We start from the raw sequence: 62,796 nt of genomic DNA, 5'->3' as shown, positions 1-62,796 counted from the left end.
GGTCGCCTCAGCGACGGGGCACGCCACGCGGCCTAGGCGGCAGCTATGGCCACCTACAGACCCCGGGTGCTCATAGGCAACTGGAAGGAGGATGCGTGTTTGGAGGAGGTAGGGTTACAACCAGGCCCTTCTCTCCTCTCTGGCTCCCAGGGAGCCTCGGCTGCCTCTTCACCTCACAGTGTTTCGTTCCTAATTCTTTAAATTCGGTTTAAACCTGAGATTGAGAATGCTGGATAATATGTCTGCCTCTTCTCTCCTTTGCAAGCAGGAGCGTCTAAGGGATTTTATGCATAAAAGAGAACGAGGAGAACTTTTAATACAGAAAATAGATAAACTTCAAGATAACCTTTTAAAGAAGGTAATTTTTAAAGAAGGTTATGTCAATACTCTATGGCTCCATATGGAATGACATAGCTGCTCTTAGTACTCTTTAAGCATTAAGAATGCTATGCTTTTTATATGCTAAAATACTGCTGATACTAAGGTCAGATAATTCTGTAAAAAATATGTATATTTTAATCTAGATAAAACTGTCAGTGACTAAGGATGGATTTGTTCATTTTGGAGACACCGTGATGCTTTTGAACCCAGACAACAAATCCTCGGTGGAGAATAACCCTGGAGAGTGCAGCAGGCTGACTCTGGCAGTTAATCTGGATGATATATCCATACATTCGGCCATATCATTGCAAGCCCCTTGTGGAGTTAGCGCAACCAAGAGTGTGGAGCCCATGGCTCGAAATACTTTTTGTATTTTAAGGTTTGGTACTTTATTCTGAGTTGTTTTCAGTTATTATGTTAGCTTTCAGTATCTTGTTTTGAGAAGTTTGCTAATATAAAAATGAATTTGAGTAAGATTAATTAATTATTTAGGAAAAAGGCTTTAACTTGAGTCATGAATTAAGGTTGATTCTGCTCCACATATTTCTGTGAATAATTCCAAGGAAGTTTAAATCAGCTTAGAACTGGTGTGAAAACAGAATTGAGTTCACTGTATCATTTGGTAAACTGCAGCTGTTTTTAATGCAATCATATTTCAGCTGTAGAATACAAAACATGTCTAAAAAGCACTTATTATTATTTGTTTTCCTGCAAATAAGGTATCTGAAGCAGAAATCTGCGTCAATGCTTTTGCTGTACATGAAGTGGGCAGTGTTTCTGTTGCTCTAAGAAGACCCCTAACCAAACAGCATATTCACTCTTGTCAAAGACACATTTAACTCCAGCTTTTTCTGGGAGAACATACAGAAAAACAGGGTCCTGGTGAATAGTGGAAAGGTCTGCCTGATGCATGTATTTAACAATAATAATAATAATGCATAAAAGTTAAACTAATCCATATAATCCTGATTGAACAAAATACTTCGGGTTTGAAAGAAATTTGATTCCAAGACCACAATTTAGGCCTTCTAGAACTGCAACCATTTTTCCTTAGCTGCTGTCTGATCTTAATTTGCATTGAATGCTATCAACTCCCTCAGTAACAAAGTTAATCAGCTACATACTTTTTTTACACTGAATAAACTTAGAAAGCCTAACATTTATTATAGTGATTCTTTAATATAAAATAGAGAATTCATTGTAGAAATAGGGATATACCAGCATGCATGTTGACGTAATGAGCCAAATTATTGAACATCAGTTACATTTGTCATGAGCAACTTAAGTTACAGACAAACACAAACTGTTCTGCTTTTAGTCTGTAACTTCTCAAATGCTTGTATGAAGTATATTTTAAAGGGGGCCTCAGTGTGGAATTCCTATTGATTTTCAATTTGATTTATCTTTTGACCCTGCATGTTAATGAATGCATCATTACAAAAGTAATCAAAACTGTCTGTTTCTATTCTGTTAAATATTTTAACCACTAAGTCAAGTATGAAATGCCTTTTCAGTTAAGATATTTTGCCTGTTTTTAGAGGTATACGTAATACAAAGTGTTGACACAAGATCTAACTATTGACCAAAACAAACAAAGGACAGTAAAGCTGTTTATTTGAATGTCTCTTTCTTCCTTTTTACGATTTTAACAGTGTTGATGGAGGTGCAGTAGATGAACCAATTAGATTTGGACAAAACTTCTGTCTTGGGACAACAGGAGGGTTTTCTGACCAAATGGTAAGCTAATAGAGTTGCAATGGCAGTGGTAGCATATACTGATAGTGTGCATTTAACTTACATATGTATATATAAAGCTGTACAGGGGTTCAACATCTTAGCTTTACAGAACAGATTCAGAATCATACATAGACCAAGATAAGCAATACTTACACAGAAAGCTTATGCAATTTGCCTGAGATCAGGTATGCCAGCCAGGGGGACTGTCAGCCAGAATGACTGTATAAAGGAGATTGGAAAAAAAAAAAAGTAAAAATGAAATTAAAATTAGCTTGTCAATCATGAAGGAATTCATCATTAGCCGGAGTTTTTTTTAACTTTTTCTTTAAATAAATGAAAAGGTGAAGATTTCATTTCTTGTGAAGATAAATTTCTGGTAGGTCTATGAAGTAACATGCTAGTTCATCATTCTGAGGGAGCAGATTTTTAAAATACTGTTTCCCTCTGCAAGGGAATAAAATAAGACATTACATGTTACTTACGCACTCAAAATAAATCACCACAACTTTAAAAAAAAATTCCCTCTCAACAACCACTTTTGGACCTTTGGAATGTAAATTCAATTTTAAATTGGTGTTCACCAGTCTGCATATAGAATAGCTACTTAATGAGATTATCAACACTACAGAATCTGTGTTATGGGTTTTGTGTGTGCAGCTTTAGTATGGCAAACTGAATTTTCAGGAGCCAAGAGAATTTTTTTGTGTTGAAAAATACTTTTTAATATTACATATCTTGTGTCTTTTATATTTATAATGTCCTTAATATATGTTTTTATTTACAGTTATATCTAGCAAGTGACCATAAATCATTTATAAGATCTGCTAAAAAATCTTACCTTCAGCAAGTATTTTTGACAGATAAGCTTTCCTATTTGACTTGCTGGCGAGCTACCTTCTTGGATCCACAGCTGCGTCTTGAATACGAAGGATTTCCAGTTCCTGTAAGAAATTAAAATGGTAGAAAATGTTATAAAGATTTAATTGAAACAGTAGGTGGAGTACTTAGAGAAAAAGTTGTGTCCATTTTATTCACATAGGTTCTTTCTGTAAGTTCTGACCTGTAATTTTAAGAAGGGGGAGAGGGAAGGAGTAATTTTTTTAACCAGGAAATCTGCATATACAACTGTTAGGTTCTGGTATTCATTTTGAGGTTGACTTGTTTGGTTTTTCTTATCAGAATTTTTTAAAGGTTGACATCATGTTGTAAGGATACAGTACTTGGAATCTGTTTTTTTCCAGTTCTCCTGAGCACTAAATTCTGCTTCTAATATTAGGAGCTATGATTAATGAAGAACTGCACACTAAAATTTAAAAGTATTAAAAAACCCTCCAGAGCATCTGAATAAGTGGGTGCTTTCCCTAACGTTGTTTTTAATGTTTCATAAATACGTTAAGCAGATACAGTATTTTCCTGTTGCATGTAAATACTAGGCTTCCTGAAGTGCTGGTTGTATATCAGAATATCACAAATGTAACTGTTCCTCTACAGCCTTGAATGGTGACTAATTTACATGAATCAGCTCACTAATAAACACAGCTAAAATTTTGTAAATATCAAAGACAACATTCTTTATTCACAGTGTTAGTAAATGAGGGTGATTAAAAATTGTTATACATAAAGAATTACAAATTGGTAAAATATAAAGGTCCATTTGTAGGCTGTGTCCACAAACCATATGGATTTCTCCATATTGTTAGCAGAATTACTTTGATGGTGCAGGCCACTGGAATGACTCTCTACTTCTTGCTTGATTTTTTTTTTAAATTATTTTTATTTTTTTAATTTTAAGTGCCCAACACAAGGGAGTGGAATGGAATGTGCTGGACAGGAGAATGTATCTGACCTGAGGGCTGAGTATTTGGCTGGTCAGAGCTGTTAAGACAGTTGTGTTGAGAACTGATAAGTTGTAAAATATCTCACCATCAATGTACAGCAGTCTCAGAATGATACAGAGCAATGCGAGCTTACACCAAGCTGTAAATAAAAGCATTTAATTTGAATAAGAATATTTAAAATTAGTGTGGAAACATCTGTCAATTGTCTTCCCTTGTTATTTTTTTTCCCCTAGGCAAACTCTAAAATTATTATTACTCATTGCCACACTAATCGGGGCTTAGCTGTTCCAGGGAACTTTTGGGTAAGGTAAGAATAATTTATAACTGGCATGAATGTGCACAATAATGTGCCAACATCAAGAATTACTGTAAGAAGCAAGACAGTTGCTTTAGGAATGCACTAAGGAAATGGAAAAGAGCACAGAATCCACATTCTCCTTTCCCTTATTTTATTTCCTGGCTGTAATGTGTGCCATTGTGATGCCACAGACAGTCAGCTCAGCCTCATTTGTTTTGTTGGGTTTTTTCCTTTTTAATTCATATCATGTCATGCTTCTAGCCTTTTCTAGCTTCTTGGTGGTTCTCCCCCTTTTACTATCTTGAGTAGTTACAATTTTGAGTTTTTTAGGAAGAAAAAAATGGTATACTAAGAATTGTAAAGAGTAAGAGAACTAAAGAAAATCACACTGCATAAAACTGTATATTGCTTATGTCCATGTGAATCAATCTCAACAAACTGAAGTTAATCCAACAATTCAGGTTAATATGCCTGCATTAAATCAATATTGATTAAGCATTGCTAAGGACTCTACCCATTGTTTTCTCCTTTAATTCTGAGCAAGATCTGACTGATGATTTGTATCAAGTTTTTGAAGATGTAACAAGGTGTGAAAGTTTGAGGCTGAAAGAGTTATTAAGTAGCCAGGGAGAAATGGTGATGAGAACCTAACCAGCTTGTACATACTGAGTTGGCCTATCAGTGTCTGATACTGATAAGGCTGCTTTAGCTCTGAAGCTAGAAAGGTGGCATTTCCCTTTGACTTCAAATTCCTGAATTATTCATAGGAAACAAAGTGGGTTGTTGTGTTCCTTGTAAGGGTCTGATATTTGAAAATGCATGGGGATATTGCTGAATAAGCAAAGAGAAACATGAGAAAACCTTGAACAATTTACAGATAATGAAGATTTGCTGTATTTGTGTATATATTAATCCCCCCTGCCCATCCCCTTTGCCTTTGCAGGTCTTATTTTGGAAAAGAGTATGAAGTAGTTTGTCACACTTACCTGGACTCCCATAGAGCTGAAGAAGATAAGAATTACTGGGTGATAGTTACAGCAAATCCCAGCAATGAGAATGGTACAATGCTTGACAGACCCAGCCCTTACCCAGGCGAGACCACAAAGAATGAGTTTCATGAAGAGACATAGAATATAAAAATGCCAGACTCAAGATGAATGGAGGTTGATGAGATTCTGAATCTTGTTTTTTCTGTTCATATTTTAGTTTTAGATGCGCTTGTTTAAAAAAATGGAAATGAAAGTCTATCATTTATAATATTGCCTAATCTCATTAACTCATCAAGGTTATACAGTGGGCAGAAACTAGTAACATTTGATGAACCGTGCACAACATCAAAAATTCATGAATCAGGAAGGGTTCATTTTCCCATTTTCATGGTCACTAATGGCAAAAGATGTCAGAATCCAGGAAGTCTAATATAGCTTCATTACCTTACTGACCTTCAAAGTGTGTTTAACTAATTCTTCCATAACTAAACCAGTATCACACTTAAAAAGGATGAGTGTACAGTTTCCAAAACACTCAAAACCGCACTCGTGCAAGCTGTCAGGGGATACTTTGACATTTACAGTTCATCTGAACTAAAGTTGGTGGTTGTGCGTGTTCTACACTCTGTCTAGCACAATGTTGCCAATTATTTAAAAAAATCACAAATGAGGTCACTTTATCTTGAGATTGGCTTCAGATTTATGGGAATTAATTAGAAAAGGTGTCAATTGAGTTTTTTACCTTTGTCTGTGTATTTAAATGCCAAGTAATCAAGAACCTGAGCACAGCGATGCAGACTAGAGACTTCCGAAAGGCTTATCCATGTGTCACCATGATCCATTTGCCTCCCACTCTCAGATATTTCAATCCATAATAACTTCAACCAAGTTTGACAGTAGGATAAAACTGTCAAAGAAAATCAAGCCCCCACAGGTTTCATAAAAATAAATGCCAAAGTAGAAAATGAATAAGATACACTGTAAGTTTATCCAATAAGAAAAAGATTGCAGTTTATGTTCACACTTAATTAGACACCAAAGAATCCACAAGAAATGACCCAAAACTGGTAAAAATTTCAGCTGGAACATTTTCTTATACACCAAAATCAACCAAGCATGAGATGCAAAGACATGGAAAACAGATGTCATTACTTCACAGAGTTACCTGTCTTTATATGGAAGTCGAAGCAGCACCACAGAGAATTTTCTTAATGGGTGCCATTCCATTATATCCATTTATTAAAGCTACATGTATAAGATGTTCCATTTCTTACTGTACCACAAGAATGGGCTCTTTCTGCACAAAGTAAGTGAATTTCTGAATAAAATACTACATAAATCTGCATTCTCAAAAAGGATTCAAAAAATCTTCAGTTTTCTAAGTTTTATCAAAACAAAACCACTAAACTTCACAGAAGAAGGGACTGATCCAAACGTTGTCTCTTCAAGTTCTAACCCAGGTAGACTGTCTGTTTCAAACCCACTGGCAAGGCTTTGGAAAGTTGTCTTTTTTTAATAATAATTGCAGTATAGGCTACTTGGCGTACAGAGTCTCAAAGCAGGAGACAGATTGCACTTCTGTGACATGCAGGTGTGCTTTGGGGAGTGTATCGACAGAGGGTAGTTTTTGAATCACAGCCCTCATGTGCAAACCTTCACAGATCTATTATAGAGGAAATTATCTGTAGGAATGAACTCTTTCTGTCACTTTCTGTGTAAAGATACGAAACGTGATGTGTGGCAAATGATGCATGTTTTTATAGTGGCACTGTTATTACTTCGACTTACAGAGATTAAAATTCTACAGGTTTTCACAATAGGTTGACGTAATTCAGCTTCGATTTTGTAGGTGTTAAACTAGAAAAACTTAGACTGCGTGAGTGCACTGCAGTGTTTCTAATTTGATTGTTGTGGACATTTATTGGTATTAGGGATAGCTTTTTGAATCTGGCAAAGCATCTTTCCTCTTAGTGAAACGTAAGAAGCAAGAAGAGGCCTTAAACCAAAGCCATTACTGAAACAAAGCTTTGTGTGAACTCATGCAGGAATGAAAACTGTGTGGGCAGAGTGCCTTGGCTGGCTCATGTTATGGATAGGGGTGCTTGTGTGAGTGTGTGTGCATTTGTGTGGGAGAGAAGCAATGCAGGCTGTACAAAAACAAGTTCTGTAAAGCCTTAGAGGAAAACCAGAGAGATAAACAGATACAGAAAGGAGTACAGAAGTAGGTAATGCAATTAGGTGCTGATTAAAAGTGGCTTGGAGACTCTTGTGTTTTGAGCAGCCTGTGCTCATGGGCAAGGACTTCCTGAGCTGCTGAAAAATAAACAGGATTGAATCTTTTATATCTGATTCCATTATCAGTTTTTCTTCTTATCTAATACAGTTTTACAACCACAGATTTGTGCATAGCTTCTTATATAATTCATATTTATAATTCAGCTGACTTGTGATATCAAATACAGATATTTATCTGCTACCTACTTTTTCTTTTGAAAACTGTTTTTTACACTTCATATTGTCCACATGATGGCACCACATTTTTCTAAACTGCAATTATTACTACATGTGTAAAAGAACCTGAAATGTTCAAATCCACAGGAGTACCTGATACAATACCACAAACGCTAACCCAGTTAAATTGGGCTTAAAATCTGGACTAGCAGATGTCATTAATATTTTTAAATGTTTTTAGAAAATAAAGTTAAGCAAAAAAGGCACATAGAATATTGTGTATTGCATACAATCGACTTCTTAAAGCTAATTGAAATACTAATTTGTAATGAAAACACACTCAGAGGAAATGATCTTTAGGAGCTTTTTCTCTCACTTCCTATGTAAAGATATAAAATCCGTGTGATAACCAATGCATGCTTTTATAGGGACACTGTTACTACTTACTCCAACTTACAGAAATTAAAATTCTGCACATTTCCACAATAGATTGACGTAATTCTGTTTTGATTTTTTAGATATTGAACTAGGAAAACTCAGGCCTCATAGAATGCACTGCAGTGTTTTTAATTTGGCTGTTGCGGGCATTTATTGATAAATCCAGGATTTAATAGAAAGAATTATGGGACTGAATATTAGCACAGAATCTGAACAATCCTGCAACTGTCAGTTCGAGACAGATTATGGTCTAGCGGATAGGGTAATGGAGATCTGAGTCGTGCTCCAGACCTGACCACTGTGTAGCTAAGGGCAGGCACTGTATTTTCCTTGTCTTAGAATTGCATGTCATAAAATATGAACACTGATGTTTGCTTCCTTTGCAAAGCACTTTGACATATACCAATGAAGAGCAAAATCATGTATTAAGAAAGCTTTTAATGCTTCTTTCAAATGAGACTTGATATGGAAAGCTTTACAAAGTACATTGTGGGAAGATAAAACTCACTTTGCCTCCATTCCAGGCCACTTGAAAGCTGTTAGTATGAAGCTGTTCCTGAGCTATTAGTTTTTGCTGAGGGACAGGGTGCATTAGTTCAGATTTAATGTCGTGCTAATGTAACTTTTCATAGGCCTGAGGCACAGGGAGAACTCACATCTGCATGTTTTACTGTGCAGACATCTGTTAGCAGCACAATATTGAAGTAAAGAAGAGGTACAGAGAATTCAAAGAAACAGCAAAGAGAAGCATTTTCCTCCCAGTAAACTCACACATTGGTAATGCTGGAAATGAAAAACCAGTTTTAAATCTGCCTTTTCACTTTCCCTCTCTTTTGTGTGCTTCTGCAACTCATATTCCACATCACATCACATCCCTTCTCCTGTGCTATGTCATCTAGCCCAAACTTACTGATCTGCTGTGGTTAAAAAGTGCTCTTCTAGCACTCAGCACAAGTGCCTGGCCCCTCACCCTAATTACATCAGTATCTTCAGAAGCTGCTTTTCTTTTCGGTGATTGTCAGAAAGGATTGTTTTAGTTCAGACAGCCGGTCAGAGGAGGAGGCCCCATACAAGTTTAGTAACTGGATAAGACATCTGAAAAAGAAAAGAAAGCACAGAGAACATTACAATAAGAAATTCCACACAGCAGTGGAGGAAAATATCCAAGCAGTGGAAAATTTGGTGGAGTTGGCAGGTAAGAGGCTGATTTTGATAACATCTGTGCCCACTCGCCCTAAACTAATATTGCACGTCTGTTGTAATTTGGAGAGGGGCAGGGGTGTGTTCTTTTTAAACCATAGTTGTTGTTTTAGAAACAGTCAAGACTTTTTAATGCATGAAAACTAAACTAAGGGAGGTACAAAATAAGAATACAGATGTGAAATGCAAAATACATTAAATACCAGTAGAGTGTAGGAAATCTCTACATCATTTTGCCAGCTACACCTCTCTTCTATTTTTGTTCTGTTTTAGGCTTTGTCCCAGGTCTTGCCTCCATTCTCTGCCTAATCTGCCTTATTTCCCTGCCTGTACACAGCACAGAGAGGGGCACACCACAGTTTGCTGCTCCCCTCTTCAAGCTGGTTTGACTTCATCCTGGAAGCTGTAAAAGGCAATCTAATCCTCAAAACGGCATTTCCTGAGTAAGAGGAGTGGAAAGCCCTGTCACCTTGCTGGATGTGTGCTACTTCAGCAGGGATACAAGCAGCCACAATATTGTCAACTGCATGATTTGCAGAATAGGTCAGCTTTGCTGGTGAGAGGGACAAGCCATAAAGACCAAGGGAAGCCCACCCATTTTCATTTTGTTTTGGTTTTTGTGTGGGGTTTTTTTGTCATCACTGTGTTTGAAGGGTATGTAGTGAAACAATTGATGCTTTTCTTAATTTTTTTTGCTGGTGGGCTTGTGCAAGTCAATGCCTTTTATGCAAGAAAACAGAATCATTAACACCATGCTAGAAAGCATTGCTACAACAGAGTCACTTGCCTTCTCTTGAGAAGCTTTAATAATTTTTGGCAAGGAGAACTCAAGGTGCAGTAGAATGAGCAGAAACACTAAAAAATTCCTGATGACATTAATACTCACATTCAATGATGAAATGCATTCATACAAATGCATCTCTGCTGTATGTTTATATGAGAAGCTCAGAGAGGTAATTTCCCAACATCTGTTAAATCCTGCTTTGTACAGTACGTCAAAACAAAACTAAACAGACCATCCAGTTACAGGCCAGCTAGTATATATATTTCTGTAAGGCTGGTCTTGTTTTAATTATAGGCTCCTTGGGGCAGGGATCATATCTTCATCTTTTTTTTCCGAATACAAACAACTACAGTAGAAAAGTTTGGTAGTTAATAGCACAAAGCTGTTATTAAAAGTGGTTGTAAGATGACGAGAAAGTGAAGTAGACTTGGTGCAAATAACCAGAGATACAGGCACATGAAATCTACACACAAAATAGTGCCAAATAGTAAATTCTTAGTGTGAGGTATGAAGATGCAGCTGCCCAAGTAATTCTGACGTTAATAGGAGTTGCTAGGAGAAGAGCCCACAAACCACAGTGCTGTCCCTGTGGGTCTGACAAACCCACAGAAGGGAATAAGAATTATGCATGGCCATATTTATTTTTATATGTATATTTAGTTATTTAATTACATGGCATACTAGTTAAAAATACCTAACCAACTGTTAGCATAAGTTGCATTTGTAGAAGTGACACTGGTCCTGAGAAACCAAAGAGCTGTTTCTGCAGCTTGTAAATGTTAAAACTGTTAGGGATTAGGTTGTGCATACCTTTGGAGTTCTTAATCTGACTAAGAAAATCACTTTTGAAAATGGCATGTAACTGTTTCTGAAAATGTTACCTGTACAATTTACATAAACATTAAATCCCTAAGAAAAATGAAAGCAAGAAACTAGTGAATAAGCAAAACACTGAATTGAAGTATGAGTTATCTTTCCTTTATCGGACAAACCTCTTAAAACTCCTAAAATGCTTATTAGCATGGTTTATTGTTATAGGGTCTCTAAAAGATTAAATGCAGTAGTTTGTGAAATCCACATCAGGCAGCAACTTCTATCCTTTCTCCCTGGTTTCCTACCACTCCTATTGCTTAGGCTTTCTGTCTCTTCTACATCCTGAAGAAACAACTAAGCAGTTCTTTGGGGAAAAGTTTAAGGTTCATCAGATTTTCTGGTTTTTTTGCTGACAATTTTGGCAGCATTAGGTTAGCCAGAACACCCAAGATGTATTATAGTCTTGCAAATAACCAGTAAATTTAACTGACCATGAAAGAAGGCATATTTTGCCATATAAATATACATATATATGTGTATACATATATGTTGAAATAAAAATGAATTGGCACTGTATACATATACACACTAGGTACATTAATGCTGACAGAGAAATAATATGTAGTTCAGCATATGCAGTAGAACAATATTTCCTCATCTAAAAATATTAATTGTTTTCTTTTGAAACTACCTGAACTAATGAGTTCTTTTAGTGTAATCTTAAGCAGTTGGGGACATATTCAGGTCTGGTTATAAATGGCTTCAAGGCATCACACGGTAATTAAAAAAACGTTCTAGCTACACTTACTGCTTCACCATCACTTTTTTCTTATTCACTTTTTTCTTATTCACCATCATTGCATTTTCTGCTTGCTGCACAATTGTGTCCTCAAATCCAGCTGACCCCAGCCTCTACTCAGTCTCACAGAGAAACTCAGAAGTTGCCTAGAGATGGGCCAACTTATGACCTTTGGTCTTTGTTCCTCCTAAGCCAGTCAGTGTGATCATTCTTTCTAGAGCATGTTGAGTAGAGGACCTAGATCACTTTATTGTGTGGTTCATAAGTCATAGTTACAACAAATGAAACTTCTAACCTTGGTGACGTGAGTTCTGTGTTAAGGGCCTAATTTGTTTTACGGTGTTTTCTGAATTTGCTACCAAAAGGGCAGTCGAAATTTGGTCTTCAAAACTTTCTTATTGGAACATCAGCTTTGGATCAAACCAGGAATTCTGGCAAAAGTCACCATATTGTACAGACATATTTATGACCACTAGAATATTTTTAGACTTTAAACTGAACAAACATTAATCATTTGAGCAGGTTGCTGTGGTATTGGTAAAATATATTTTGAAGTCCCAAGCAAGCCTAGTTGAATCCGTCAGCATTCAAACTCTTAAACAGAATGGGTAGTTTGAAAGGTAAATAAGGAGTGCATCCTGCCTTACTGCCTAGAGGGGGGAAAGCCAACCAGGATGAAGGACAAGATCAGTGATTATAGCAGATAGAGCTAAAGAGCAAAGAGACTTCCCAGGCCAAAAATCTCCTATGTTTGAGCTCTGTATCTCCATTCACTGCTTCAGACAAAGACAAAACTCCTTCATTTTCCTAGCTAATACAGATAATGGTAATTATCATTCTGCACTTTGTCATACATTTGTCATGGGCCTTTTCATCCCTTGTTTACCATATCTGTGCATCAGCATCGCCACCTGTTAAATGGGCATAACTCTTTCCTAGAGGAAGATAGTAAGAGGTATTTTGTGGATGTTTATTAGATGCTCACAAGAACATCACAGAAGTATTACAAATAACATGTTGCCACTGTTCTTAAGTGTCTTGGCATTCTAAAATTTACTATAAAAGTTGTCTGCATATATTTGGTCTCAAATGGCACCAAATGTCACATGTTGAATTAATAAAGTTATCAATTTTGTCTAAGCTATCAATTTATCCAGACAAAAATTCCCTGTATTTGTTCTCTCTTCCCCACATTCTTTTTTTCAGACACAGATGACAATTTCTTTAACAGGGTTCCATGTAGCTAGCTCAGTAACTAAAATGTATGACCTTTAATACAACATAGCTTAGTGTTCTCACTGCTTATTGAAAATGTTGATGCTTCCAGAAGTACTGGTAATTCAACATTTTCCTCTGTTCCGTGCTAATTAACATCTAACTATATATCAACTGATTGTGCAGTGTTAGGCGGTTGTGGAATTTTGTCCTTAAGTGCTAACTGATTTTAAACAGCGTCACACTCTGGGACTAGTGAATGGTTTCTACTGAACACCAGACTTTATGCAGCACTCAGAAACACCAACACAAATTCCTGCTTCCTATGAAATTAGCTTAACAAGGATTTGGGGAGTAACCATTTGCACTATATGGTTAATGTGTGCAACCCTTTCATCTAAGCAATTATTTGTGAGAACAGAATGTTCATTCATCACAGAAAGAGTTGAGGCAAAGTTGATTTATACCACATATTTAGCCTGTTACACAACACAACCATTAACTGTTTGGGTTTAGGAGTTTACATGTAAGCCAACAAGTAGTGAAGGCTTTTTGGTCAGTTCACGTAACCTATAGAAGTTTTAGGTTTTCTGTAATATTGCAAGGTTCATATTGTAAAGAAAGATGTTGTCAGAATAAATGCACAAACATATTTGAAGCTATTCTACGAAAGAGAACTTATTAACATGTGGGGAGGTAGGGCAGCAATTTTCTTCCAAATGACCAGTGTAATTAAGTGTAATTACGCTCCTGTGTAAGTCATGAAGTGAGTGTTCATCACCTGGAGTTCTTGTGTCTGCAGCATCACAGCACCGTTGGCTAAGACAGCCTTCCTGAGTGGGGGAAAACAAAGTTGAAACTGAACTGATAGGAAATGAAGGGAGTTAAAGAGTTCAGAAAACACATCCATGAAAACAAAATTACAGAGGAAAAGAAGAACACAAACTAAAGCTGTTCAAAATCTATTTAAACTTGCAAAGCTATCTGTTCCTGGGGAGAATCCAATAGGATATTAAGCTTCTGCAGATGAGCATAGGTTATTTTCCCCACAGAAATAAACAATGCTCATCTTTGCCATTCAGTAGTCAAATAGTTATATAGAATGTTATATATGAACATATGGCTATATAGACTATAGTCATAGTTATATTCTTCAATAACAGTCTATGAAGTTTTATGTTGATACTTTTCTCCCTTGTTGATTGAAGTTATAAAGTTCACTTGAAAGAGCATATTAAAGATTAAAAAACCAATCCAATAAAGCCCCAAAAACCTTTTATTACAGTTAAAAACAGTTTGCCTCATATAGTTCCTGTTACTGCAAAAAAATCCTGGTATGATAAAGCCACTGGTTATGGAATAAAAAGTGTATGGGGTTTACATCTTACAATTCGTTGATATGTGTAAAGTTTGCAGGTCGAGTACAATAGTTAGGGCAACACTTAAGTTATAATTAATAGCTTCACTTATGTAAAGGAAACAAACCATTAATGAGTTGAATCTATTTTACCTGATTTTGCTAGTTACTACGTTACATTATTCCAATCCAGAAGAACATTAGTGTAAAATATGAATGGCTGAGTAGGATTTTGAACAAAACAAAACCAAAGCCAAACCTAAACAGAAATAAAATGTTAATGAGAGTATTAGCTGTCGAAATATTAGCCATTATGTACAAAATATTACATCGCTGCTGTGGTGAATTGCATTGAGCATAATAAACATTCCAGGAAGTTCTAATTACCTTAATAATGAACTTTCATTTAACCATATTTCTGATTCAAATGCATCTGCCTTCACATCCCAGTCCTCTTAATTCTGTCTCATGAATGTATGTACACAGACAGCAAAGAATTTGCATTGCAACAACCTGCTGGAAGAAAATAAAACAAATTGTTTAGTCTCTTACTGCAAAACATTCCTCAGACTTCTTATAATTGTTTTCTGAACTCTTCCCACCTTGTTATCATCTATGCTAAAAGGAGTGGTTGCCAGAATTGGACATAGAGTGGCTCGTTTGATGCTTTATTCAGTAGTAAGGATGCTGTTCCTACTTGATGCTTTATGGCACATAAATCCCTTTCCAAAGGGTGCATCCAAGGCCATGGTGAGGGTGGGTGGCCCAGAGGTAGCTGTTAGTGAATTACTCCACGCTGCTTTTGGGAGACTGGAATGGACTCCTGAGTATTGAGATTGTAATTTTCCCTTTTCCACCATTCTGCTGCTCTAGGTAAATGCTACCTTTGCCTACAGCTACTCTGGCTGTACTTGTTCAAACAGAATTTTAGCAGCCAATTGCCATTAAATTCTTTAATAACGACATTAGAATAATGGACAAAAGCATAATTTTAGAGGTATAACGTAGTTGTATATTTAAAATGGCATAAGATGTTTAAGGGTAAAGAATAGCTGAGGACTAAGAAAAATATTATGACTCATAAAGTAGTGAAGACCGAATAAATAATACAAGTTAATGGTTATTTTCAGCTGGGAGGGATATTAACAAGGGGAGATCCCATGACTACACCAACATTTGGGTTAATTTAATGTATTTAATACTCATCTGGAAAGCAAGCATGCAATAGCAGAGACAGCATAATTGAGAAATTATACGTGATGGTTTAGAAAAGCCAAAACATATTTTTAAAAAAACAACCCTAAAGGAAGGAACTGGAGGAACAAGATGGCAGCTGAAATTTAGTGTAGGTAAGTGTGAGGTAATGTGTATTAAAAGGAACAATTTGAACTATTCATATACACTAATGGTTTGCAAAATCACTCAAGTAAGATCTAGGCGTTACTATGGACAGCTTAATGGAAACTTCTACTCAGTGAACAGTAGTGGTCAAAAAAGCAAACAAGATGTCAAGCTGTATTAAAGACGGATTGGAGAATAATACTGGAAATAATAGCAATACCATCAAATACATCAATGAAGTATTCTTTATTTTAAGATTAGTTTATTTTGCTTTCAATATCTGATAAGAAATAGGAATCAACCAGAAAAGGGACTTAAGAGGGATTTAGGGGCATAGCTAAACTTCTATAAGTGAAAGATTTTTAAAGGGTGTCAGAATTGTGACAACCTTCAAATTATTTGTTTCTTCCTCTAAACAACTTCTCTGCTCCTCACTTCATCAGTTTGTAAACAAGGATAGCTGGAGCCACGGACCTTTATCATATCTCCTGCGATGAATAGATAAGAAATGACTGTGGATGAGCTTCTTCTAAGCACAGACCTTAACATAATTTTCCTGCTGCTCCAGAGAAAAAGGGAAAGGGTCAGTTCCTCATCGAACTAATACTTTTCTGTCCCAAGTCCAATCTACAGGGCCTGATCCAGTGGTCATATCCAGCTTAGACTCAGCTGATGCCTGTACCCAGCACCTTCTATTCGGTCTTTACCCACTTCCTCTCCTCTACTCACTTCCAGCCTAGCACCCCAACTTGAAACCTTTGCTCCTTTAATCCCTTCCTTCCCTTCATGCTCTGCACTTATATTTCCAAACTACTCTCTGCTGTGTTCACAGTCTCACACCAGTTACTCCCTGCTCCACACATGGCTATTTAGCCTGCTTTCCTGTCATGGCAGGCACAGTTTACCAGCGTAATTCCTTCAGTGTCTGCTGTCAGGATTATCGACGCTGCTGGACATGCATTAATTTGCCTACCCTGCAGTACCTACACAGCAGGCCACTTCCCCATGTTCTGCAGACCGCTGATAGAAGCGCATGATGCTGTTGACATTATCAATTACTACTAACGGCAAACAAGAAAAACTAAAAGCAGAGGTTTACAGCAGAGGAACATCCCCCCTTCCCCCATGCACACCACCTAACTTAGGGCTATAGCACGTCTTAGTGCATATATTGCTTAGATATTCATTAAGGCAGGAGGTTTCTATCCTAATTGCTTGACATGCTAGGTTGAAAGCTGTCCTGTGGATTATGGACAATGATATACACCAATGTCTGTGGTTCCTAGGGTAGAGTGCTTGCTATAAATAGATGTCAGATTTGTAAATTTAACATTGTTTAGTCTGAGGATAAGTGAGGAAAACGGGAAATTCATTTGCCCAGCAGTGGGAGGGTGTGGAGTGTTGTTTTCTGCTGAGGGTTTTTATTGTTATTACTAAACTCTTGAGGACCTAAGGATGTCACAAGGTCCTTTTGCTGTTCTGGGTTGTGAAAACAGGAGGGGAAAATATGAACTGATGCAGTTTTATACAACTTACAAATGTGTTTAGCATTTTTCTGTGACAGTGAAGGCAGTCAGAAAATTTAACTGTTTCCTTTGTGAATTTTATTTTGTTTGTCTGGAATTTTGCTCTGTTTCAGCAGAACTGATAGTAGTCTAACAAGAGCAGAGGCAAGAGATTTTCCTTCATAAGCAAATTAAATTCTAATTACAATAAAAAAGGGAGGAAAAAAAGAAAAATTAAAGTTATGCTGTGAAATGGCATTATTACCTCTCTAACAGAAAGCATATGGAATAGTAGCATGTACATAGGTCTGAGAGCCAGGAATAAATCAGTGCTAGTCTAGACATGCTGATTCCAGCTGTGGTCCTAAAGCAAGCTGTTAGGGCTAGAATTTGATTAAGTCTAATACCCATCTGCAAAGGATGACAAACGAAGGCAGAATAACACTGTCCCACCAGAGGTACTTACATTATGACTGGGATGTAGGCAGGAGAACAAGGTTTACCCATTGTAATCCCCTCTTTCTGAGAGTGACTGGATCCACAGCTAGTATCAGGAATCAGGGTGGTACATCCTATGGAATAGTGACTTATCACGTAGCCCTGTTCTTTCCAGTATAGAAAATGCAGCAGAGGAAATGTCTTTATTCAGTCCTGTTTTCCACTTCTTACTATGGCACACACTCACGATTTCTCTTGTGCATGCTCCACGGTGGCTATAACATTTAATTAACTAAAATTTGTAAGTACTCAGAAGATGGAAAGCCTATTTCTATTTAGGGTGAGTAATTACCTCACAAAAAGACATAAATAAACATTGACCAATTATGTCATTTCAGAGAGCAAAGCACTAGCAGCCTTACAAACCCTCACAAAAATACCTCCTCCCACCTCCCGCCTCCAACCACTTCCCCAGAACAATGCATCCCTCTCAAGTGATCTGATATGAATAACATTTGCACCTCTTTTACTATTATCTTCTTTTCACACGGCGAAAGGATCCTAGTTTGTGTCTGCTTTAGCTTGATTTCTGCCATCCTCAGACAAAACTCTTCTCTCCACTACACAGACTTTATTAACCAAAGGAAAACCTCCCAAAGCCCTTGCAGACGTTATGAAAGACGTTTTCACTCACTTGGGTTAAATGAGCACTGTGTGTTTTCTTTCTTCTTTTTTTTTCTTTTTTTTTTGGGGGGGGGCCGGGGGCGGGGTGTGGGTAAAAAGTAATAAATGAATCATTTCAACTTTGGGCAAGAAGTTTAGGTGTTGTATTTGTACCATGCAACTACATAAACACAGCACAAGCCAGTTAACCAGTGAACTGCAGGAATGAGAAGCAATGAGATGTTCTAAAACACTTTAACACATTTTCCATATATTAGCCCTTGGACTAGTTGTGTTTTGCTTTCTTACAACAGACACAAGTCAGTAAAAGTCCAAAAGGAAAGTCTGAGGTTTTACATTTCTGTTTGTGGTACAGGAAAAGGGTTACGATCTCAGTGGTTGATTCAGTGAAATAACATCTCTTTTATACACATCTGCCTAGCAAGTAGGGCGGTAGTTGGAAATACCCAATCTAAAGCATTAAAGATTTGCTGGCAAATAGCAAGGCATTTTCTGCAGAGGAAAAGTTGTTATACTGAGTAGTCACTTTGAATGCTTAGGAGTTACAGACAAATATTCCAGCACTCTGGAGTTACACAGCATTTATTATTTTGTCAAGTATTTAACATGCTGGGAATTGACTCTGCTGCCTATTTCATATCCAAGAAAGCATGATAACAGTGGACTTAAATAAGAAGATACTTGGCAATGGTAAGTGATATTTTTATAGCAAATTCTTAAGGCATCATACAGTCAGCTGTTTTTACATGTCAGTATGCAATGTTTTCAACTGTTTTAATTTGAGAATTTAAAGGAGAAGAGTAAATAAATAAGAGGCAAAACCAGAGGTTTTTCACAAACTATGCTTTTGTCTGTCTATTCACTGTCACTGCTGTTTTGTTTTTAAATTAGGTGAGAAATCTGAAGTAAATTATTGTTGTTCAGTTATCATCATTATGACCTAAAACAGAGACACTACATGGAAACACCTTAATTTAGGACACTCTTAGTTTGCTGCATAGAATTTTTCTTATTTCTCCTGACACATATGAAAACCAACTGAGTGGACCTGAGACTTTTGTGAGTTTGTATCTTGCTTCAGTTTTGAAGGCCTCTGTAAACCTGCAATATTAGAAGAGCAAAGAAAAAAAAATCACAAATCAAATGATTGATTATTCAAAAGTATTTTAAATCTACAAAAATCTCTCTCACTGGCAATTAATCTTTATAAATAAGAGAAATTAATTAATTACAAAACCAAATCAAAAAGAGAGGATATGGTTTTGTTGTTTTGTTTTGGTTTGGGCTTTTCTTTGTTGTTTGTTTGTTTAGGTTTTTTAAAAAGTTTGTTTTTAGCTTTGCTAAGTCCCTTATTTCCTGGATTGTTTCTAACCTTTCTACTAATTTCAACTCTTCTATGTAACTGCAGGCTATAGTCTTTAAATATTTTATTTTTTTTTAAAGAAACAATGCAGAAAAATGCATCTATCCATGAGAACCGCATAGGGATAGTATCTAGTCCTCTGAAAACACATACACATTTCCAAACCCTTTGAAAATTTAACGTTAATATGATTAACTACTACTACAGTTTCAGAGCATAGTTACAAGCAAGGCACCCAAATGCACTATTTACTTGAATCTCTGTATGAATTAGTCTATACAGGAAATAAGTAAATTGCTCCAGAGTCTCAGTCTCAAAGGGGATACATATTTGTTTGGTCATATACTATAAATAACATCTGTAGACTTGAAACCTTGCCAGCATTATTAATGTAGTGTTCACTTAATAGTACCCTCTATTATGAGCCTCATTAGTAACTGATTCATACAGTATGAGTCTAGAGAAAAAACATGCAAGTTGGTATAGCACACACATGTTGATGATGTATTATCCATACTGCCAGTGTACCCTCACTTGTTGTGGGGCTGGTGTGCTCTGAGTTCAGCACTCACCTCTTGGTGAGCAGCCCCTTGGGAGATACAGGCAGCACAGAGGAGCACCCCTTGCTGTTCCTCTGCAGGGGTGTTGCTGTCAGGGGGGGAGGCAGGGACAAAACACTCCTCTCTTCCCCCACTGTATCAGCCTGCAGCTGTGAATGGATGGCATGCGAGGCTGTGAAATTGCATCAATATGTGCTGAAGGACTGACCCAACAGGTGATGGGCTCTCCATCACTGTGGTTGAACATCTGGGTCACTCAGTGGCTGCCCTCAGGACCAAGCCTACTGTAGTACATGGCACTGTATGAGCCTCAATGTGCTCTTTTACACATTCACAGACATACCGGCTTTTTGTAAATATCCAGCCAGCCTTTCCAGATAGCCTATTCACAAGACAGCCATGTGGTCAGAAGGCAATCTGTCACACAGTCCAACCGTACAGCTGCTCTTGTCCCCTCCATCAGCTGCAAAATAAATATTGTACCTGTGATCTGAGTTATACCAATTTCACAGAATCACAGAACATTAGGGATTGGAAGGGACCTCTAAAGCTCATCCAGTCCAATCCCCCTGCCGGAGCAGGAACACCCAGATGAGGTTACACAGGAAGGCGTCCAGGCGGGTTTTGAATGTTTCCAGAGAAGGAGACTCCACAACCTCCCTGGGCAGCCTGGGCCAGTGCTCTGTCACCCTCACTGAGAAGAAGTTTCTTCTCCAATTGAAGAGGAAACTCATGTCTTCCAGTTTGTGTCCATTACCCCTTGTCTTATCATTGTTTGTCACCGAGAAGAGTCTGGCTCCATCCTCGTGACACTCACCCTTTAAATATTTATAAACATGAATGAGGTCGCCCCTCAGTCTCCTCTTCTGCAAACTAAAGAGACCCAGCTCCCTCAGCCTTTCCACATAAGGGAGATGCTCCACTTCTTATCCATTTCTTATGGATTAAGGTATCCCTTCTGCTCCCTAATGCTATGGAGCATAATTACTTACTATCTGTCTGTAGCCCTGGACTACAGACACTATGGACCTAACAGTTATTTTTCCAGTGTTTAAACTGAGGTCATCACAAAGCTCCCAGACCAATCAAATATTGGGTCATTCCATACGGTTCCATGACACTTCCCACCTCATAGTACCCCTTGCTCATCTTCGCAAAAATTGCTGAGGAGGTGATCATGGGCCTTTACTGTGCCATTACAGTAATAGTTAAGCTCTTTTGGACAAATACTGAAATAAAACCAAATGAGTATCAGGACACAGCAATGTTTGAAATAAATGGTAGTTAACTAGTGTAACAATCTATTTGAGGAGATAGCAAGTTTTCAAGATTGGTGGAATAATGTCTTTACATTCAGTTTTGGTGCTTATTTTAAAAGATATGCCTACCCTGAGCAGAAGTTATTGCCATCACCACAGGAGTTACAGCTTAAATTTTTCTCTTTGACAAGCCAATGAGACCAGCTAATTAGAACAACAACTTCTGGGCTTAAAACCTGTGATTCTGTAGGAAAAAAAACAAATCTAAGACCAGGAATCCTCAGCTGAGATCTCTCAGTCACTGGCTCCAAGCTGTTCAACACTAGTTTCTGCTCTGAAGGTGTAGGCATATTTCAAAACATGGAGGAAAAGTAATATCTCAAAGACTTTAGATCCTAGACTGTTTAGGATGCTACAGCTGACTCCAGCACCATCTACCAAACCTATGAGCAGGGTGTCCTCAGGTCTTATGGAGAACCAGAAGCATTGTGTTTTATGTCCTACCAAGGAGCTATTTATGTGACAGATGATATTGTTTCACCCATGAGAAACCTCTAAAATAATCAGTCTCATCTTGCTGTCAACAATAATGCTAGCGAGTAACAAATGTGGTGTATGTTATGGCTAAAGTTAGTGTTAAAAGCTACATTATTGCAGAAGTTGAGAGCTAGTGAGCTGCCATTGGAGGTTTATACTGTTATCTTTCACACCACAAACACAAACCACCTGCTCAGCTTCATTCTGATTGTCACAGGCTTAGAGATAAAGTAAAGCAGCAGCAACATGAAGAGTCCTCAAGATCTGTAGTTCAGAGTTAAGCAGCAGCCTGTATTAAGTAGCTTTGCCTCTGCCAAGCACCAGGAATGACAAATACTCAGAAGTAGCTACTCCTAAAGCCTTGCAGTTGAAATGACAACTGCAGTTATAAGTGTGGTAAAGTCATCTTATTCAGGCACAGGTATCCAAGAGAAGAGACTGCATAATTCCTTATCAATCACTGACAATGCCAATTAAAAAAACACTCAAACAAATCCACAAAAGCAACAACAAAAAACCGACACAAAACCAGACTTCAATCCAGACAAAAAACCCCATTGAGTCAAAAAAACTCCACATCATCCACCCTTCCCCCCAAAAAAAAAACCCAACAAAATCCAAAACCAAACAAAAACAAAACAAAACAACCCCAAAAACCCCAACAGACAAAACCCCAAACCAACAAACCCAGCAAGAAGTACAGGACCGTGCCTGCTATCTGTGAAATGCTAAAGGATAACAAGCCCCTGACTTCAGTCAGGCTGGGTTCAGGCTCCTGTAGAAAGTGGTGCCTGTGCCAGAGTGTAAAACATGGAGCAAATTCCGCAACTAGTACTCAGATGGACCAAATATATTCATCTTTTCAGTACTTCCATTCATTCATATCTAGCTGTTCAAGGCATAAAGGAGAAGGCAGTAGCATGGCAGAATGCAACACAGAGTCACAATAAAGTACATAACCAATCAGGTCTAAATACACCTTTTATACTGAACTCATGGAAAATACAGAGAAAATTTTCATATGATTTTTGGATGTAGAGTAATTTCATTTTTCTTTTACCCTTTGCTTTTTTTCCTGATAAATCACAGTTTAGGCAATTGATAATTCTCCTTTCATTCAACCTAAGAGGCCCCTTCTGTCAGCCTGCAGTTCAGGGGAATATAAATCAAAAGGAATGCAAAGTCAGATGAAAAAGGAACATTATGTGACTGGAAATGTGGAAAGAAGAGGTAGAGTCATAACTTTTAAAAATATTTGTTTTAAATTAGAATGACACCATACAGGGGAGCTCAAAATATTTTTACTACTTCAGTGCTGTGGTAAGTTATAAACTGTGTATTGGTCAATGACTTTAAAAAAAAATGATGGACCTTTTCTTCAGTACCAGATATTTAGCAACTTCATAGCTGACACAGGCATTCTGTAGTGTTTCTCTAAGCCCAACATAATCACTTACATGCAGTCATACCTGGTACGGACATATTAAAATAACAAACACAAGCCACAACACTTTGTTAAAAGGGCCCCATTCTTGCTATGCCTCATATACCACACCATGGCTGCAGTCAATGCTCCCTACACCGATAGTAATTTTTCAATCATATGCTCTTAATACAGTACTTATGTAGATCACCTGAGCTACTGTTTCTATAGCTTACTGTTTTTTCTTCATAGATTTCCAGGATATGTTCCCAACACGAGGTAAAAGTACTTTTTGATGGTGTACACTTATTATTAGACCCTCTTCCATGGAACTATATAAGCAATATTTTACACCTTACCTTCAAGACACTGCAACAAGTAAGAACACCAGGATTAGTTTAGTAGTCACACAGAGTGTGAGTGCATGTCATGAAACACAAATGTATTTGGGAAGACAAGGTCTAGGAACTTTTATTAACTCACAGGTAGGCAATTCACTGGAAAACACTCTAGAAGGCTGCAGAGCTGGATACAAATATGAAAGAGTCAGGTAATAAAGTTCACAAAAGGAAGTGGAATTTTAAAAGAAAGATCTGAAGGAAAAGGAGGTGATCCAAGCATATGAAAGCAGCATGGAGCTGAGAGAAAGGAGGGGCAGAAGAAGAAAAGATAAAAGTATGTAGGACAGAGGATGACATCAGTACAGAGATCAATGAGAAAAGGATTCTACAGAGACTTGAAGATCAGGATATTTTTCCTAGTACAAGAACTGAACAAATCTTAGAGGCAGTGAATTTAAAACAATCACAAGGAAGTACATTTTTATGTAACACATGAAACTCATTGCCTCTGGATACTTTTGAAATCAAAAGCTTAATGGAAGCCAGAAATGGATAAATTATAGTTGCATTACACAGGAATCATTTCATCTGTAGAAGAAAAAAAAAATAATTCTTTGTGCTTTGGCAAAAGTTAAGTACTAAGTGACGAAAGGAATTAGAAAGAGATTTACCTAATTTGACATAATACAATGCTTATCCATGATGGGGCAGCTGTACCTTCTGCTAAAACAAGACTATCCAATCATAATGTAAGAATCTTCAGCAATTTTGGAATACATACAAAACCTCAGAGCACCAGCCTATTCTTACAAATAGGGCACTCAGAAAAAACTCCTCCTGAAAGCAAGCTCGCTCTTGATACAATTTTTTTACAAGGTAATACCTTTGAAGTAATTGCTGTTAGCCATTGCTGGAGAAGGGTGCTGGATTAACTGTGCTTATAGGGTGACTCAACATGCCATGTTGCTATGTTTTGACGGATGGCAGGGCAGAGCAAAAGTTGTGAAATCCAAGACAGAGATGACTAATCCAGTCCTGGCTTAGCAGCAATGAGGGGATGGATTGTCCTGTGCAACATAACTGGTGTCTGGAATATGGCAAAATTGTGACTGTGTTTGAAGCAAAAGTACTTCATCGGTTTGCTGAGCAATGTAAGGACAGGACAAAAAATAGAACACTCCAGATTATTGGCTTTCTTTCCTACTAACAGGAGCAGGATTTGGAGCTGGGTGGAGATCAGGACCTAAGTTCCATCACTACTTAGACTTGCGTTGCCCAGTACTAATGTTCTGTTTAAATTTATAAGTTACTTTTTGGAAAAGATTATCACCAGTAGCAACAGGCAAAATATTTAGTATTGAATAGTCTGCATATTTGTCCTCTAGAATCCAAACCTTTGGATACGGAAAATAATTTTGGGAAAGGAGGGATCGGCTCCTGTATCTGCTGTGGTTCCAGACACATTCTGATTTTAGTCAGGCAAAAGAGAAGAACTGTCATAACAAAATAAATTCAATGGCTCCTCTATTTCCTTTTCCCACCTCCAGTAGACACTAACTCCAGACATCAGAAAAGTTCCTCCACTTTTTGGTAACAAGGACCCTATCCCTGGGCAGAAATATGAATGTTTAACTTTCATTCTGAAGCAAGAGTTGCTGCCTCTTCTACAGGTTTTAACTGCAGATATTTTCACCAGCTTACCTCTTGAGGTGAAATCTCTGTCCCACTGAAACCAAAGGCAAAACAGCTAACTTCAAAGTACTCATGGTTTCTGCTGTCTTCTTGTTCCACACATTAATTGTGCTTTAGGTTTCAAGCATTTCCTTTTATTTGTTTGAACTCTCTTCATTTTACTGCATTCTTCTTTTCCTGCCCCTCACATGAGAAGGCAGTAAAGAAACCCAGCTGATTTTCCTTATAGTACCTATTAGCTCATAAACCTTTATCAACGCAGCTCCTTTCTGCAAAGGAGTGTCCACATAATTTCAATCTTTAATACAAAATTCCAGCCTCTGATTAGCCCTTTTCCTGGTACAATACCTCTGAGCTAAGTAATGAAGATTGACCACAGTATCCAATATCAAAGCATACCATTAGTGCAACAAGGCAGGCGCAGCAGAGGTTCTCTCTCTCTCTCCTTTTTCTTATGGATTCTAAAAATGTGCTTTTCTGTTCACCACTGGGCACTGAACAATTACTGTACAGAGAAGATGGAAAAAACTGCAAAAGGTTAGAGTGAAACAAGATGAAAAAACAGCCCCTCCTTGTGATATTTATGTTTCTGCTGCTGGCCCTGGCAGTAGTCCAGATTCTGAATGAACAAAACTCCCAGCAGCTTAGGGACTACAGTATTCAGCCCATGCAATAGCATGCGACAATGGGAAGAAATAAAAAAAGCTTTCCAATGCTTTTGAGCTTCCAGCTCAATCGGTTTGGATCAAAACTCAGGGACTGTTGAGATTTTTGTGTGAATGAGTTCTCTATTGCTAAACAAAAACATGTGTGTGTTACAGTGTAAGACAGTTAAGTGGTAAACAGTATGTGATTTTGCTTCCCCACTGATATTTCATTTTTACAGTACTAGCACTATAAAACCCCATTTTATGTACAAAGCCACTATCCTCTCTGCTCAAATAAAGTGAGGAACTGTTTCCTTAAACACAAAATCAGTTCCCTATTTCGCCTCCTTTCCAGAAAGCTACCTGATAACTGTATTTCACTCAGTGTCAAATCATTGTTCTTCTACAAGATTAGAATTTAAAAGTATTGGGTAATATTCCATGTCTATTGTCATCCAGTGATACAGGTTAAAATAATTTCCTTTACAACCAATTTCCTTCAGGGAACTAATATTCTGACAACTTAATTGTTGGGAAAATAATGTAAAACTATGTTCTTTTTGTAAGCACTTAAAATATAAATTAGCCATGATTGTATTCTCAGGGACAGAGTTTTTGGGGCTCCTGTAGACACTGTGCAGAGCAGAGATTTCATCTTCATTTTGCCCAGTATGTACATCATTCTCATGGGGTAGATGCTTGTCTTCACAGTCCATGTTTTATCTAGAGGTCACAGGACCACTAAACACGAGACCACATCAGTGCAATATTTTAAATTTATTTTGTAATTTCTCTCATTTGCAAGTTCAGTAACAGACCAATAAAACCAGGGCCTCTGAGCCACAGAATAGAGAGGGCAGCAGGTGCCTAAGCACTCTCTTGTTGACCATTTCCATGATCAGATAGGGTCAGGTATAAAATTCAGGCATCTGTTTACATTTTCCTGGAAAGTATAGTACTTATAGAACATTCCAAAGAGGCCTGACTATTCCAATAATCTAACATGAACTGCTTCAGAGACAATTCTTTCTGTTGCAGAACTTTTTTTTCAATTTACAAACTCCCTATGTATCCTATCACACAAATTCATCAAGAGAAAGGAGGTTTCTGCAGCAAGACACTTATTTGTCAGTGTGAGCAGCACTGAGGATTGACAGGTGAGGACTGACACATTCATCTGTTTGATTGATGAGAAACAGCCAAGTGTGTCTAGGGACATGGCAGAAAGGTGGCTGCCTGCTCCCACAATTAATGGGAGATGCCACTCCAGCAGTTTCATGGGCTGAGTCACCACAACAGTAGAATAGACCGTGAGCCATTTACTTTGTAGGAAATGAAAGCCACAATGGTAATCCATTGCATAGTTCTCACTTCCTGGATGCTATGTAGAAAAAGCAACAGTTTTCTGAGTCCTTGATCAGTCTGGATCACAAAGTTGCAGTCTAGCCCATAAAGGGAAGAGCATTTAAGAACTGGTAGGTTAAAGAGACCACGCCACTTCATGGTGCACAATACAGGGGCTTGGCACTCAAAAGTGGCTCCTGTTATGTTTTGTTCCTGGAGCAGAAATGGCTTACGGAGCTCTTACTAGCTTAATGTTTAAAATATCTGCTAAAAATTATGAGAAACATGCTTGCCATCTCAGCCTCCAGTAGGAAATCCTGCACTTGATTAGCACAGGTTCTGGCTGGTCCCCCTCGCCTCCCTCCAAGTAGGTTTAATATGCCTGAACCCCATCAATCCTAGGACCAGAGAGCAATGGGTAAAAACAAATGACAAACTCCTTAAAAGGTCTTGCCTTCTCTGAGTAGCTGGGAGCCTGCTGGAAACCGTTTCCCCAATACTGCAACCCATTGCTTTTGTTTATCTATCCTTGCTGACATTTTCTTCAATTAGGAAACAATAGCTCCGTTCCAATGTGCTGAGCAGAATTACTGAAACCGAGCCACGTGACACCGTGAGAGTGTGTTTTCAATTATTCACTCTGTCTTTTTTTGCCAGGCCTATGAAGAGGAACAGCCTTCTGCAGGAGTCAGGTTTGTCTGTCTCGCTGTTGTAAGTTCCTCCTTTTGAATTTTTATTTTACAATTAGGGATTTTTAATTTTTTATTTTTTTTAAGAGTACATTCATCTCTCCAGGAGTTTCTTACTCTTTATTAGAAAACTTCCAAATCTCTAGCACTTCCTACTGCCTGGAAATTCTAGACATCTGCAATAGTTCAGTGCTAATAGTACTGCTCGGTAGTGAATCTGACAAAGATCACAAGATCTAGATTAAAATGGGATGCAAAATATCATGCTGTTAGCACTTGGTAATGTAAAACTTATCTTGTTCTTGCCAGTAAAGTTCTTTCTTTCCTACTGTCTGGTTAACAGCAGAGCACTCGCATTCAATCTGGGAGCTACACCAAATTATTTGCATCTTGTAAATGCTCGGTTTAATATCCAACCAAAAATTTGAACCAAATGGGCAGAGCTCAAATCATGTATTTTGCTTGCAGAAGACAGACTGAGTTAGGGCTTTTTAGACTTAAAGCAGGAAAAATAAAGCTTGGGGGAAAAAAAAAAAGAAACAGAGAAAGAACATTTGGTTTGCATTACAAACCACAGACAACTTCCATCAGGCATGCTGGAGGTATAAGAATGGCAAGAGAAAATGACAAGCAGTGAATGCACTGGAGGAAAAGATGAATGGTTTGAAGAATTGACTTTGAAGTAATTGTCCATGCCAGCAATACCTTGAATTAAATTTGGTGGAAGATGGCAATGAATCACAAAGCTTCTCTGGCACTTGTGATATTGTTTTCCGTGTAAAATAACATTTCTGGATATCTCTATTGGAAAACTTACAGACTACGTACCTCCTATATTTCTGTCACTTATGCAACCCTGAATCAGCATCTCTGGAAAGAATGTTGCCTTAGTTGTGCCTTGGGCTGTGATCTAATTACTTAGAGCAAGAATTTAACTGGAAGTCTTCAGGACTACTGGGTTTATTTTCACCTCAGCCACTGGCTTGCTTTGAGATACTGGGTAAGTCATTCAGGGTTAAATTTGGTCTTTGAGCTGATGGAGCATGGCTGGGGGTGAGGGAGGAGGAAATAGCTGATGCAGCAGGGCAAAAGAGATATTCTCCCTGCATAAGGTAAAATTTCTCAGAAGCATTGCAGGGGGGTGGGAAGGCAGGATGCTCTTAAAACAATGTTTCCTTCACTGCTTCAACAGGTGCTTCTGTGTGTTCCCTGCATCCCAGATGCTTAGCATAGTCAAAGAAGCACCTCTTGGAGCATTTAGTACTGATGTCAGTGCTCCCTCTTAAGCCCAGCAGCTTCAGGCAGAGCAAGAAAGGGCTCCTGCATCTCTCCATCCTTCCTTCTAACATGCCAGTCTCCAGAGAGCTGTATTTTGACCATTAAGCTATCAAGTCCTCAGCTTACTCATATTCTTAATAGCTCTTTTTTTAATTCTTTCTCTTTGGGGAAGTAAAAGTGCAGTTAATGTTTGTACAACATCAAAATCCTTGAATGAAAAGTGCTATTTCTTCTAATTTTCCCCCATAGGCAAGTCAATTTAGGTCTGAATGTGCAACTTGGGTTCATTTCTGACATTCTTATTGCTAGTGTCTTACAGCAATTGCCAGAATCACAGAAGGAGCAAAAATCCCCGTGGCAGACTTTCAAGTGATGTGCATTACACACCCCTTCAGCAAGTTACCTCTGCTGCTTCCTACCCAGGTGCTGAGAGGAGATACTTAAAAAAGCTCCCTCATCCCAGATGTCCTATTGCTTTTACAACTCCACATTCTGGTTTAATGGGCCAGATTGCATTTTTACCTCCAGATATACAGAAAAAGCATAATCAAGCTTTCAAAGGTTAATTTTCTAATACACTGGGAACACTGACAGGGATTTCCTAACTCAAAGATTGCAATGAGGTACACATATTTTATGGTAGACTAAAGTTTAGGCTTACAAAAACACCAGAAAGTGGCTTTCTTAAAACAAATCATCAAAATCTTCAAACCTTGAAAGTCTTTACTTATTAGCAAGGATAAGCGTCAGTCAGTTTTTAACTAATGTAATCAACAAAAAAGCATACAAAAAATCATAAACTTGTGATGCTGAATTACATCACCACCAACAAATTATTTCAGTTCTCATAATTATTGTTTTATTATAATTCATAGCACTTTACATCTCTGTACTTCAAAATAAATGATCACATAGAGGTTCTGTAAAGTAGCTTCTCTCAATAGTACAGGAAAGGAGATTAATCCTGTAGAAATAAGACCCCATCTCAATCACAAAGTCTATGTGTTAAAGCTGAGCTCCATTTATGCCATACCTTTCCCCATCTCCTCTGGCTGCTGTGTCCTTACACATAGGCTTCGATGTCCTTTCATTCAATGTGTGCTCTGTGTCACAGGAAGGGAGAGTGGCTGTGCTGCTGGGCAGTCCTCCATCCACACCGTGGCTGCATTCAGCCATGGTTGCAAATCTCGTTATTCATAAGAAGAGAGGTTACTCTGAAAAAAAGAAAATTAGAAGAGTCTGTGTACTGAAGGAGATAGATAATAGATATATACTATATATACTATTATATACTATATATCTACTGAATAGATAATATGCTCATTCAATTTGACCTTGAAAGCTTCCCTCTTGTCAGTGTAGGTGAAGCTGGGAGCCCAGGGACTTTGATTGTAACGTTCCTGTTCAGAGGGGTCAGAGTAGAAGTCTGTAGGAGCACCACCTATCAAAAATGTCAGAAAGGACTGCACAGATAAACATCCTTCTCCCTGGGAGAAGAAGTGACCTCTTTGCTGCTCCTGAAAAATCTACATGCTAAATTGTGTATTTCTCCAGCAATGACATATAGCTCTTTTAGACAGGTACTCAATGGCCTGTATAATAAGGCCATTATTATACTGTTATACATTATTATAATCTGTTTTCATTTTTCGTGATTATTTGTATGAGAGAGGGAAAAAAAAGAAAAATAATCCTACAGATTAATTATAAGGCTAGCTTGAATTTATTATATGAATCTAGCTTGATCAGAACTTACTGGCTTGTGTTTATTGTGACTGTAAGGAGCCTTTAGTAAACCTGCCACCTTCTATTTCTCTATCAGTGGCATTTCAAGTACTAAATGCATACGTACCTACCTAATTCTGCGTAGAACCAGGAAAACAAAACAAACACAAAAAAACCAATTTAGAGCACAATGTACAAACTTTCTCTCTCAATCACATAATTGAAAAGTGCTTTTCGAATTACATTGAGTTTCAATTTTGTTTATAACTTCTACAGCATCTTTGATTTATGCGACTCTGGTTTCAGTAGGTATTTTCTCTAGAATAGCAACATACAGTATTAACTAGGTACTGTTAAGAGAACAGAAACGTTTGTGTAATAATAAAAATTAACTGAGAAAGTAGAAGTAATTAATTTAGACTTCCTCTCTTGGAATTTTCAGCACTGACATACACCTACCATAATATTTTTCTGAGAGAAAAAATAAACAGTTTAACAAAGCTCCCCTTCATTATCATAACATGCTCATTACTTTACTCACTTTATAAAAGCTCTGACTTTTGCCACACTTTGATTGTATAACATTTCTTCCATTTTGTCTTCATTTTGTATGCTGAATCATACGCTGAAACAAGCCATTTCTGTATGGGACACTTTTTGATTTGTGCATTGGAGCTGTATTCCTTTATACAGTTCAATCCCTAATCAGATATTCACATCTTAAGTGCTTCCCTGGATCTCTCTGTTGCTATTAGATGCGCGTCTTATGTGAGTTCTGGTCTACAAAGGTAGGAGTTTTATAGCAGCCTGACATTCCTCACTCTCTCACGGCTAAGATCTACTTTTGCTAAACCACTTACAAATCAGACGTGCCAGGAGGAGAACTTAACCTCCGCAATTTGATTAATCTTCTTTGAATTATAGTGGTTTCATGAATCAAACTTCAGAAGGAGCTTCCTCTATCCAAATAATGTTAGGAGGATACAAAAAGGCTTTTAAAGTATCTTCCTTTTCAATTTGGGATTTCAACATGCAAATTCAACAGAAGCCCAAAGGAAGCAGCACAACGTAAGCAACAAAAACATTTATTAAAAGCACTCCATTGTGCTTGGGGAGCACGGGAAGAGAATGAAAAGGTGAAGGAGAATTTAGTAGAGCGCTGCACAGAAACAGAATTAGCAAGTCATGAGATATCACGTGGCTGTTAGCAGACTGAAAGGCTCTGTTGATTCGATTTATTCATTAGGGCTTTTCAGTAGTATAGGTTATTAAGTGGGAGAAAGTGGGGTCTATTACAACTTACTTTCTATATTTCCTTTCCTGGAGGATATCTAGCACCAGAAAATCAGAGAAAGTTATTGAAAGATCATGCCGCATAAATGGGAGAATGACTGGAAAAAGAGCAGCACCACCAGCTCTCTGAAGATGGATCGAAAGAACAATGCTGGGAACAGGAAGTCAAGAAAGTTTCGCTCCATTTCAAGATCGCTCATACTTTGCAATGCCAAAAACAGTGACGATGGGTCAAGTCCTGATGAGAAATGCCCTGATTCCTTTGAGATCTCTACCAGCTGGGGTCAAGGGGATTTTGACTGCTGTCCTAGAACACAACTGCCATGCACATCAGAGACAGAAGACAGCCCACCTGATCCTCCGCGGGTGATCACCAGCATGGTCCAGTCCAAAGCTGCAGCAAATGAGAACTGCAACAACATGAGAAAGAAGTTACTCACCAAGGTAGGCAACTCGGTGCAGTATTGTAGTATTTCCCATTGCAGTAGTTCTTCAATGGATTAATTTGTACTTCTCAGGAACACAGAATTCTACTTTGCTTTTTCAGAGCCTATGAGCCTGCAGTGTTCCTGCTCTGTATAAACAGTATGAAAATGCATTAGGTTCCTTGCTGTGCACTTGCACTCTGCTGATTGATGTTCTGCTGAAACTGGGGACCACTAGGCCACTCGGTGTATTCGGACTAGCACGGCTGGTGCTTTATACCTGCAATACAGTATTCAGCTCAAAGTATAAAACTGTCACTATAGTAAAGTTCATTTGTAAAGTGTGATGCATGAGATCTCACAGGCTATGCAAGTGTGAATTATATTAATACTATGAGTGACACAGGAGGTTCAGCAGGCAGATCTTCTTCCTCCTTGATTCAGGAAGGAGGTAGTGATGGCTATAAAACCACCAGGAATGTCACTTTTTCCTAGACATGTAAAACTTAACAGCCTCATATTACAACAACTATTCTTAATCAAGAAGTAACTATATTAACCCTAATTATCTGAACAATTTTTCAGTCTGAGCAATACGTTTTTTAGATGCCTTTTGAAAGATCCTTTTCAGTGACAAATCCTAATTTTTCTACTTTCTCTCTACTTGGTGTGATGTGTAAAAGAGACTTCACTACAAGCGTGACATGTCTTGTACAGTTTGTGTCCTGGCACCTCCCTTAGTCTAAGCCTTTTACCTGTGTGAAAGAACTGATTCCTTACCTAAAATATTTCCTGCTAATATATTCTATTTTATTTTACACACCTTCAATAGAGATTGACTAAAACTAGACCTCTACATCTAAATACACAGAGGCACAGTGGTACTGAAAATCAGAATCTCCGCTCACTCCTTGAGTTTCTTGCTAATGATCACAGTGTGCAGCCCCGTATTGCTAAGACTGCAGCATGACATGGTTCTGGATGTGAGGTGCTTCAGCTCCTTGGGTTGGTTTTGTCCTCATGCTGGGACTTTGCCAGGGGTTGAAACTTGCTGATTTCCTTCTGTGAGTGAAGAAGGAGCTGGCCCCGGTGGACTCTCCCTCCTTCTCTTTTAACAAAGCTGAAGCACTTTCTTAGGTGCGTGTCAGCTGCCACAGTCTACTTGCTTGCATACTTCCAAAATATACAAGGCTTCAATAACTGTTGTGATCCATACCCATATGAAACTACTCAGTATCTTATTGCATACTGTAACTTACAATACTTACATATTGTAAGTTTAAATCATTTGCTTTTAAAGCTGGGAAGCAGCTCAAATAGGGATCTGGGGAACAACATAAGTCTCACAACTAATGCCATTGCACAGATAAAATATAACTGCTAAGGGTATAAATCCACTCTTAGGCTGGGGCGTTATTGTCACTGAACAGGATGGGTCAGGAGCCTGGATGTATGGTGACAAATTAGCCAGCGACCCAGTCCCTTACAACAGCATTTGGGTTGCTTAGTGCCATTTTAGACCATGGATATATTAAACGCCCCCTCTGGAGCTCTCATAGCAATATAAACTTCTCTGAGTGTTCCTTGCTCATCTTCCATACCTTTCAGAGTCATGGATCAGTGAGTGATTCTAAAAAGTTTTATCTCGGCATGCTAAATAGGATGAACTTTGGTAACAGCTATATTGACCTTATCCTGTACTATTGATGAGGCTTTGCCCCATATTATGAAAGCAGTGATCTCTGTCTTCCATATGGCACAGACCTGTCAGAACAATCTCCCTGTGCCATGTTTCTTAAAGAGCTTAAGCTTAAAACTGTCTCTCTTTAAGAAAAGAGTCAACAAGCATTTTTCAAGTCCCAGCATAACACTCACTCTCTCCATCTCCATGTGACACTTCAGAAATTCATGATGCGTGACTCAGAGCTGAAGGATCCTTGTCTTTGTTCAAGAAAATTGATTCCATTCTTTCTGTGGTGTTGCTGGGAATATGCCACTGTTCTGCTTTCCAGTGCCTGCAGCCCTAAGCATGACTCTGAAGGTGCTAATAACACCTAGAGAACTGAACATCTTAATTTCTGCTGTCATGTAGGAAGGAGAGAAGAATGTTTAAAAGTCCTGCATGATTTAATGCTCCTTTTGCATTTCTTCTCCAGAGCGAATGGGGAACCTGGGACATCAGTATTCTAAATACTAGTTCCTCTCTTCTGTTCAAAAACTTAAGCACCTCTCTGAGCCATACTCTGCTGATTGCATGGGGTTCTCTATTGCATAAACCATGAGAAAATCAAGCAGTATTTAAAGACTTTTGCATATGTATTAGAAGCATGTTTTCCTGATTCTGAAGTCTTTAGAATCACAAAAAGTCCTATGTCCCATTTCCAATAGTCTGAGAAACTAGGTGCTACTTAGAACAAGGAGAGGCAAGAGCGAGATCTTTGAATAGAGGGTATCTATGCTTCACGACATCAATGCCTTTCTCTTTAGTCTTCAAAAGAAAACATTGCTGTAGCCATTGAGGGAAGCACTGCATCATGAGCCCACTCTGTATTAGACTCCAGAGAATCCCCACAGAAACACTTTTTTCTTATTGTGCTACCTGTAGAAAAAACTTTGGGCAGGAACTCAGATCTTATTATACACCAGATAATCACAGAAGGCTGACATTCTGATGATATCAGATTTTGTTTATTCTTCTTTTCAAGAAAATATGCACAAGTTTTGATGCCAATAGTGCTACATTGCATGAGATGGGACTGCAAATTGATGTCATTGTTCCTCTATTATCTGATTTATAGCAAAGTGCTAGTGTGTGTGTGTGTGTGTGTGTGTGTGTGAAGGGAACACAACCTTGTTGCTTGGGTAAATTTGCCTCCTGTGAGGACTATTGCAAAGGTTACCCTACAGCTGCAAAACCCAGAGTTGTACCTGTGTAGATATTTTTGTTTTTAACCAAAGCATCTGCAGACTTCATTTACACCACCAGTGCACCAATAAGGCAGAGAATGGACATTATTTAACTGTGATGCTGCCTACTGCTTTTACTGTGATGATATGTGGGCAGCATCAGATGATAGGGGTTTCAGTTCACAACTGCATCTTTCAGGCAACCTCTTTCCAACAGCATGTGGCATGGTGCCACACTCAACACATAAAGCTGCAGGGACTGACCTTTTGTCTGTATAGGTGTTTTAGCAGGTGGAAGGAAATAAGGTTGAGACAAGACTTAAATAGGAACCAAGGAAATGGAGAGGGAAACGAGAGTGTGGAATTACAAAGACAAGAAAAGAGGAAACAGTTGACAATGGAATACTTTAAAGCAAGTGAAGTGAAGGGAGGAGAAAGCAACAGGAGCAGTGAAGGAATCATATCTGCAGCAAAGTGCATCACCCAACTACTCCCCACTTCCGATCAAATCTCACATTCTTCTTTTCTTCTCTGCCTCCTCAGCACGTTTTGTGCATTGCAGCAGCAGTTTCATTCATCTACATGTTGCACAGCAGAATGGCAAGTAAGAGATGGTCCCACTAAAAACTACCACTTCATAAACTCCCCAGCCATCTCTCTCCTCCTGCCCAATTGATTGTACAGGAAAGCAGTAGAATCAAATAATACATCACCATGCACACCCAGGCAAAGAAAAGCTGCAGCTAAATCTTATAGCACATAACTTAAGCTTTGTGAGAAAGCACCTGGGAAAGAATATCTCAGTCTGATTCATTAATGTCTACATGTTCTTCAAAGTATCTCCTTTTGTTATATATTCTAAATAGCCAATGTTTTTGTTGTTTTGGTTTGGTTTGGTTTGTGTTTTTTTTCCCTTTTTTAATGTACTACCAGCAACAATGAGAGCAGATGAACAGTTTTTTAATTAATTTGGTTTCTGTGTTCCAATATTCACTCATGCTGACTATTGCTTATTGTGTCTATAGCACCCAAGATTACCTGGGTGTCATCTGTTCAGCCAGCTCCCAGACCATTTACCTTTCAAGATGAGGTGTGCTTAGTCTGGTGTGGGCAGAGCTGGAAAGCCAGCCTGTCAGTGTATAAACAAGCAGATCTCCTTTATCGTTTGCTTTTCACAAAATCAGCAATTTTCAGGTGGTCTGAAAGGAAAAAGAGAACAAAAAAGAATTGCAAGCAGTGTCTGATACCTTGTGCACTGCACAGCAAACACTGTGGAAGATGGCCGTGCCTTCTCAAGTCATTACAAAGTCTGAGACTGTGCCAATTGCAGAGAGAGTGGACAGGAATAGATAATATCAACTCATGTTCTTCAGAGAACAGCAGTCTCTGCTGACTGCGAGAGCTGCTTCAAGAGGCATTCCCTTACCTCTTCCCTGCATCACCAGCACTCTGGGTAGCACCAAGAGTTAGCAGGCAGAGGGGCTGGTAGCAGAGTTGAAATAGCATCTAGAATAAACTATAATAGGGAAGCTGGTTCTTTATGCAGACATTGAATCCAAAATGATCTGACTGCATGGCTCCACTCAGCTTAGAAACTTCTGTATCCTTGCTCCTTTGGTCCCTGATCCTCTGCTTGAAGGAGGAAAAAAGCAAAAGGTCATTTTTCTCCCTTGGTCATCGCCAGAATATATTTTTATTAACTCGCCTTTTTGCAAATACCAGTTAGCTGGCCCTTTGGTACCAGGACAAGTGTTATGGCAACAGACTGTAATGTCTCAAACATGAGCCTATGAGCAGGATGGAAAAACAAAGCCAGGAGAGGAGACTGCATTTATTTAGACATTTATGTGTTATTCTTCCTCTTCCAATTTCTCTCTCTCTGTCTTCCTGGCCTTCTTGATTTAGCGACATCAGGGCCATGTTATCCCCAGAGCAAGCTGGGAAAGAGAGTGTTACAGTAAGACACTTCTTGATTTAGCGACATCAGGGCCATGTTATTCCCAGAGCAAGTCGGGAAAGAGGGTGTTACAGTAAGACAGTGTGGGCTGCAAAACGTGGGCCAGGGCAACGGCTCCCAGAAAAACATACCAAAGACCAGATGATGGGTGGAAAGTCCTGTCTCTAACATCTGATGTGCTGAATCGTCCATCTAGGGCAGAACCTGAATCCCATGGTCTGCTTCTTGCATCATCTAAAGGCTTTCTAGCTTCTGGTCCATCTAGGGCAGAACCTGAATCCCATGGTTTGCTTCTTCTATCATCTAAAGGCTTTCTAGCTTCTACCATTTTAATAATTGCAAAGGGAATATGCTGCTGGGGAAATGAATTACATCTACTGAAAATATTTTGAAAAGACCAAGGCATCAGCTGGGGTACGTCAGAACCGGTGGATTCACGTCAGATTATGCCAGAGATACTCTGACCCTTTCTTTGTTAGAACTGGTGTAGGAAAAAAATGCTTCTTGAAGAAAATCCCCAAAGACTGTATTCCCTTAATCTTCCATTTGGAATTCCCAGCCATTTCACAGTCAGGAGACCAGAAAAGCTAAATATTTAAATTCAACATTGTGATGTTGTTTGATTTTTTTGTTTTATTTTTTGCCTTTTTTTTTTTGAAACAACAGTCAATCAGCTCATTGTCATACACTTGGTTAACTGAGTCAAAAGACCTTACTTGAACTAGCCTTGTATAACACTTCATTTCAGACAATCTAACTACTGTGTCCTACGTTAACAGTGCACAAAAGATTTTCAGTTTTCCACAGATGCCATGGTTACCCTTATTTCTAAACAACATCTGGAATTACATGTTTTTAGGCAGAACGCTGGGCTAGAAATGTCTAATGAGAGCACGAAGGAAGAAGAAATCTTTTAAATGGCAGATAGAAAACTATCCTTAGAAGTTGTACATTTGACATGAAAAAAATTGGGAGCAGGAGGAGAGAGTTGGCCTGGACATGCAAATTACTTTTCCAGAACTAAAGACATGAAAAATTAATCTACTCTCACCTGTGGCAAAAATGTCTTCAAGAAGCCTCTTGAACTCCACCTTTAATTTTTATCTTTTAGCCAAGCTGATTCAGCATAAAGACTTTTTTTTTTATATTGCACTCCCACAGACTTTCTTTTTTCGTTTGTTTTCACAGTGATAAGTGGATGTCATAATGCAGATATGTTTCCCCAGAGTCTTGAAGTGCTCAGTGGCAAAGCCCCTTAGAAGCAGAGAGATTTTATTTACTGGCAGCAAATGTGCATTTAACCATATGTTCTAATAATGAGTAGGCAAGGTTGACCTAGAATCCAGCTGCTCACACACCAAACCTGCCAACCTTATTTTAGCAAATTTTCGACATTCACTACATTCAGAGCTATAAATCACCTTTCAAAATGAGCAGGATACTGTAAAAATTAGGAGGATGCAAAATAAATACTGTCTTTACTCTTGGAACCATCAGCTGTATTTCTATGCATAAAATAATAAGTGAGACAGGAAACAAAAGACATTAAAAACAAAACCCAAAGCAAATTGACTGCTGGCACATGAATTGGTCAAACGTTTATTTTTCTAAAGAACAGCTTTTATTAATTTTCTGTCATGTTGCAATAACTTGGATGTGACTACAGTGATCTATATCCAAGACCTAAAAAAATGCAGATGCTGACAACATACAGATATTTGCCACATGTCCCTACAGCTCAATAATTTTAAGTAATTCACATAAATGAATTGCAGAAGTGATTGACACACAGAGCTTATTTGAAAAGTAGCCCAATTTGGTAAGAAGATTATAGATTTAATAAAAAATTGTTCCCAAGGTTTTTCTGCAATGCACAATGGCTTTCACATCTACTTTCCTTCTGACTAAATACATGCAACTTATTACACTTGGAAAGAATATTCATATTTGGTTTTATTTGGTGTCATTTCACATGTATGTCCCAATACAACCCAGAATTTCCAGCCTGGCATGTGTCCCATGGTACAAAATACAAAGTCTTCCCCAAAGGACTTACATGGTACTGCAATGAATACCTCAGAGCCAAACCCACTGCACTCTGTGGTGTCCTGTGAAACTGATGAGAGCTAAATGAGTTTTGGACAATTACGTATGAAGATTTTTTTATAAAAACCATGTATGTAGTGACTGCACACTGTGAACAAATTATTGGAGGGGCATAAGCATGACTGTGCTCTTGAGGGAGATGAGTTGGGGACAGTTTGAAAAGGCCCACCATTAAGTTAAAATCAAAACCGAAATGAAGCATAGAGAACAGCTATGAAAAATTTGCTATGTGTGCCTGACCAATATCTGTGAGAGGATATAGAGATACTTCAAGGGAGCAGTACACAAGAGTAAGGACTTGTAAGAGAACTTGGCAAGTCCAAACTTGAATTCTGACTACAGCAAAAAACCGAAAACAACTTTTTAAAAACACTGACTCTATAATACAATTATTCTTTCACAACGGTCCCAATCCATGATCAGCTGAGGTCTCAAAATACCTTGCCAGCCAGCAAAATAAATTCCTACATTTAATATCTATCTTTATCTTAATATCTATCTAAAACATTTATCATGCCTTAGAAGAAGCACATTACCTCATTGTAAACCCTGTGAGCTTCATGTATGCAGAATCTGGCCTGTGATTTCTGAAAATTTAAGGTATCAGAATTCTAGTCTTTATTTTGTTTCCATGCTCAAGACTTCAAAGCAGTGCCATAAGATAAAAAAGAAGATAATATAGTCCGTATTTCAAGTATGTATTTCCCAAGATATTTAGTTTGGGCGAAAAGTAAATATAGAAGCTCCAAAACTAATACTAGAGTTCAGACAAACTGGTTTCAAATAGAATTCTGTGCACACTTATACACTTACCTGTTACTTACTAGAAGCTCTCTTTATGAACATAAAAGGCTTCGTAAAATTCAGACGCTCCTCATTAACGGCAGACAATCTGGAATGCAAGTAAACCCACAGAGTTAACAAGTCGGTCAATACAAGTATAGCCCTTATACATTACCTACTGAATTCAGCCTGCAGTGAGCCCAGGGCTCAAAGTTAAATACTTCATTCATTCACAGCCTTAGATTTACTCTGGCAGGTTTCAGAATGGGAGTCAGGCTTCAGTAGTCAGCCTGGAAGATAATGACCTTTATTGACATTGCTGTAAATTTGAAGTTTGTACTTGCTGTCAGTCAGGTATGATGTGATCCCTATTGATTTGTGGTGAAAGGGCGTAATGATTCTAACCCTCAGGGCTGGATGGAGTCTGCTTAGAGCAGAAATGAAGCCCTCCTGATGCTGAAGAAGTTGGTTACACAGCTCTCCTTGTGCTGACAAAGGACTACAGATGACTGAAAATAGTTCGTGCCACTCTGACCAGGGGACCTGGGAGCAATACAGACAGTTGACCACTGCAATATTTTGTGGCCTGTCCTAATATATGAAATTTGCCTCCCCTTCAGAAATCTATACCTCAGTCATAGAAATCTCTTGGGAACAAGCCTGGATCCAGGATACACTGAGAGCCCTCTTCACTTTGTGGAGTATGGAGAGGCTGGCAAGGGCAGAGGAGGTGGGTTCAGCTGGGAGCAGAATGAGTGAATACTTGCATTAGGACATTTACTAAGCAAACAGAAAAGAATTTGTCTGATAACTTTGCAGATTTCCTTGTCTCTCTAGAATTTTTAAGTGTTCTCACATTTGTGCTGCAGGACTATATATCCTAGAAAAATGTGTTGTCCTTCATATGCTTAGTTAATCCATTCTTTGCTTTACTTCCTCATATGACTTAGGACACTATTTTTCTTTCTGTATGGTCACATGTTAATAATCCATAATTGTGTGAAAAATGTGCTTACAATTAGTCCTCCATATGTAACACACAGAATATGGCAACTTCAGCCAGCCTGGAGTGGACAGAGTCCATCCACTGTTGTAGTCCTCTCTGCTCCCCTGCCCACGCTTAACCAGTCAGCAGCAGGGGCGGAGCTTCTAGTGTTTTGTATACACTTATTTTCCATTCAGACCTCTTCTGTTTTCCAGAGTGTTTACTTTTCTGGCGTGTGTTTATTTTCCTCCCCGTCTTTTCTTATAATAGTTAGCATAAGCAAAATGTATCCAGTTACTATGAAAAGTCTATTATCTGTTCTTTTCGCCTCTATGCAAAGGGACACTCTATTCTAATACTTTCCTCTTGTAGCCAGAAGCCACTGAAGTCCAAAGGAAAACAGTTATATTTAAACACGCACTCTATAATACTTTTAAAAATAATTCTTTCATAACTGCACAGTGATAAAGGCCTGTTCCTGTTCTGTGTGGAGGCAATCTGGTTCTAAGAACAAGAACATTTTCTGCATTTCTTAAAAAAGTCTCAAGATAACTGTAGGTAACTTTTAACATCCTGGGTACATTTTCTTTCATGCAACCTTTCATCTTCTGAATCAGGACAGCTGCATCTGCAGGCTGTGTACCAGCTCAGCCATCAAGATCTCTAGGAGTCCGAACTGTGCATCTCTTTGGAAAGGGTTCACAGGCAGCCAGGTGTCTTCTGGAGATACAGCAAACAGGTAACAGTACACATGGAGTGAGCCGCTTATTAGGGAGTCATTTGTCTGCAAGGATTTTGCATGACCAGCTTTCTGTGACAAGTTATGCCTTGAAGCTCAATTTCAGAGAAAGGCAGTGATGTTCAGAAATAATTTCTTACAACGCTTCCAGTTGGAGAGACAGGACAAGATTCTAGAAAAATAAAACTGTGACTATTTAGGGATCTAATGTTCTTCAATTATACTAAGAAATAAAACCTGGAAGAATGAAAGATTGTACATAACATCAAGTTTTCAAACAGTGTTTTCCTAGTTGCCCTATTAAGGGCAATGTAGGATGTCAATGCCTAGCAAGGCTGCTGGAAAACAATGTGAGCCAAAGTTCCTGAAAGGAGGAATGTTTTGCCTGGCTTGGGCTATACTATGCTGGTGTAAGCTACATGTGGAAAGGCAGCCACTGATCACCAGGACCGAGCAGAAGAGAGCAGCAACAGGAAAACATCCTAGCAGGGGATGGTGCATCAAGACATCTCATGGCAGCTCTGTTTAAGGCAAAGGGAGGACTGCAGCTCACTCCTCAGTTAGTGAGACACATAGCACAACAGTGCCATACTGTTCTTTGTAAAATTATATGCAGGCATGTTTCTTTTTTATTTTCTGTTTTTTTCTTTTTTCTTTTTTTAAGGGATGGTCATCTGAGCCCAAGGGATGAACTGTTAACACTAAATGGACAATCACTTAAAGATCTGCCCAGTAAGGAGGCTGAAGCTCTCATTCACCCAACACGGCTGGTGAATATCCTGATGGCTAGCAAGGTAAGCATGAAAGCTGTGATCCTCTCCCACCACTGTGGGATGATTCGGCAACATTGACTTGAGAGAGAAGGCCAATTTGTGTATCAGACATTTGAGAACATGGTTTTGCTCTTCCTGACAAAACCCCAAACCTCTTGCGGTCAGACGCTGGTGGCTTTCAGCATAGCTTTTTCGCAGATAAATAGAAGCTATAGGGAGCACAAGGCCCTGGGAAATTCTAGCAAGGGCTATACAACCCCTCCTTTTAGAATCACATAGCTTGGCAACGTTAATTTTCCATTTGAAAGTTGAGCAAAGGTGGAGTTGGATTTAAGGGAAGATCCACGAATCCAGAAACCAGAGAGCAAGCCCTATACTAAAGCAGTGTTGTGGACCTAGGAACTATGGATATTAAATTCCCATGGTGAATGTCACTGGAGTTTGCTATAGAGTGAGGAGAGCAGGAGGAAGAACTAGTAAGACAGAAAAACGGATTATCACCAATCTTTCAGTGGAAAACTCATTTGATCTTTCTTTCACCAAGTCAATTTCATTGGATTAGACATCTTTAATTTCAGGCTTCTTTTTCTCTCATCCCCACCCCAAACTAGATGGCATCAAAGGCTTCTCACTTTCAAATTCTGGAGTAAACCCAGGGATGATGACTGGGCAAAGTTAGTCCCCTACCACACATTTACCACTTTGAAGACAAAAGAGCTCAACCAGAGATTTGTCGCAGGCTTCAGGTCTTGATATTCAAGGAAAAAAAGGCACTTTCTGTTAAGGCACTTATCTGCAATAAGGTCACAGAGAAGGCTCTGATATAACCCTAGACTGAGAACACTCTCGTGACTGGAGCTGCTATCAGGTCTGAGTACAGTGTGCTGCTTTCTAGGATAGCAGCGAAGTGTCTCATCCAGATCTCTGCTGGATTCTGCCAAGATTTTTGTTTATTTTCTCTCCTTTAAATGCCTAAGTGGTCAGAGGTGAACTATATTTTGTAGTACAATACCACCCAAGAGGCAGCCAAGTAAACTCTGCATTTAAAGACAAGCCTGTACCAAATTAATTAACAGTTAATATCAAAAGCTTTTGAAGCTAGTTACCTTGGTAAGAAAAACACTGCAAAATCATTTTCAAAATACCTTTTTTTAAGGATCTTTTCTGCATTTCTTATTCTGAAGAGTTCCCTAGGGGAATGGGACTGGAAAACCTTAGTAGGATTTTGCTACTTGGCAATGCCTCCACCTGCTGTCGAAGAGGAAAATTATCATCCCTTAGCTGAGATATCTTCAAACAGCAGTACTCAAGTCAGACTTCTGGAAGAAAGTGTTTGTCTTGGTTGGCTCCAGACAGATTAAAACATACAGATCCTGCTCTGATGCTGCTCTTGTGGCCTTCTTAGCCCCTGCAGAATACCACTGAGCAAAACTCTTTTATATTTGGAGCTTTACTATATTTTAATCAGTTTCCATATGCTGTCTGCAGTAATGTCCTTCCTTTAGCTATGATTCCCTCAGTATCAACGGTATTCACTTTTGGGAACCATACACATCCAGAAATTACTCCTAACATTAACTGTTATTCAGATGTGATCATTTATTTATCTTAAAACTGTTCTAAAACCTGCCTTTAGAAATGTGAATGTTTTATCTGTAAGTTTAAATGCTAGAATTAGTGGCCATCTCTTCAAAAGCAACCAAGAGTTTCCAAGTAGAAGGTGCTGAATTTTTGGAAAACACTAAAGCTTAGTCCTCAAAGGTTTTTTTAAACACTTAGATAGTATTTTGGCTAAAAAACATCCCTCTGAAATCAGCAGAAGTTAGACACCTATCCACCATTGCAAAGCTGGGCCTTAGAATTTTCCTTTTGAAATTAATACTGTTCTAAGGTGATTGAGACAGAGTACCCAAACCCACAGCTGTCGCCAGAAAATAGACAAATTAGACATACATTAAAATATTAGTCTGCCTGAACCAACGGGAGGTGTTTAATTAATTTTCTGATCATTTTGACTAAAAACCAGAATCTATTTTTATCTTATTACTTTGGCAAGTTATAATCATTTTTTATAGCAGACTTTTGAGCTGCATTCTCCTTGATCATCCTATTTATTTTAAATAATTAACTTTGCTCCATGCTTTTTGATTCAGGCTGAAATTTGTGCAAGCCAAATAAGGAGAAAACTTATTTCTAAATTTAGATCACTTTTGAGAATACCTTGCATAACAATATTTTTTTCTTTTTTCTTTTAAGGAAACACCAACCTGTAAGGAAAAGCCTCTGGAGATACAGAATGGTTTTCTGCACGGTAAAGCTGCGTGTCAACGCACTCGCAGTAACTCAACCAGTAAGTTGCAGAGACGTAATCTTTTCTCTTGTAATACTCGGAGAGTGCACAGCACAGCACTTCATTGTGTGATGGTACTGCAGTGTTGAAAGAAACCACAGCTGCTGTCCAAATTTAGTCTGCGACACTTAGCTAAGAATTGCTGATGCATAAAAGCATCAGCTTTTATATTCACAATATCCTACAGTCTGAGATTTTGAGCATAAGCATTCAATTATATATTTTTAAGGTGTATTCTAAATAGGACAATATCCTTTTGGCAGCTAATGTTTGCTCTTTACTATATTTAACATTAATGGCATTAATTAACATTAACATAATGACATTTAGTCCTACAATGAGGACTGAAAAGAGTCCTCACAGAGAGATACAGGAGGAAAAACATTTCTAAGTAACACTTACCTGGTCAAATGAATGTGCAGAAATGTCCAACACTTGAGAAATAACCCAGTCTCTCTCCCCACATCCAACAGGTGTAAACCCATACTGGGTAGGGGAGATGGACTGCACAGCACCCCGGAGAGCCGTGCCCTTCAGAGACCGGCAGCCCCACACTCTCCACACCAGCCGCAAATCTCTGTCTCAACAGCTGGACTGCTCTGGAGGGAGAAACCCAGTAAGTGCTACAGGAAATCACCTGAAAAACAGGCAAAACGGTCTCTAAGAATCTCTCGATGACATTGGCAGTCACTTTCCTGCCAAAACCTACCTTCCTCACTGGTCCTGTCAGGGAAGATGGCGAACATTTGCTTCCTCCACTTTTTAATCCCATCTCTCCTCAGCGAGGAGCAGGAGAGCGGGAAAGGCTCTGTGCCAGCAAAATGCCAGTTCTTCAGCAGCTTCTCCCTCCCATTGCCCCAGCAGGTTTTACTGTGTCTGTAAATCCCCCTCTGTGGTTTGCACCACCTTGGTAGTCAGCCAGAGCCACTGCAGAGCTCACCGCTGAAGAGCCCCTCCTTTCTGAATGTTTTCCTGCTGCTCGCCATGGAGATGCTCTGTGCATCTGGCTAACAAAACCCCAGCCTGAGCTTTGGGTCCCACTGCTGCAAGCCTTTCATCACCTCCATTGGCCCAGCCATGGCCATGAGCAGGTATGGACTCACCTCACGACTCGTAGCCACAGCCCCTAGCTGCCCTGGCTGCATGAGGCATTCTGCTCTGCCCCACAGTAAATTATAGATATTTAAACAATTCTGGTAATGTAACCCTGAGGGCACCACAACCTGACCTAGGGCTTTGATGGGGGTGAGGACATGGCAAACTGGAGCACAAATCCCAACCAAACAACACCTGTGCAGACCTCAGGGATTTGCTGGGCTTCCTCCTGCTTGAAGGTCCTGTGTGGCAGATGCTGCCCATTAGCAGATCATCTTTGGCAGCACCTTGGTTTTCGTTGTCACCACACACAGAAATAGAAAATACACCCCCTCACACAGAAGCAAATGAAATTTAAATGAAAACTTCCAATTTCAGATTGAGAAGGCACACAATTGAATAAACAATCACCCTGACCTGGCAGAGATATACTTTTTAGAGAGTATAGTTTTTTGGTATTACACAGACATTTCCCTCTTAATCATGTTCCCAATCCCATGTTGAATAAATGATCTTGTTTTTCTGTCAGAATTGAGACTTATAATCTCGCATATGTAGAGGCTGAAATTTTGTCTGATATTCCATGCACATCAACACCTGTTACTTTCACTTTGCTGCATTAAAAAATAAAAAAAGGTTTGGAACTCTCTTGGACTTGTAATGTGTGCAATTAACTCTGACCTTGCTGAACTTCATGCATAATTAGCTTTAGGTAATGACTTTTGTCAGTGTTTAAATTAGTTTGTAATACCCAATTCCATGTTTAAATAGGAGGTTTTCATTAAAGGTTCATTAAAATGGCTCAGATCTTGGGGGCTGGAGTTCGGAACTCCACTGTTTGTGGAACAGAGGGATGAAAAGCGTGAGAAGTTGCTTTCCTTGGTTTTCAAGCAAAAAGGACATACTTCACCTCTTTCAGCTGTAGAAAGAAACCTATCTGGGGGCTTAACAGAGGCAGCACAGGGTAGTTCACAATCTGAAGAACTTTAGTGAGCACTAATTCATATTTTGGGGGAAATGCTGAAGACAGGATCTATATGTCCCAAGATAAAGTTATTTAGTGGCAAGATGAGGGAAGGAGTTAGAATTTCTTGTTTCTTAGTTCAGTTCTTAAAGACAAATATGATAATACTCGTTTAGGACCCTTAATGGATACAAAATGGGATTTTGGCATGGAGAATCAAATCAGAGCACAAATATATCTTTCTGTTGGCCCCCACTTCAAGGGCCAACTTTCTCATTTCTCTCCAGTTCAGTCACTGTGGGATAATTGCAGTGAGAAGCGATTGTCAAAATAACGTGGCTTCTGAAAATTAGAATTGATTTTGAAATAAATAAGTTGTCCTAATGTACGTCTAAAAATTATGGTTCTGCATTAATTTTTTTTTTATGTTCACAGGCAATTTCGAGGCCATCTAGATCACTAAGTACAGCACAGCTAGTGCACACATCCTGTGGCTCACAGGCTTCAGTAATCTCAAACATCGTGTTGATGAAAGGACAAGGAAAGGTGAGATTGAATCTGTTGATTTACCATAGGGTTTTACTTTGTTTCACAAACGTAAGCTACAAAGTGCAAGGAAGTGACTTCAGGTATTAAGGTTGCTACTTCTGGTTTGCCAATTCATACCCAGGCTTTGCCAAGAGTAATTAGTTCTCATGACTCGCTTCTTAACCTTCTGAAGTATTTCTTTGCTGAGGCACTCTTCACGTTCTAATAACATAAGATAACACCAATGTTGACATTTACTTCTATAATTTTTGGCAGCTGGAGGTAGGCTTGGAATCATAGACTCTGTGTCATCTGTACATTGCACTAGCACAGCAACCTTAGAGCTTCCTTCAAGTCAGAGTTGAGCCATAAAGACAAATCTATTGAAAAGGAAAACAAGAGCTACCAGGAACACACAGGACCCCAATAAAACACAATAAACATTGGCAAAAGCCACAATAAAAGTCTGGAGAAAGACAGAAGGTAGTTGTATCTACAAAAGTAATATCACTGAAGATGTTTAGAAAGAGAATACAGAAGCTATGAATTTAAACACATAACTTTTGAACTTGTTGAATAAGGTTCTCAATTTGTTTATAAATAACCTTTTAAGTTAAAATATTTAATGTTTTATTTATAAGTACTTAAGCTGTGAGATGACTCTCAGAAATCATTCCACGAAGTCTGATCATCAGCATAAGTTAAAAAATAATAATGTCATCTGCATTTTGAGAGCCTATGAGGATGTCATCAGCACAGTACCTTCACTTTTCATTTCAGGGATGTTAAATAGCTTCAGAGGTGTGAATTAGTCCTGTAATATCCTTCCAAGAGTAGCAGGCAGTGTTTGACTTTTATATAAGGGGAAAAAGGGCAAAGAATAAGTAGATGAGAAGTATCTACCTTTAAAGGCCTATTGGTATTGCTTAAGCTTATAACACACATTAACTCTGGTAGAGGGTAAAAGAGAGATATCTCCATATGCATGTCTGAGGTTAAAAGTAATACCAAGAACTTATATGGTGTTTTTTATTGAACTCATTTATGGGAGAGGAAATTAAGGAGAACAGATAAATTAATCTCTCAAGGTGGTTTATTAGTTCAAGGGCAAAATAAAATAATTTAGACACCTTCTTATGTGGAATAGTGAATTAATTGATAGCAACAAACAGAATGTATATCAAGAGAGTACTCAGCTGAAATTTTCATTTGCTTTTACTACTGGCATGTGGTTAACTGTTTTTTTCATAGATTATGCTACTCCATTAAATAGTACTGCCGATGTAGCAAATGCAGAAGAAACTGCAAATGAACTATTAGGAGAACTGAACATGGATCTCTCACACACTGTTTTTCTTCCACAAATTAGGGTTTGGGCTTCAGTATTGTTGGAGGGAAAGACAGCATTTACGGACCAATAGGCATCTATGTCAAAACCATCTTTCCTGGTGGAGCTGCTGCTGCTGATGGAAGGTTACAAGAAGGTGGGAAATCCCTCTTCTCTCCCTTTTCCCACTCCAGATTCCCAAAGAGTGATATCTAAAGGTAGATTAAAGTGACACTAGAATGTATGCATCATGTAACTTATGGCACAATTCAGTAATAGTAACATAGTGCTGTTTTTCTTTTTTAAAAATAGGTGATGAAATCCTGGAACTGAATGGAGAATCCATGCATGGATTAACACATTACGATGCTTTACAAAAATTCAAGGTTATGTACTCTCCTTCCAGCACAATTTCTGTCTGTACACACAACATGTATGTGAACTCCACGTAGTCATAATCTGTCTCCTCTTTCTAGCAGGCCAAAAAGGGTCTTCTCACACTTACAGTCAGGACAAGCTTCAGCACACCTCATTCTGCTTCCAGTTGTCTGTCGCCCCACTTGTGTCAGTCACTGAGCTCCACTACATGCATAACCAAAGAAAACAGCTCTTTCAGTTCAGAAAGTGCAACATTCTCATTAAATGCTACAAAGCCCAATGACAGGGTCATAATGGAAGTTACCCTAAACAAAGGTAAGTGCCAAAATTAACTGAGCACTGGCAAACAAGGCACTGATTCACAAACCACTCTTCATTTTCTCTCTGAATGTCTTTCCTCGCTAACCTGATTATTTTCCTGAACTAAGATTTTGTGGGGTTTTTTTTAAACACTAAATTAGATATTGGTGCCTGTCTTAGTGCTAACAACTATCTATCAACAGCAGGATTTTGAACATTGTCTGTCCTCAAAAGCCAATCTTTTTTTTCATTTTTTTCCACTCAAGCAGTAGTCACATTCATATCCTTCACATGGAAAAGTAAACCTCTTGGCAACAACTACCAATTATTAAGCAGATTATGTAACTCTTACCCTTAAGTGTGCAAGCAGTTAATTTCCTTCTTGAAAAGGCTTAAAAGCAAATAAAATACATACCTATATCTTCATGTAGTTCTTTCATCTCCTCTCCAACTATCATCGTCTTCTATTTATAAAAAAACCACTGGCAGAATGAAATAAATTTTTAAATATGGGAACATCAAAGATAGCAAACCAAGCAGTCTCTTATGAGGTAACAGCATGACTTACCAAACAGTATGAGATCTGACATCAGAGTGATTGTCCAGAGCAAAGAGGGTACATTCACAAAAACCTTTATCTGTATTATATGAAACAGAAAGGGGTTACATCTAGCAAACAATAGCCAGACATACATAATTTTTGTTTGCTTTTATTCCCCTCCTTAATTTTTGTTCTTTTTTTCCCCCTATTCTCTCTCCTTGTAAAATCATTTGAATTCTTCTGTAATGACAGATATTTTGCAAAATAAACCAGCATTGCATTGTGTCTGTGACACACCAGTATTGAGCTGCAAACCAGATTTTGGAACCCCACAAGCCATATTGGTGTGCAGTGACTTTAATCATGAGGGATGGGGGAGTAAAAGAAAAACAGTAGGAGGAGTAGCTAATACTGAATGTGAAACATGCATGAACACAAGACTTTGTTTATGGTTGGTATAGAAAAAAATAATTAAATTGAAGACATTTTAAAAAATGGTCTCTCCAATGATTTGTTTTGACTGCTTCTTATGTCTTTTATTAATTCTTTCAGAACCAGGTGTTGGCCTTGGAATCGGGTTATGTAGCATCCCTTACTTCCAGTGTATTTCAGGGATTTTTATTCACACTCTCTCACCAGGTTCAGTGGCACACATGGATGGGAGACTCAGGTAGGATGAGAAATGGTCTTACGCCATAAGTTTATATTTGCTCTGTTTTATAGGTTTATTTTTGACGTGTTTGGGCAGGAAGTCACAGTGCTTTTTTAGGGTCAAATCATACGTGCTATTCTGCGGGTCTGAGCATGTGTATTTAGGATACGTGAGATTTTCCAAATTTATAGCAACCCAGTGTCCAGGCTGGGCTAGTTTTGGGGGTCTTAGACAAACATTCTTCCAGGAAGAGATTTCCCAATGAGAAACTATCTAGAAAAACCCAAACATACGGCACATTCTGCCTTGTCTGAGCGCTGTTTTTTCCTGATAGAAGCTCCTCAAATTGTATCACATCTTGCCCAGTAGAAACACAGATCTGCTGAAATGAGCTTTAGTGAGAGTGTAGAAATTAACTTTGTAAGATTTAAGACCAATTAGAAGTGCTGAATATGTTTAGGATTAAACAGAACATAGCATTTTAAGTGAAGGCTTTTTGATTTAACTTTAGGTGCTTTGTAGCCCTCCTCTCTTCGTGTCTAGACTTTAACAGAAAGAACTGTGGTCTATTTGAAAGTTTGCATGATACAAATCAGTGCCTTCCATCAGCCACTTAATGTATGTGGGTATTTGCAGCAGAGTAGAGAAGGGCGAACTCTGTTTCTATATGGGCCAAATTTGGATTTCACCTAGAAAGATTCAGACTAGCAGGATTACAATAATTTGTTGCTGGAATCTTTCTATTAACAGGTTATTAATATGTAGCAGAAACACAACATCCCTTCTGACCTTAAATAACACTAGCAGACCATGAAGACGTGAAAAGTGAAGCATTAACTTAAAAGGAAGGAAGGAAGATGTCGGCGGAAGCAGCAGCTGAGCTGCATACCGCAGAAAGGTCGCAGACAGAGCGTGCATAGCTGAACATGAAGAGAGCTCAAAGGGTGCACACACCGAGGCAGTTAGATCAAAAAGACCTTGACGTTCAACTCATTCCCCTTCCATTTTCTGTAACAGGAACACAGAGAGATAGCAATTTAATCTGTGATCGAATTAGAGTTCAACAACATGCAATTGTTTTTTGCTTTCATGTGGGGTAGACAAGGTTGGGAGAAAATCTGTTATGTTTACATCCTTTCTCCTTTTTTAATGCCTCTGTAGGTGTGGAGATGAAATTATTGAAATTAATGAAGCCTCAGTACAAAATATGACTCTTAATGAAGTTTATGCTGTGCTAAGCCATTGCGATCCTGGTGCAGTGCAGATTATTATCAGCAGACACCCTGAACCACAGGTAGCACGCTCTATTCCTTCTGACTTTCAATAAAGCACATACTGAGAACTAAAGCTAAGTGAGGGAGCAGGCACTAATCTAAAACAGGTGGAAAAGTGCTGATAACAAAGATGCTGATTTCTTTATAAATGTCACTGTACACAAGCAAACCTGAGATATTCACTATCTTAAATATAATCAAGATTTGAAGATCACTGGAGACACTCTTGCATGAGTTTTTGTACTGTGAATAAGTAAATTACAGAAATAACATTTAAGAAATAAACAAAAATAAATTTCTTATTCAAGAAAGAATTCCCAATAATAAGAAAATAATTTGAAAGAGGGAACATACCCCCCCCCAAAAAAAGAAAGAAATGCTAATACACCTGCCTTTCAGCAATTAAAAACTGTGTCTTGCAAAGCCAATGTTTATAATTAAATTAATATTCAAGTAAAACATTTCATTCTTGCAAGATTTTTCTATAGAATGCTTCCTAACACCAAATACTGTATAAATTATTATCAAGTTTAAATTGTTGCATCATAAAGCGCATCGTAAAGTGCAGCATTAAATTATATTATACTGGTAAATACAGAACTCTACTTCTAGTGAAATATGCAAAAGAACAATTACCTTTGAAAGATCCCTTTTTATCTGAACGACCAATATGAAAAGCACATCCATAAATGCAAGTCAGCTATAGTGGAATATAAACAAATATAATGGTGTGCATTTACTTACCTTTTAAATTAACTAATACGTGATATAACCAGATCTATTCATTTCTGTATGAGGACTTGCAGGACTTGGAAATCTTTTTGAAAGGAATAGATGTTGAAATGTTACTCACTCCACAGTAATTTTGTGAAAGTATAATGGCATGATATTTCCTAGGTGTCTGAGCAACAGCTAAAAGAAGCTGTAGCACAAGCAGTGGAAAGCAACAGGTTCGGAAAGGAGAGACACCAGTGGAGTACTGAAGGTAAAGGAATAAGAGCATTCATTGAGACATGGTAATTTTGACTTAAAAGACATTAGGATGAGCACATGCTGTATTGGAGTCTTTGGTAACAGTGAAATAACCCGAGCAGAAAGGAAGGGAACCTCACAGGACAACACTCCTAACATGCCTCCTAAGATGTGTTACCAGAGTGATGAGAAAAAACCCAACACGTCCATCTGATTGCCAGAAAAAAAAATTGTGCAAACTTGCTCTTGCTCATCCTTTCCAATTCATAACTTCTGCTTAAAGCTTTTCACACAACTGTCAGTAGGTGACAGGACTATGATAGCAAGGAACTGCACAATGCAGGTGGTATTCTGGGGCCAAACCGCTTGTTAATGCCCTTATGAGGAAAGGCATATGCAGTCACGGTTAGAGCTATTTGCCCAGTTCAGTTATGACATCTTCCCACAGTAACATACTGCAACGGTACTCCTTTTCGTGTCCTCATTTCTTCCACAGGACCAAAAGCAACAGAATCATGGTACAACTATACTGCTGATATATATATCATATATATAAATATATATGTATGTATGGAAAATGTAAAGTTATTTTGCTGCCCAAGAATGTAACTGTTGACTCTTCTATTTACAAGCCTTTAATGCATAAACCATATATTTGCATCAATCAGTGATGATATTTAGCTGCAAATTTAATCAGCTGAATCTTAGAAGTGAGCATGTTGCATGTATCTGAATAGACATTTTGAACATGTTCCTGATACAGGTGTTAAGAAACTAGAAACGAGCTGGCATGGAAGACACCCGTGTGAGAAACATATAGAAAGGAATTCTGCTCATTGCAACCGCAGGACGCAGAAGCTAATGATCCGCTCCAGCAGTGACAGCAGCTACAACCCTAGGTCCTCGTGTAGTAATGGTGCTGTGTTCCAACTGACTGACTTGAAAGCACGAGTACATAGCATCGATGTACCAATCACCAGGCAGCCTGGCCTGCTGTACTCATTCTCTGGCAACAATTCAGAGAGCAATTCCCCTCCTACTTGTAGTGAGGGAGGTCGACCCTCACAAAACACTAAGAAATCATCAGAGATCTTCGTTAGAAAACCTAAATCATCAAAGCCCAAACCTCCACCAAGGAAATACTTTAAGCAGGACTGTACATGTAATGACCAGTGTAATGCAGACAGAAAAGAAAAGCTGGTATCAGAAGTGGCTATATCAGAAGTGGCTATATCACCTTCTGCAAATGTTCAGGTAAAGCAAAATCTGAAAAACGTTCTTGTGTTTGCATATTTGTGAGGCAGGGGAAGGAGGAAGGCAAAGTGACTTTGTATGATGGCAGGGAGAAAGAGAAAGTGTGCATACATATGTGAGGACTGGGTGACGGGAATGAGGCTCTTCTGTTTTGAAGATAATCTATATATTTTAGTAAAGCCAGTTTAGGTCAAAATGTGATGTTCAAGCTAAGGTCAGAAGGCAGAGAAGTGCCTGAAGGAAATTTTCTCCCATAGCAAGGAATCTGAGTTACAATCCCAGTGAGAGAAGTAGCAGCAGGGATGAATTTGAGTCTCCCACTGTCATTGCTCGCAAACACGTGCCTGGAACAGCGATTTGCTCTGGGATGGGATTGGAGGAGTTTGCACAGCCTCTGATGTAATTTTGTCCTAACCTTGACACTTAGTCAAATCATTCATGAAGTAGAGAAATTGTGAAACAAATAAATTATTTCAGTAGCGGATTTCTATTGGAAGAACGCACTAACATTTTGTATAGCAGGTAGTCTTGGCTTCATATACATTTCTTGAGACCAGGAGGTTCTAAATAAACTCATTTAAATTGACACATACATACTTGTCGATGAGCTACAGTATTTGAAAATTAACTGTATATCTGTATGTTACAAAATTTCAGTTCCCTCTCTAAGACAGAGCAGAAAGACAATGTTTCATATCTGCACGAGTGAGAGGGACTGTGAGATCTGCATGCTGAAACAAAGTTGTGGTTTGTTTAAAAATGAAACCTCTTTCCCCTGGGTTTAGCAATACGCAGCAGAACTGAGCAGATCTCAATGCATGCAAACAAAAAAATCCTACAGTTCCCAAGCTGCAGAGATCAAAATAAAACGATACAGAGTTCAGACTGAAGTCCATGTATAATGTTAATATCCAAGAAAGTTCCAATTCAGCACCTCTTATATGGTCATTATTTTACCATCCCCTAAGAAGACAGCAGTAGAAACATATTCATCAACAGCTACAGGAAAAATCACCTTTCAGAAGTAAAATTCAGATAAATAAGTACTTGTAGAACTTACCACTGCATGCAACTTATTATTTTTCAATACTCAGTCTAAATACTAAGAAGAAAAAAAGATACATCTTAAGATTAATAAAGTCTATGAAAAGTCAAGCTCTGTTAATGAGAGAAATTCCTCTAGTAAGACAGTCTGTATTCATCAGAGCAATAGATCCTTTATGTCCCCAGGAGAGAGGATTTCTTGTCAGAACATGTTTCAGATCATTAAGAGAAGGTATTATTACTCCTTTTTTAAAAAAACCAAAACTGTATTCCCCAAACATTTTGTATTAGTCAGATTGAGGCCTGCATACCACAATCTTACATGGGGGTTCTGCAGACTGCAAGTTTGATTTTTCATAACCAAGAATGCTTAATTGATATTTTTGACTGTGCTTGAAACCACATCAATAAAAAGGTAGGTGTAACTGCCATCAGTAAAGAGTAGGATCAAACTGTTTGTAGTCCTTCCAAAGTGGCTGCTTCACTTGCTGAACGTCTGATGTCCACATAAACAGCAACAGAACACAAGCGCAGCTTTCAAGAAGGACCCTAGTAGGCAGAGGATGGAGAAAGGTTTTCCGAAAATAAGAAAGTTGCATAACAAACACCACCCCATCACAGAAAGGCTAAAAAATTGTTCAATTACTGATTTTTTTCTGGACAATCTCATTTGTTTCTAGGCCTTCACTTTCTGTCCTGTCTGGTTTTGATCCTTATTAGTAATCCTGGAGCTCAATTTTATAGCAGAGAGCACTTATGTGTACCATCCGCAGCAGATGGTAACTTGGTTACAAAGGAATCAAGTAGCTCCAGAGCATGTGTTAATGATATTGAGAGTGGCATTTACTGCAGCCTCAAACTAATCCTCTCGCCCCATGTTTCCAGCAAAAAAACTCCACCAAACAAAAAACAACAAAAAAAACCAAAAAAACCCAAACCCCAAAACCCAAGAGAGAGCTCTAAAACTGTAGTAACTATTTAGATTATCTATCTTGTGCTTAAGGGCAAAAGGCTTCAACAGAAAAGAGAGCTTATTATGAAGTTGGAGGAAATTTGCTTGACTGGTTTATAAAAGTCTACTGAGCAGATGATTTAAAAAAAAAATTATGGTAGGCAGTCTTTTAGTTTATTATAAAGGTCATTACAAAACTTCTGAGAAGTTAGCTGCATATTTTCACAGTCTGTTTACAAGTGTAACAATAAAATATCATGCCAGCACTCTCGAAACATAGAATATATTAAGTCCTATGAGGATTAGATCCCAAGCAGAAGCGAAAGCTTGATTTCTATTCAATATTTCTTTTCACATTAAAAAGAAATGAAAACATGGGTTTTTTCAGATTCATATATAGCGTGGTTTGCATAATTACATTCTGACACACTTTTATTTCCTGTTTGTTTTTTTTGGGGAACCAATGCTAGAGGGACATCAAACCGATGTAACCCGCAGTGCCTTTACCACTTCTCCTGCAGCACACGATACTGAGCACATAACTGCTGCTCCAGCGGGCAGAGATCAAGAAAGAAAAGCAAACTTAGGTATGTTTAATACCATGAACTATTTTTTTTGCAAATGATCCTAGCATTTAGCTTGGATTCCAAAATGGGTATCAAGCTGAATTCACCTTTCTCTTTAAATGTAGACTTCAACCCACAGCCGTAAATTTTGAGGTGAACAGATGAAATTTCAGACTATTGACTAATCTGCAAAAAAAAAAAGGAAACTATACTAAGAACAGCATAATCAATGGACAAGTATAGTATTGCTGTATTTCTTCAGATGAAACTGCTTATTTATATTGAAAATTTGATAGTAAACATTAGTTTTAGAATTTCTAAAAGACATTTTTACTCATAGTTTCAAGTCTCAAGTGTTGCAATGGTGCAAACCACTGATAATAAATTAGTATACTGTTGTGCTAGTTAGAATTAAGGAAATTTAGCATCAAGGGAGCTAGACAACCTCAACAATTCTCTTACAACCTAAACCATTCTGTAATTCTGTAACTTCTGGCTCAGATCATTAGAAAATGGTGCCTTAGAAAATGCTTTTATTTCAAGTGAAGCAGATAACAGTAAGTGTGCAACTGCACAAACAGAAGTTTGCCGTCATTCAGCTCTGTGATGGCTAACATTAAAATACTGAATCGGTCTGTGATGTAAAAATATTCCTACTTTAGATTTAAGTTTTTACTCACTAGAAAAGTACAACTGGAAATGCCTGCACAGATTTAAGGAAGCATAAATACCAAAGATCTTAATGTGACAGTCATTTTAGAGTGGTACTCTAAAAATATTTGTAAACGTAGGGGAAAAAAATTATTTTTTAAAGAATCCACTGTAACACCAGCTTTTTCACAAGGCTGCAAACAACATTGCAATTTTAGCCTTCTATTCTAACTGTTACAGCCTATATTATCACTTCAGCACCACAAATTTTCAGGTTACCTTTAGAAGTTGCAGGCCGTTTAGAAAAGGGATCTTGTAAATAAGCAAGGAAGAGCCTTGTTTTTCAGTTAATTTCAGCGTCAAAAATTGGAACTTGCAGATCAAGAGCTGTGAATCTTAAAAGAAGTTTGAACTATTTAGAAACTTTAAAAAAATACCTCTTGGAGGCTTGAATGAAATTCAAGTTTAATGAATTAATAAATAACAATGCATAGATAAGGGATGGAGAAAGAGAAGTAGAAGGAGGTTTGTTTATAATCAATGTTTCTCTAATACAGGGAATCCACTTTCATCAATACAAAGGCCTATACTTAAAAGACAAGCACGAGTAGATTATAGTCTTGATACAACAACTGAAGACCCTTGGGTTAAAATTTCTGACTGCATAAAAAGTTTATTTAATCCTACCATGAGCGAAGATAACGTCCACTTAGATTTGCAACCTGGCATCCACACAAACAAGGAGAATCAAAATCAAAGCAGCTCAGAGACAGTTCTGAAGAAATCAGAATCAGAAATAGTTGGTTCAAAAGTGCTCAAACCAGAAGAAAATGACAGTGTGAAAAAGGGTCCTCCTGTTGCACCTAAGCCAGCCTGGTTTCGCCAGAGCCTGAAAGGACTGAGGAAAGCAAATTCAGATCTAAAAACACAGGCAGACCAAAGTCCTCCTGACCTTGAGAGTATTTCCAGCAGAGAACTACACTCCAGCTTATCCCGTGTCTCTACCAGGGGATCATCAATAAAACAAAGAATAAGCTCATTTGAATCCTTGAGTGCTCCACAGTCACCTGAAAAGACACACCGAAGGTTCAGCCTGAAACCATCGGTCCAGAAAGAACACTCTCCCACTGCAACAGGGTCAGAAGTGGCTCCAGCCCATTTAAAACAAGCCTTTCTCCAGCATTGTGAAAATGGCCAACAACAGCCCAAGTCATCTGTGGTAATGGTTACAAAGAGCCTGGATAGATCTTCCTCTCCCAGGGAGGTCCTTGCAGCTGGCTCAGAGAAAAGCAACAACATCAACACTGAAAATTCCTTAGGTCTCTTAACTACCGAAGCCATTGCAACTTCCTATCTTGTACCGGTGGCAAAAGCACACAGCCTAAGATCACGAAGCTTCCCACTTACTGCTACCCAGACTTGTGAGATGATGAAGACATACGATGAAAAGTGTAGCAAAATCTACTCCATCAGCAACCAAGTGTCATCTGCTTTAATGAAATCTTTGCTCTGCCTTCCTCAGTCTCCAGCCTCTTCTGCAAACAGCACATGGGACACATCGGACACATTGTCTCAGTCCTCTGTGGAGGAGGATGGGATTTCTCTCTCACACATAAGTGAGAATCATCACCTGGACACTGGGTTTTCGCTAAAGTAAGATACCATATTTAAAAATCAGATTTGCAGATCAGCATTGGTGAGCATTTGCGCTCATCTGCTGACAGATTAATATTCTAAGGTAGTAGCACACAGTAGTAAACTACAGACCAAATTAAAATCTTTTTAGAGCACAAAGGTTGAATGACTCACATGGCTGTTACACTTATTTTTAATTTGTACTGTATAAGCACGTGTATTTCAAGCTTTCTCCTACTTTAGGAGGAATATTTCTAGCATTTCCCTGATGAAGGAGATTTAAGTTTGGTTTTGCCTGGGGCCAAGAGATTATTCCTATTCTTTTATGTGATAGATCCTACTTCTGTTAAGCTAACATGATAAATTTACATTTGTATATATTTATAGCGCTTTTTATAGGAGCTACCACCCCAATTAAATGCTGATAAGATCAAAAGACAACTGCTCCAAAATTATTTGTGCTGTGCTTTTGTAAATTCTTTCATAACTTAATGTTTCTTTTTTATTCTTCTCACAATGGGACAGCCTCTCTGAGTTGAGAGATTATACTGTGAGCCTCGCAGACAATGAGAAAGAGGAAGAGAAACAGGAATGCAGCTCACCTCAAGCGTCTGGTGTGTCAGGGCAGTCCGTCATCTCTCTGCTTTCCCCTGAAGAGTTAGCAAAACTTATAGAGGAAGTCAAATCATTAGATGAAGCAACCTTAAAGGTAAATCTACTTTTTCCTTTTGTACACAACTGTCAGAAAGCTGTGGAGTAGATGTGTCTGGTTAATCTTCACAACTTGATATTATAACAAATAAAACAGTCATCTCAATATATACCAGTGTTGATCAAAAATCTTGAAGAAGCCTTCAAAGATAAGTAAGCAAGAGTAATACCCATTTAACTAATAGGATAACAGTTATTCAGCAGGTAAGGTCAATATATGCAGAAGTAAGCACTGATATTTTGGAGGCCATCCTCTTGTGTGGGTTGCCAATCTGAGATACACAATGCTTCATCTTTGGGATACTGAGCAAGCTTTAGTCTTACTAGATTCATCTAGAATTACAATAAAGCTCAGGATAAGTAAGTCAAAAACAAGGTTAAAAGTGTGCATTCCAGAACTGTAAAGACTCACACTGCTCACACTGAGATAAAAAGCAGATAACATCGAGCTCTGCACTGAAAACAGTTCAGCTTCTGATGGCAACTACATGCTTGCTGTATTAAGGCACTCCAAGCTGTGCAAAAGCAGCACAACTGCATTAATGCACAAATGAGCCTAAGCCAATACAGAGTTTGGCTCTTAGCTAACTGCAGTAGTATATGTCGCAGGTTAGTCCTAGTTTGTATCTGTACTGCCTGGAGCACAAGCAGTGAATTCATGTTTGCCTGTCAGAATACCAGGTAGACAAATTCTCATGTAAGAGGCAAATTCTTACTGACTACATCAAACTTTGCTGGTATTTTGCAATCAAAAAGCAGTTGGACAAGCAGAATTTATGAAAGCCAAGTTCTGTATCAATTTGTGTCTCTTATCAATATCCCATGTTGACATTTTTGGTCTGATTAGCAGTAAAAGCTATGTTGCAACCTTGCCCTCAATGAGACATTAGTCTCTCTGATATCAACTTGTCTGTTTTCATGGAATTTTCTGGACAATCTCTGAGCAGCATGTACCCTATACCTGGTTGCAGCTGGCCAGAGGATTCAATTGTGGAAGGAAACAAGACACAAGATCAAAAGATGCAACTACAACTGCTCACATACTGAATATGATTGTGAAATTGTGATCAAGAGAGCCATGTTTCCCCAGGAAACAAGGTTAAATAGGAGTTGTTACCCTATACAAACCCAGCTTTGAGATAACATAGAGACAGCTTACTCTACCTGTTATTAGAACATTGTTAAAATATAAAAATAAGAATGAAAAGCAATTTTTTAGCTGTGACACTTGTATTCATGTATGTTCTATGCCAAATTATTTTACCACTTTTCCAATGAAAAGGTCCTCTAAAACAATTCAGCAATATTGTCTGTTTCTACAATACATGATATCTATACTCTTTAATATCATTAAATTTATGGTCCAGAACCAACTGATATCCTGTTCACTGAACAAGAACAATTTTAGACACAGAATAGCATTTTATAAAATAGGTGATTTTGATCAAAACAATATACTAAACATGTCTCAGTATTACACTTATGCCACTAACTCTTGTTATATAAAATACACAAGGGCCAAAAAGAAAACATGATGAATTTCCAATCATCTTGACGTACCTATTGGAAAGTTTTGACATTATTTCTTTCTCTGCCTAGGAATTTGATGATATTCATGTTACAATTTTGCATAAAGAAGAAGATACCGGGCTTGGATTCAGCCTGGCAGGGGGCATTGATCTAGAAAACAAAGTGGTAACAGTAAGTAGCATCTTTCTCAAAAAAATACTCCAAAAACAACTATCTAAAAATAGGTAACTTACTGGTTTTGTGCTACAGAGGTTGGTTTTTGGCATAATCAAAGTAGGGAGCTGCACTGATAAAGTCAGAAGAATCATGGTCTTAATGGGTGAAAGCAGGCTCCTTCTGCACAGAGCCTAAAAATAGGTAACTTACTGGTTTTGTGCTACAGAGGTTGGTTTTTGGCATAATCAAAGTAGGGAGCTGTACTGATAAGGGACTGATAGGGAGCTGACTTACTTCTGTAAGTCAGAAGAATCACGGTCTTAATGGGTGAAAGCAGGCTCCTTTGGCACAGAGCTGTCCTCTCCAGTGGTGTCCTGTTTCCTCAGCACCATAGTCCCCAGCAGCTCTGAAAGCCAAGGAACAACACACAGCCCTGAGCAGGAAGTAACCAACACCTTATTCGCATGTTTATAGAAGACCACGCAGGGTGGTCAGAAGAAACGAGGTGAGCACGCAGACATGTAAGGGGTCTGAAAGCTGGAGACTCTCTTCACACCATTCTCCTCCCACTAGCAGAGCAGCAAGAGGGTCAGGAAGTGGCACAGGCAAGGTACTTACCATGGGCTGCGAGGCATTTGCCATCTGGTACTAGGGCTAAACAGACTGCCCAGCTGCTTGGCGAGGACTGTGCCCAGAACTTCTCTGTACAAATTTATTCAGCCCTGAAATGTTCTGGAAGCTACTTTTCCCTAGCAAAGAATGAAAAAAAGCACATGTGAAAAGTATTAACTGAGTGATTTAGTGATGTGTCCTTTTTTTCCC

The 62,796-nt window shown here is 38.4% G+C and overlaps 2 protein-coding genes across 2 annotated transcripts; both read left to right on the top strand.

Annotated features, from left to right (window-relative positions):
- Window positions 1–45: 45 nt before the first annotated feature.
- On the top strand, window positions 46–5,384 carry LOC104541084 (chromosome unknown open reading frame, human C15orf26). Its single transcript, XM_010185050.1, has 7 exons — window positions 46–108; window positions 269–358; window positions 525–760; window positions 2,034–2,118; window positions 2,903–3,061; window positions 4,190–4,263; window positions 5,198–5,384. Exons 1-7 carry the CDS (start codon window positions 46–48, stop codon window positions 5,382–5,384), a joined length of 894 nt encoding a protein of 297 aa, XP_010183352.1.
- A 22,711-nt stretch (window positions 5,385–28,095) lies between these two features.
- On the top strand, window positions 28,096–62,042 carry IL16 (interleukin 16; the record flags this gene model as incomplete). Its single annotated transcript, XM_010185052.1, is given in 19 exon segments — window positions 28,096–28,145; window positions 32,453–32,487; window positions 32,490–32,863; window positions 42,200–42,321; window positions 42,986–43,091; window positions 45,351–45,444; window positions 45,918–46,060; window positions 47,939–48,049; window positions 49,401–49,515; window positions 49,671–49,744; window positions 49,838–50,051; window positions 51,130–51,247; window positions 52,391–52,523; window positions 53,401–53,488; window positions 54,239–54,736; window positions 57,181–57,312; window positions 58,500–59,595; window positions 60,103–60,286; window positions 61,888–62,042. Coding segments are annotated over 19 exon segments (3,842 nt in total), but the record flags the coding sequence as incomplete, so codon positions are not given.
- Window positions 62,043–62,796: the final 754 nt, after the last annotated feature.

Source organism: Mesitornis unicolor, unplaced genomic scaffold, assembly GCF_000695765.1.
Source record: "Mesitornis unicolor isolate BGI_N332 unplaced genomic scaffold, ASM69576v1 scaffold8225, whole genome shotgun sequence".
Lineage (NCBI taxonomy): Eukaryota > Metazoa > Chordata > Aves > Mesitornithiformes > Mesitornithidae > Mesitornis > Mesitornis unicolor.
The sequence above is the reverse complement of the archived record's forward strand: the minus strand, read 5'-3'. Positions and strand labels throughout refer to the sequence as shown.

What these genes read in the sequence shown, in the direction of transcription:
- LOC104541084 (XM_010185050.1), top strand. Translation starts at nt 46, where the DNA reads ATGGCCACCTACAGACCCCGGGTGCTCATAGGCAACTGGAAGGAGGAT. An exon ending in AGGATGCGTGTTTGGAGGAG is followed by an intron (nt 109 to 268) that starts GTAGGGTTACAA and finishes CTTTGCAAGCAG; the next exon opens with GAGCGTCTAAGGGATTTTAT. An exon ending in AATACTTTTTGTATTTTAAG is followed by an intron (nt 761 to 2,033) that starts GTTTGGTACTTT and finishes CGATTTTAACAG; the next exon opens with TGTTGATGGAGGTGCAGTAG.